The sequence below is a fragment of the Malus domestica genome, chromosome 01, assembly GCF_042453785.1.
Source record: "Malus domestica chromosome 01, GDT2T_hap1".
NCBI lineage: Eukaryota > Viridiplantae > Streptophyta > Magnoliopsida > Rosales > Rosaceae > Malus > Malus domestica.
In genome coordinates, this window is record NC_091661.1 from 17,857,517 (window position 1) to 17,929,605 (window position 72,089).

General features: G+C 39.9%; 4 protein-coding genes and 1 long non-coding RNA gene across 5 annotated transcripts in view; 3 read left to right on the plus strand and 2 right to left on the minus strand.

The window, feature by feature from the left end:
- Positions 1-556: 556 nt before the first annotated feature.
- On the minus strand, positions 557-3,118 carry LOC103417616 (pentatricopeptide repeat-containing protein At3g61520, mitochondrial). Its single transcript, XM_008355787.4, has one exon. The coding sequence runs from the start codon at positions 3,060-3,062 to the stop codon at positions 738-740; it is 2,325 nt and encodes a 774-aa protein (XP_008354009.2). The 5' UTR covers positions 3,063-3,118; the 3' UTR covers positions 557-737.
- Positions 3,119-12,476: 9,358 nt separating this feature from the next.
- LOC139197170 (uncharacterized) lies at positions 12,477-13,146 on the plus strand. Its single transcript, XR_011582306.1, has 2 exons — positions 12,477-12,566; positions 12,742-13,146. It is a non-coding gene; the product is annotated as an uncharacterized lncRNA (long non-coding RNA).
- A 20,583-nt stretch (positions 13,147-33,729) lies between these two features.
- LOC103417615 (uncharacterized) lies at positions 33,730-37,865 on the plus strand. The gene is made up of 10 exons (XM_008355786.4): positions 33,730-34,072; positions 35,124-35,260; positions 35,360-35,533; positions 35,807-36,043; positions 36,137-36,237; positions 36,325-36,397; positions 36,492-36,560; positions 36,677-36,784; positions 37,214-37,339; positions 37,532-37,865. The coding sequence occupies exons 1-10, from the start codon at positions 33,745-33,747 to the stop codon at positions 37,724-37,726; spliced, it is 1,548 nt and encodes a 515-aa protein (XP_008354008.2). The 5' UTR covers positions 33,730-33,744; the 3' UTR covers positions 37,727-37,865.
- A 3,193-nt stretch (positions 37,866-41,058) lies between these two features.
- Positions 41,059-44,126, plus strand: LOC103417614 (probable WRKY transcription factor 75). Its single transcript, XM_008355785.4, has 2 exons — positions 41,059-41,626; positions 43,693-44,126. The coding sequence occupies exons 1-2, from the start codon at positions 41,148-41,150 to the stop codon at positions 43,868-43,870; spliced, it is 657 nt and encodes a 218-aa protein (XP_008354007.2). The 5' UTR covers positions 41,059-41,147; the 3' UTR covers positions 43,871-44,126.
- A 27,725-nt stretch (positions 44,127-71,851) lies between these two features.
- LOC103409997 (hevamine-A-like) overlaps positions 71,852-72,089 on the minus strand; it is a 1,032-nt gene continuing 794 nt past the window's right edge. The window contains exon 1 of the mRNA XM_008348801.3: positions 71,852-72,089. This exon is cut by the window's right edge and continues 794 nt beyond it. Coding sequence (XP_008347023.1) covers positions 71,949-72,089 — 141 coding nt within the window. The 3' untranslated portion in view covers positions 71,852-71,948.

A 72,089-nucleotide genomic window follows, 5' to 3' on the forward strand; every position in this document is an offset into this window, starting at 1 on the left:
TCTCTTAAATTTTCTATTTTTACCTTTCACACGCCTTTGTTAATTCTTATCTTGATCTTTTCCAATTCATTCCACTTGACGGCCGAAAATTAAGAGGAGTGTGTAAAAGGTAAATATGAGTGTGTGAATAGCATCACCCAAAATTTAAAAGAAAATGAGAAGCTACCAGATTTGATTTGTATTGTAATCAGTGTTCAACCGTTCAACATGGACTTGGATTCACCAAAATCCACTCATATTTTATCAAAGTGTCAACGCTGCTTTTCAATAATTACCCACGTTACACAAAAAAGATGTAATTATATGCAGAAAAAGGAATCTCCCCCCTTTGCCATGTTTCTGCAGGTACACTGGTCATAGAAAAGCATAACATTTGTTCGGACATGATTGTCCGGTCCGGCTACAGTAAAAATACGTACTCATCATTATTCCCCGTGGAGTGGTACTTTCGCCCATTGAGCGTCATAGCGCCACTTTAGTTTCATACGCATTCGTGTTTAGAAAAATCGGATCATACGATATACAATCACAAGATATCAACACAGGATCAATAGGGTTTACAGAAAATCAATAAATTTATTAAGAATGCAAGAAATGGAAACAACCAAAAGTGTATTTCATACAAGGACATGAAAGATGCTGCAGCAACAGAGACTCAGTTAAGCAGTTATGCTTTCTCCTGAGAACGGCTGACAATCTAAAATCGATGCTCGCCTCCTTACGTCATTGCAGATACTCTATGCAGTGGAAGCAGCAATGTCATATCCTTGCACAAACCTTCTCAACTTTTCGGTTTCACCAACAGCAGAAAGCCATTCGGTGAGAATCTCCATGGTTATATAATCCGGATTACAAGCCTGTTCAACCATTTGATCCATTAACTGAAATGCTTTCTGCAACAAATTATTCTCCCTAAGACCTTTGAACATGGCATTGAATGTCAAGGTATTAGGCCTCACTCCCTTATCTTTCATACTATCCATCAACGAAAGAGCGAATTCCACTTGATTATTCTTGCACAAAGAATCTATTAAGATGTTGTATACTACTGTGTTGGGAGGAGCACTCGACTTAGAACCCATGTCTCTGAAGATCTTCATGGCTTTGTTTATATCGCCCTTCAAGCAATATGCATGTATCAATGATCCAAAAGTGATAACAGTGGGAACAAGACCCTCGTTTATCATCTTGCTCAGTACTTTATCAGCAATTGTAAGTTCCCCAGCTGAGCACAAATACGAAATCAACGTGTTGTATGTGATGCTATCAGGCTTTACTCCAACTGTCTCCATTTCCTCGATCATCTCATGCACCTTCTCGAGTTTTTTTGTCTTGCAGAACCCATTAATCAAAACATTGAAGGCAACGACATCCAGGGAGAACCCGGCGTCCTTCAACTTTGATACAACAAAGCTGGCATCATCCATCCTTCCAGCTTGGCTTAAACCAGAGATCATGCAGTAATAAACTTTTGCATCTGTGGAGCATCCAGAACTTAACATTTGCTCAAACAGTTCCATTGCCATGCCAATATTGTTTACATTACAAAAGGAACTGATTAACGTTGTGTAAGTCGTGACATTGCCTTTCAGACCATCCCTCTGCATTTCATTAAGGAACTCAATTGCACTGTTCATCCTTCCATGTCTACACAGACCATCAACCAAAGTATTGAGAGTAACTACACTTGGTGGTATACCTTCCTCCTTCATTTGATCATAGAGCTCACGACCCCTCTTGATGTCCCCAACCTTGTTGAAACCGTCAATCAAACTATTGTAGGTAACAGTATTAGGTGCACAGCCCTTTTGCAATCTCATTTTTTCCATCAGACGTAATCCTTCTTCTTGCCTTCCCACTTTACAAAGTCCATCAATCAGAGTGTTGTACATGATCTCATCGGGTTCAGCTGAAATCCCATCAGTTTTCTCTCCTCCTCCACTCATCCTTTCAAACAACTCCAAGGCCTCATCCACCCTCCTTGACTTGCACAAAAAGTTAATGACAATACCGATAGTTACAACATCGGGAAGAATGTCCATTTCTTTCATCTTTACCATAAGCACATTCATCCTCTTAAAATCATTAACTCTTCCCAAACCTGTCAAAAGCGCATTGCAACAAGCAGTTTCTACAGCACCACCAGAATTAATAACGTACTGTAAAACATCCCAAGCCCGATTAGTGTTCCTGTTCCGACATAACGAAGTGATCAATTTCGTAAGTTTCAAACTATCAGGGAACACACCATGCTCACCAAATTTCTGCACCAAACCCACAATGTCCTCATCGCTGACCCTCCTCCCACGCTGCTCTCTCTTCAGCAAAGAGGAAAGCACAATATCACCAGTAACACTGTCGACCCGGAACTCTGCATTTGGATCAAACATTTTGTCGAGCACCTTCAGTGCATCATCGACCCGTCCCCATTTCAACAGCACATCAATCACCACATTGCGAAGATGGGTGTTCTTCAAAGCAGGGTCCAGACCGTTAAACACATTGACCGCCTCATCAACCATACCAGCAAAGCCGAGGGATCGAACTAGCAGAACAGCGGCGCCCATATTAACCGGGATGTTCCGCTCTTTTGCCATCTTATACATGTCGAAAAGCCTGGTTCGCGAGTTGGGTTCTCGCTTAGTGAGCTCGAGAACGGCCTGGAATGACGACGAGAGCGAGGCCGTCGCCGCCGCCGAGTCTGGTGAGGTTGCCACATTCTCGGAAACGTAGTCGAAGAACTTGAGGGCTTTGGAGGAAGTTTCGAGGCGGCGAGTGATATGGAAGAGAGAGCGAGGAGAAGGAGCGGTGGTGGTGTCCGAGAAGAGGAGGTGGCGGAGCTGGTCCAAGTTCCAGTCTTTTTCATTGGATTGGAGGAGTTGGACAACTTGGGTTACTAGCGAGACATCTTCTTGGGGTTGTTTGCTCGGTTTGGGTTTGGGGTTGGGATCGGAATCGGTAGAGAAGTGGTGGTTGAGGAGGAGGAGGACGAAGTAGGATCGGGTATTGGAGGATTGGGGGTTAAGGAGGTGCTTTGAGGTAGAGAGTGTTGGTTGGTTCATTTTGTTTTGGGGGAGATTTGAAAGAGGTTTTGGGTTTAAGAAGACAATGGATTGGGAAATTTGAAAATAGAGTCAATTTAAAGAGAACTTAATGAAGTCATTAATCTGGTGATATTTCTATTTACTTGTAAGTGAGAAGTTTTAGGTTTGGATCTCGTGGATGATGAATTCGATGCCAAATTAGGTTGCCCATTATGTGGTTTAGTCGAACTCTCTATTTCTTAGCGTAAAATATATCGTTGTACACTAATAAAAAAAAGCACTTACTGAAATATAACCTAATTTTTCCAATTTTATAACACTAATCAAAATTAATGTTAAAAAAACTTTAGTTATCTTTAGAATAAAACTCTCTCTTCCTCCCAACATTGTGATTTTATTCACTTTGAACCTCATCGCCATTGTTAAACCATCAAGGTCTAGGCACCATCGCACTACTCTATTATCTCTACTCAAAAGCAATTAAACCAATAGATCGGTACATTGATCACTAGGGCCAAGCAAGTGTCACTTTTTTTTTCTTACTGCAAACCCCACAGTTAACGCCCTTTGCTACACGATGAATTTTACGATTGCTACCCGAGCTGTAATAGAGTAGTCATTGAGTGATGTGCGAGTCTGGGAGAGGTATTCGAGACCTCGAGTAGGAAAATTCAATTATTGAAATGGAGATAAGGAGTTTAGAGATGAGGAACAACGGAAGTTAGAAGAGAAGAGAAGGTTTTAGTCTCAGGGCAATTTAGTCTTTGGAACATCAATTTTGGTTAGTTTTATATTTACGAGTTTGAAAAAATAGGCCATATTTCAATACTTTGTCTCTAAGGTCATCTCTAATCGAATGAGGGCCAGATGGCTCTTTTTGGCCCTATAGCCCTAAAAGAAATTAATATTTTAATGAACAGTGTCAGATCATTTTTCTTAGGCCATCTCTAACTGAAAGGTCTGGAGGGACGGAGGACCGAAAATAACCTGAAAATCGTCTCTAACCGAGGGCCAGGCCAAAGAGCTCATGGGCCCCACTGGACAAAAAGGGCCAAAGGGCCAACTGGCTGGCCATTTTCAACCAGCCAGCCAGCTAGCCCACTAGCTAGCCCAATTTCAATATTTTTTTGTTCTTTTCCATTCCAACCCTTTTTTTTTGTTCTTTTCCATTTGCCTAGCCCACTTTAGAGTTTAGGGCTTAGGTTTTATTTTTGGGTCCCAGTCTGCTTTTTGTTTTTATGCCCCGCAACCTTTTTTTTTTTTGGACTTTTTTTTTTTAATTTCTAATTTTTTCCTATACCATTTCTCACATATTTTTCATCATTCCATACTATCTTACCTTATTTTATTTCAATTCTTCACAGTTCATACTTTACTCTTTGGCCCTCGGTTGGAGACGGTTTTTTGTGACAATGCTAAAACGAGCCCTATAGCCCTTTGGCTCTCGGTTGGAGATGGTAAAAAATATGGCCCTGCACTGTTCATTAAAATATTAATTTCTTGGAGGGCCAGAGAGCTAAAACGAGCCATTTGGCTAGCCTTCGGTCGGAGATGGCCTTACCATCTCCAACTGAGGGGCTAGAGGGCAATAGGCCAAACATAGCTATGCGACAGAAAATCATCTCCAACCAAGGGGGCCAAATGACCATAGGGCTAAACATAATTTATTATTTTAATTGAATTAATATGGTTTCTTAAATTAAACTACCTCAATAATTTTATGTTATGGATTGTAAATAATTTTTCGAGATGGAATCTCAATAATTTTACGTCTCGGATTTCGAGTGCCACGTGTCTATGTGTGAGTACCTTTGCAGATTTCTTGTCGATAAGGAATACTAATAATTTTACGTCTCAGATTTCGAGTGTCACGTGTCGATATGTGAGTAACTTTGCAGATTTCTTGTCGATAAGGAATCTAAATAATTTTAGGTCTCGGATTTCGAGTGCCATCTATCAATCTGTGAGTAACTCTCCAGATTTCTTGTTGATACGTAATCTCAATAATTTTTCGGATAGGATTTCGAGTGCCATATGTCGAGATGTAATTGGTTATGTGAAAATTTTATAGGATTTTTATCTGCGTGATACTTCTTATCTTCACCTTCCAATGTCCATAAATAGGGTGGATATTGGCTTATAATTCACACACCTTCAGCTTTGCCCTCTTTAATATCTCTTTCAATTTAATCTCCTTCAATTAAATCTCTTTTAATTCAAGTTTGCAATGAATTGCAACTTTGGATCCTCTTCGGGTTCCAACTGGGGGTCCTCTTCCAATTCCGAATTGGAAGATAAATGGGGGCAGATAAGGCGAGAAGATGAGGAGTTCGATGAAGAAAATGAAGCATGGCGCAATACATCATATATGGCAGCCATGGCTGTGGTCATGGCTTGTTAGGCAACTGAAGAACAACCTTAATGAGGTGGTTCTATTGCTGGTTGCGGTTACAAGCCATGAAATAGAGAGATGGTGCATCTGAATCTTATGAACAACTACTTCAACCCCAACTCAGTGTACAACAAAAAGGATTCAGACGTCGCTTCGGGATGAAGCATCATGTCTTCGAGCGTGTACTTCATGATGTCCAACATGTCAATCCATGCTTTTGATAGAAACTGGACAAAACAGGATGCTTTGGTTTCTCACCTCATTAGAAGGTTACTATTACACTTTGAATGCTGGCCTATGCCTCCCAAGCTGATGTGATGGATGATATATATGGTATGTCTGAGTCTATATGCCTTGATACTCTTGCTGAATTCTGTGAAACAGTTGTTCAACTTTACAAAGAGGAGTACCTCCGTCAACCAAATCAAGCAGATCTAGAGTGGCTCATTCACAAAACTGAAATTCATGGCTTTCCGGGCATGATAGGGTCATTAGATTGCATGCATTGGCAGTGGAAGAACTGTCCCACCGGATGACAATGAGGCTTTAGCGGAAGATCGAGAAAGCCAACAATTATGTTAGAGGCGGTTGCGTCATTTGGCACATGGATCTGGCATGCTTTCTTTGGAGTCCCAAAATCCCAAAATGATATTATAGTTCTTGGTTGTTCACCCCTATTCAATAACATGACGGAGGGTAAATCACCTTAACTTGACTACTACATCAACGGGCATCAATACAACATGGGGTATTTCTTGGCATATGCATCTACCTAAGTGGGTGACACTTGTCCAAGCAATTGCAAACCTTGTGAATGAAGCCGAAAAGTGGTTTACCTTACACCAAGAGGCATACCGGAAAGATGTTGAGAGAGCTTTTGGTATTCTATAAGCGTGGTGGAAGATCATTAAGGAACCGACAGGAGGGTGGAGTCGAGAAAATTTGGACTCCATAATTATGTCTTGCATCATGTTACACAACATGATTGTAGAGGATGAACGAGATGGGTATATTGATGGAGAGTCTGATGACGACCAAGAGGATCCAAATAGGTCAAGAAGGGCTTATGCAAAATTATATGATGGGCCTAATTTGCCTTTGAATCCAAGAACTGGTAATATCTCTTTAAATGAGTACATGAGGCGCCATAGGATGTTATGTTCCCTTGCCACAAACAAGTACCTAGAACAGGATCTTATTGCACATCTTTGGGCCAAAAGAAGCATCGAGTAGACGTTTAAGTTTTATGTTGTTAAATGTTTTTAAAAATGTTACTTAAGTTTCATGTTGTTAAATGTTTTTTCTGAAAATATGACTTTAGCCCCTGAAACTCAAGTTTCTTTACATAAAACCCGACATAGTCTTTTTATCTGAATAAAACCCAATGACTAGGCTCCACATAAGCAAATTCATTAATTTTGTTTGCCTTTACACATTTTACATTTTGCAGATGCCTAAAATACCCCTAATTACCGTTTTAATGTAAACATTTAAATCTATGCAAATTTGAAAGGAGAGATTAATGGAAAAAAAATGCATTAATGTTTAAAATAATAATATGTCATAACAAATTGTATGTTAAGGAAAAAAAGAACTAATAATGTTATACTTTCCTTCGTAATTGTTTTTCAAATTTGCATAAAATTAGACAATTTTAATTTAATCTTGTCATTTTTTTACCAAATGAAAATATGAAAGGGCACTATAAAATAATTTAGCTATATTTAAAAAATATAGGTAAATTATTTGGACATGTGTATTAGTAATAAATTTTCCCTGTATATGTAATGATACATGTAAAATAATTTACTTATAAAATAAAAAATGTTATTTGATTTCAAAATAAATTTATCTATATTTTATATAATAATATAGGTAAATTATTGCACACATATATATTAGTAGTAAAATGTGCCCAATATATATAATAATGCATGAAAATAATTCACCTACAAATAAAGGAAATTTGATTAAAAAAATAATATATCTACTACTTTTTGTTTATAAATTTCAATTTCTTTTTTTTATATTACAAACATAATGTACCTACAATATAATTTACCTATTGTTTAATCCTAAAAGAAAATAATGTATCTACTGTTTTATTTTAGTAGAGATAATTTGTCTTGGTTTAATTCTTACGAAATAATTTAGGCACTGTTTAACTTTACCAAAATAATGGAACTACTATTTTAATTTACCTACAAAATAAATGCTATTTGATTCAAAATTAATTTACTTATATTTTACATATAAATATAGATAAATTATTTTTAACAAGCATATATGATAACAAACAAAAAATGCCTAATGTATGTAATAATCTAGGTAAAATAATTTACCTACAACATAAAAGAATATTAATTGGTTCTTTATTGTTTTTTATCCAACAATATTATTTGATGCAAAATAACTGATTGTCCAAAGGATTTTTTTTTTCATATGAAAAATTTGCCCATAATTGTTTATGAACATGGCTAAATTAATATATATATATATATATATATATATATATATATTCCTAATATTTACCATACAAGAAAGGTGAACTTTTCCATATGGGGTTAATTACTAATCATAATTAGGGTGAGTAATAATATTTATTGACATAATTAGGGTTTTGTGGCATAAGTTGTAAATATGTGATAATAATTGGTTACATATTTGTCTACATGGTACTCTATTTGAAATTTGGGTTTTATTTGCATATTTAATATTAGGTGGGTTTTTGTTTGGAAAATAAGAGTTTCAAGGGTCTTTTTCTAAAGAACCCATGTTTTTTTTATGTTGTTTAATGTTACTTAATGTTATTTAATGTTGTTTAATATTGTTTAATGTTGTTTCATGTTACTTAATGATATTTAATGGCTTAGGTAGTTATAGGAACTGTTCTAAAAATCCCCACCTAGCGCCGCCTAGGCGCTAGGCGGTTGGCCACAGTTCCGATTAATGCCTTGGCATTTGAAAATTAAGAAATGATGCCTAGACCTACTGAGGCGCCCGCCTAGACCACCTAGGCACCTGCCTAGGTTGTGACTCACTCAGACAGAAAATAGATAACTTTCATCTTGCAAAGAAAAAGGCTAGAGCAATCAATTTAGGTAAGCAAAAATATACTTAAAAGAAAATTACGTTTTTATATTTTGGATGTGACAATATGATATGTATATACTTATTTAGTATTATGTTTTTCATTTGATTATTTATTGGTTTAAAATATATTTTCCTTAACGGGTAACGGCTCGGGTCATATTACCTGTTAATATTATCTGGTCGATTTTGGGTCGGGTCATTTTACTCGTTTATTTTAACCGGTGTTACATGACACGACCCGTTAAGATATCGGGTATGACACATGTTGATGCACAAAATCAGCGAGGACTTTGGTACAACAGAAAGTGTCAGGTTTTGTGACCTTCGCTTGGTTGCTTCGGTCACTAGTGAGGATAAGTACGTAAATGAATAGAGACAGAGAAGCAAACACAGGATGTACGTGGTTCACCCAGATTGGCTACGTCCACGGAGTAGAGGAGTTCTTATTAGTAGTGAAGGGCTTACACAAGTACAAAGGATCAAGCTCTCAATTTAGTGAGTTCTTGTGAATGATTTTAACACAAATGGCATTAGGCAATATTGTGGGGGGATGACCCCTATTTATAGAAAAACTTGTAGCTTTGTCACATTGACATGTGTCATGTTATGATTGGTTCTTGATGTTGACACGTGCTGCGCTCTGATTGGCTTCTAATCTTGACACGTGTCGAGTAGTGATTGGCCTCCTGGTCGGAGGGGAACTCTTCTGGGTCCTTGACAGTATAGCGTTGGCCGGTGCTCGGTAGTTTCGGGATTGGTCAAGTATGGTACAAACAGTGCTCCCCTAAGTTCCCGAGTGAGGGAAACTCCTCGGTTGGGGACTTGCAAGATCCAATCCCTTGAATAATCACGAAACTTCTAAGTACCGAAGTGTGGTCTGATCTTCATCTGCCCTTCTCTGGAAGTACCTTTCCTCCATCCGGGAATGGTGTATTTAGCTGATGTTGACGCACAAGGTAATGTATCAATTTCACTTGAAGCTTAGTTGTAGTTTCGGGCTTAGTCAAGTGTGATACAAACCCTATAGTAGGAGTCCCCCAAGTCGCCGAACTAGGAGATCTGCCGAAAGAGGTGACAGACAAGGTAAGCAGTCAAACTTCCAAGTAAGCAACCCAGGATCAGAGGTTTGACTTCGGCTTCCGGTTGATTGTTCTCATTCTCCTTGTCTCGCAGGTGTGGACAAGGACAAAGACAAAGACAGGGAGAAAGCATGATATGGAATACTCTTGCTTTCGACCCTGATGATATGAGATACTCTTGTTCTTGGTGTGGCTCATTTGCTGAGGTATTATCGGGGGGAAATAAAGCTGAGTATTTCGAGAGGTTATGTTGAGGGTGCCTTTTCGAATGCGAGAAAGGGTTGAGCATTTTTGCAGGTTTGCCTGTCCGTTGAGGAGGGAGGTCAATGTATATAGGGATTTCCCAATAACAAGTAGTAATGCTATTCCTTTACCCTTCTTGGTCACAGCAATGTAGTGGGAGCTGCCAGCTTCACGTGTTTTAATTTTGTCAGAGCACTTTGAAAAAGTGGTATGTGGTATCTGGAAAGCTGATATTACGTGTGAAGATTACAGACAAGCTTTATCTAAGGAAATCTGGCTCTCGAAGTTCTGAGAGTTGTGCCTCTTCGGTTTTCGAACAAGCAATCCCGTCGAGGATCTGACTCTCGAGATTCGGAAAGCGGTGCTACTCCGGTTTTTGAGAAAGTAATTATGTTGGGAGTCTTTTCTCGAATGTGAGTAAAGGTTGGACGTTCTTGCCAACCTGTCTTGCCGCAAAACACGGAGGTCGACACACATAGGGACTTTCCAGTTGTCAAGCAGTGGTGCTGTTCCTTTACCCTTATGGGTAATAGTAGGGTAGCTGGAACTTCGAAATTCTCGTGCCTAAACTTTGTCAGAGATCTTTGACAAAGTTATATGTGGTACCCGAGGAGTTGATGGTGCATATGGAGAGCGGTGATTGAACAGTAAGATTCACGTGCTTTCTACTTCACCAGAAATCTTCGACAGAGTGCCCGTAATTTCCGCAAAGCTGATTGTGCATGTGACAGGTGCTGACGAGGCTGAAAAAGCAGGTGCTTCTTCGATTTCTGAGATCGGCCCTCGTGGTCTCTGAGCAGCCCAGCTTTTGAGAAAGCAAACGCCTCTTCGATTTCTGAAGCTCCGTCGAGTGCAGATTTTTATAGAGGCTGGCATTAAGTTCCACAGCACACTTGAATCTCTACCAGTAGAAGCTCATTTCTTGCACTTCTAAGATCTTGATTTGTCTGACCTCTTCCTTCTTCAACACATTTGAAAATGTCTGGACCCTCCGACCGTCGTTTTGACTTGAACCTTGGAGAAGAGACAGCCACGCCTTCTCCAGACAACATATGGCGCCCATCCTTCATATCCCCTACTGGTCCTCTTACCGTTGGGGATTCTGTGATGAAGAATGATATGACCGCTGCAGTGGTGGCCAGGAACCTTCTCACTCCCAAAGATAACAGACTACTTTCCAAACGGTCTGATGAGTTGGCTGTTAAGGACTCTCTGGCTCTTAGTGTTCAGTGTGCAGGTTCTGTGTCTAATATGGCCCAACGCCTATTTGCTAGAACCCGCCAAGTTGAATCATTGGCTGCTGAAGTGATGAGTCTCAAACAGGAGATTAGAGGGCTCAAGCATGAGAATAAGCAGTTGCACCGGCTCGCCCATGACTATGCTACAAACATGAAGAGGAAGCTTGACCAGATGAAGGAATCTGATGGTAAGGTTTTACTTGATCATCAGCGGTTTGTGGGTTTGTTCCAAAGGCATTTATTGCCTTCGTCCTCTGGGGCTGTACCTGGTAATGAAGCTTCAAATGATGAACCTCCAATGCCTCCTCCTTCTGGGGTTTTGTCAAGTACTGAGGCTCCGGATAACCACCCTCCGGTGCTTTCTCTTTCTGGGGCTCTACCGACTGCTGAGACTTCCCCTAAGCAACCTTTGTGAAGGCTCCCTTTTATTTGTTTATTTTGACTCATGTATATGTACATATTTGTGGCTTATCGAAAATATTAATAAATAAGCTTTGCTTCATTTCAACATATTGTGTTAAATACACCAAAGCCTTCTTCATAAAGTTCTTTGAATTTTTGCTTTTGTTGAAACCTATATTGTTGAAGCTTTGTGAGTGAAGCATGTAGTTTGAGGTAGTGTTCCCTTAATTTCCCGAGTGAGGAAAACTTCTCGGTTGGAGACTTGAAAAATCCAAGTCACTGAGTGGTTGTGAGACTGCCGAGTATCAAGGTGCAGTAGCATATGGTGGGAGTCCCCCAAGTCTTCAGGCGAAGAGAGTTGCCGAATGAGGTGTCTCGCGTGTTACTAATTTGTCAAAGTAACGAATCCTTGTTTCGATGTCACACATTCGTATATGCTTTATCTAAAAATATTTCCAACTTTTGTGTGTTTGATGCTGCATGCTATTGACTAGACAAGATCAAGTGCAATTAGTAGCTTTTCTCTCTTTTTCATCTTTTCTTTGGTGGAATTGCTTTTCGTTTCCACTAATCAGCCTGAGTGGATGCAAGATAACACCTTTCTCTATAGCTCAGATTGCAAAGTCGTCTTCATGAAAGTTTTTCCTTATCTTGTGAACTACAACATATCCAAATTTGAGATCCATCGGAGTAGTACAACTTCAGAAATTCAAGTATGATGAGTAACTGTTCATCAATGTTCTGTTAATCCGTCAGACTTGTTGTGAGCTTCGAAACTCCATTTTCTCTTGTTCAGATCAACATACTTTCTTCATCGAAGTTGTTCCTCAGCTTGTGAACTACAACATATCCAAATTTGAGATCCCTCGGAGCAGTATAACTCCAGAAATCCAGGTATGATGAATGACTGGTTATTATTTTTCTGTCAACCCGTCAGATTTGTTGTGAGCTTCGAAACTCCATTTTCTCTTGTTCAGATCGGTATGCTTTCTTCATTGAAGTTTTTCCTCAGCTCGTGAACTACAACATATCCAAATTTGAGATCCCTCGGAGCAGTATAACTCCAGAAATCCAGGTATGATGAATGACTGGTTATTATTTTTCTGTCAACCCGTCAGATTTGTTGTGAGCTTCGAAACTCCATTTTCTATTGTTCAGATCGGCATGCTTTCTTCATTGAAGTTGTTCCTCATCGTCTCTTTCATAACATATCAAAAATTCAGAATGAACTAATGGTTAAATATTTCCAGATCTTCGAAACATCACAGCAGCTTCGAAATCTGCAAGAATCCGACTGTCATGTTTGGAGCTTCAACACTTTAATTTCCGTCGCTCAAACAGAAATGGTTCCTTCTTGAAAGTTGTTCATATGCTCAAGAACTATAGGGTGTCCAAAATTCAGCTCCATTGGAGAAGAGCAGAGGTTGCAGAAATTTGATAGATGAAAGGAGGCGGAAGAGGGAGAGAGAGAAAAAGTCTCTTGGGTTGGATTTCTATTTTGGGGCAGATTCCAATTTTTGTAGCACCTTCATTATTGATGAATTGCTTGTACTTTTGTCCATTATGAAACTTGGGACTTTGGCTTGTTGTTGGATCTATTATAATATGTTTGGGAACATATATAAGTGAATAAATAAGAAGGAAAATTTTGGGCCCTTGTGGGTGTAAAACAAAAAATGTTTATGTTTACCCAAGTGTTTTTGTACAAGTTCAAGGGCATCTTGGGTTTTGGGAACAAAATTTGTTTATTTGGAGCAAGGTTTTGTGTTGAAGCTTTGTAGGTGAAGCTTTGGTGTTGAAGCTTTGTAGATGAAGCTTTCGAGGTGAAGCTTTGATGGTGAAGCTTTGTAGATGAAGCTTTCTGGGTGAAGCTTTGATGGTGAAGCTTTGTGGGTGAAGCTTTTTAGGTGAAGCTTTGTGGGTGAAGCTTTGGAGGTGAAGCTTTTCGGGTGAAGCTTTTTGGGTGAAGCTTTTTAGGTGAAGCTTTGTGGGTGAAGCTTTGGAGGTGAAGCTTTTCGGGTGAAGCTTTTTGGATGAAGCTGTTTTTTTTTTTTTTTTTTTTTTTTTTTTTTTTTTTTTTTTGGCGCTTGACATGGTCTTCATTTGCTTGTTTTGTAGTGACTGTGGAAGACGGATTGCTTTCTGATTGAGAAGGGTTCCGGCATCGCTTGCTATGAATGTAAAAGAGTGAGGGCTGAGTTGGCTAAATTACCTCTTTATTGAATTCATTGCCAAATGGCCTTCATTACATAGGATGCCGAACGGCTATAGCTCAACACTTGTACATCGTGAGTCTATTTGTAGTAGTACTTCAAGTGATCAGCGTTCCATGGATGGCCAAGGGTCTTGCCATCGGAGCTTCTAAGTGTGTAAGAGCCAGGGCGACTGATGCCAATGACTTCATACGGTCCATCCCAGTTTGGACTAAGTGTGCCTTCACTCGGGACTCTGTCGCAGAGTAATCTTTTCTTTAAGACCCAGTCTCCTATTTTGAAAGAACGAGGCTTGACCCTAGAGTCATAATAGTTGGAGATGCGCTGCTTGTAGGCGACATTCCTCAAGTGAGCTTGGTTTCTGTGTTCCTCGACTAAATCCAAGTTGAGGGTGAGTTGTTTGTCATTTTCACTTTGAATGTAGTTCTGGACTCGGAATGTTGCTTGCTCGAGCTCAACAGGGACAACCGCCTCTGTGCCAAAGGCAAGTGAGAATGGAGTTTCTCCTGTTGAAGTCCGATATGAAGTGCGATATGACCAAAGAACTTGGGGTACAAATTCTGGCCAACAGCCTTTAGCTTTGTCCAAGCTGGTTTTCAAAGTGCGCTTGATTATTTTGTTGATGGCCTCAACTTGTCCATTAGACTGGGGATGAGCTGGAGAGGCAAAGCATAAGTTGATGTTGAACTTAGAGCAGAACAACCTGAACTTCTTGTTGTCAAACTGTCGCCCATTGTCAGTGACTATCGCATTGGGAATGCCGAATCTACAAAGGATGTTCTTCCACACGAAGTCTTCTATCTTTGCCTCAGTAATGGTTGCCAAGGGTTCTACTTCGGCCCACTTTGTGAAGTAGTCCACTGCAACGACTGCGTAACAGACTTTGCCCTTCCCTGCCGGCATTGGGCCGATCAAATCAAGTCCCCACTGGGCGAAGGGCCAAGGGCTGATCATAGGAGTAAGAGGCTCTGGAGGGGAATGAGGAATAGCCGCATATCGTTGACATTTGTCACATGAGCGGGATACTTTGATGGCATCCTGGTGGAGTGTTGGCCAGTAATATCCTTGGCGAAAAGTCTTGTGTGCTAGGGACCGAGATCCAGCATGATCTCCACAGACTCCCTCATGTATTTCCCGAAGGACGATTTCCGCCTCGGCAGGCGTAAGACACCTTAAGTATGGCAGGCTAAAACCTCGCTTATAGAGTTGATCATTGATGATCAGGTAGCGGGTAGACTTGTATCGAATTTGCTTAGCCTGGACTTTATCATTTGGGAGGGTGCCATGAGCAAGGAAATTATAGATCGGGGTGATCCAACTATCCCCCTGTTGTAAGTTGTACTTCTGCGGCCATGGTGCTTGGTGTTGCCAACAGTTCGACATGAATTTTTCTTCCAATCTTGTCTTCCACAGCCGAGGCGAGGCGAGCCAGGGCGTCTGCATGACTGTTTGCCGCTCGAGGAACTTGGGTGATCTGGTAGTGGAAGTGCTTGAGCAAAAGTTGTGTTTGCGCAAGATATGCTGCCATGGAGCTGTCCTTAGCATCAAAGTTGTTGGTAACCTGGTTGACCACCAATTGGGAGTCACTGAAAATATCAATTTGTTTAACCCCGAGGTGTTTGGCCAAACGTAATCCTGCTAGAAGGGCTTCATACTCGGCCTCATTGTTTGATGCCTTGAATTTGAAACGAAGAGCATACTCCATTGCTACTTTGTCGGGCGTAGTCAAGACTAGTCCCGCTCCACAGCCCTGTTGGTTGGATGAGCCATCAACATACAGACTCCATGCTGGGGTTGTTGGTTCTATCTTCTGAGCTTCCGATGATAATGAAGCTACTGCTTCAGGTGTAGAAGCAATGTCAACAGGATATGTGAAGTCGGCGATGAAATCTGCTACTGCTTGACCTTTTTCGGCTGGTTTTGGTTGGTAGGAGATGTCAAACTCACCCAATGCTATCGCCCATTTGATCATTCATCCAGACGTGTCAGGACTCTGGAGTATCTGTCGAAGAGGGTGATTGGTAAGCACGATGATGGCGTGTGCTTGGAAATAAAGGCGAAGTTTCCGAGCAGACATGACCAATGCTAGAGCTAATTTCTCAATGTTGGAGTATCGTGTCTCCGCATCTTGTAGGGCCTTGCTAGCGTAGTAGACTCTGTCCATTCGAATAAGAACAGAACTGACTGCTGAAGCCGAAACCGATAGATAGATAATGAGAGTGTCACCAACTTCTGGTTTGGAGAGCAGATGGGCTTTACTCATGTACTCTTTGAGGTTCCTGAATGCCTTGGCACATTCCTCCGTCCATGTAATGTACTTCTTATTTCCCTTGAGTGCTTTGAAGAAAGAAGCACATCTGTCTGTGGCCTTAGAGATGAATCTGGTTAAGGCTGCCACCTTGCCAGTAAGGCTTTGGATGTCTTTTGAAGTTATTGGCTCTTTCATGTCGAGGATTGCTTTGATATTTTCAGGGTTAGCTTCAATGCCTCGTTGGCTAATCATGAAGCCTAAGAATTTGCCAGAGCCCACGCCGAAGGCACATTTGTTGGGGTTCAACCTCATTCGATACTTCTTTAGAATGGTGAAAGTTTCAGATAGGTTGGTGATGTGTTGGTCAGCATGTTTGCTTTTGACTAGCATATCATCAACGTAAACTTCCATGTTCTTCCCAATTTGTTCGGCGAACATTGAATTGACCAGTCTCTGATAAGTTGCTCCTGCATTCTTTAGGCCGAAAGGCATGACTTTATAGCAATATAGTCCCCTGTCAGTAGTGAAGGCCGTGTGTTCTTGGTCTGAGGGGTTCATGAGGATTTGGTTGTATCCTGAATAAGCGTCCATAAAGCTCAAGAGCTCACACCCTGCCGTAGAGTCTATAAGTCTGTCAATAAGAAGAAGAGGGAAGCTATCTTTCGGACACCCTTTGTTTAGGTCGGTGTAGTCAACACACATTCTCCACAAGACCTTTTGAAGCAAAAGACTTTCTTTGGTCGGATTTTTCTTAACAAGGACCACATTTGCTACCCATGTCGGGTAATTGACTTCGCGGACAAAGCCTATGCCTTTGAGTTTTTCAACTTCTGCTTTCATTGCCTCGTATCGTTCAGCGTCATAAGATCTTCGCTTCTGTCTCACCGGCTTGATCTTGGGGTCAATACTCAAACGATGACAGATGACATCGGGAGAGATGCCTGGCATGTCCTCGTATGACCAGGCGAAGACTTCAGTGTTCTCTTTCAAAAAAGATATCAATGCTAACCGAAGGGGTGGTGACAATGTGGTGCCAATCTTCACCATGCGATCTGGATAATCTCTTGAGATAGGTACCTTCTCCAACTCTTCAGCAGGTTGGGCTTGCTGGGTGAAAGAGTCATCTCGAGGATCATCGGGTTGATTGTTGCTATCAGGAAGATCCAAGGTCGCTTCATCTAGGCTGGTCTTTGTGACTTGGTCATGTACAGACAGGGTTTCCTTGGGTCCGGGCAAGTGTTGTTGCTTAACTGAAGTGTTGTAACATGATCGTGCACTAAGCTGATCTCCTCTGATGTAGCCGTTGCCATGGGGGGTTGGAAATTTCATCAACAGCATATGCGTGGATACCATAGCCTTGAGATCATTGATGCCTGTGCGCCCAAAGATGACATTGTATGCCGTTGGGCAGTCAACCACTAGGAAGTTAGTGGTAATGGTAGCCGTGTAAGGGCCTGTACCAATAGTAAAGGGTAAATGTATGCTCCCTAAGGGTTGCACGATATCACCGGAGAAGCTTATCAGAGGAGAAATCGAGCGATCGAGCAAGTGTTCAGCTACACTGAGTGCCCTGAAAGCTTCGGCAAACATGATATTGACCGAAGCCCCTGTGTCTACGAGGATTCGTCGAACATCAAAGTTGGCTATGTGAGCCTCCACGATCAATGGGTCGTTATGAGGGTAGATGATGCCTCTTTCTTCCTCAGGGTAGAAACATATCGGATCCCAGTTAGGTTTTTGATACTTCCCTCCCCTGATGTCTTCCACGTGAAACACTTGGTGACCAGGCCTCAGACTTCGTTCACTGTTTTTCATGGCCCTATTGGAAGATTCAGATATGGGTGTGCCGCCGCTTATGGAATATATGACATTCACCTGGCGTTGGTTACGGTTATCCCTTTGAGGGTGAAGAAGGAATTGATCAATTTTTCCTTCTCGTGCCAAAGCTTCAATACGATCACGGAGGATGATACATTTCTCGCTATCATGGCCGTTATGCTCATGGTAGCAACAAAACATGCCCGCGTTATTCGGGGGCGTGTAATCTGGGTGCCTCGGCTTTGGCTTTGGTATCAGGTGAGCTATGCTGGGGTAAATGGCCGCGCATGTGGCATTCAAGGGCGTGTATGTCTCATACCTTGGGGTAGGGGGTATCTTGACGCGGGTTTGACCCACTGCATTGACTGCCTGGGGGCGAGCGTTATTGTGGCGATACCCTTGGTTATCGGGATAGTGTCCCTTACTCTTTTTACTGAAATGAGAGTGGTGAGGATGGAAATCCTTCCTCTTGCCTTGAAATTGATATGTCTGTTGATTCGGCGAAGCATTATGCAAGGCATGGGGAGGTGCCACTGCTGTTTGGAAAGTCGAGGTCTTCTCATTTAGGTGAGTCTGGCTTCCACCTCCCACTTGTTGATAAAGGATGGTTGTAGGGGGTTTCTCCTGATATGTCTTTGCCTCGGCGGAGGCATGGTTATAAGCCTACGCCATCACCTCAGAGTAAGTCTTCCAAGTATTGGCATTGATCATGTATTTAAAGAAACAATCACGTAGGCCTGCCGTGAAGGCTTTGAGGGCAGTCTTGTCGTCTGCCTCGGCACACCGGGAGTATTCATGGCTGAAGCGGCCAGCATACATACGTAATGACTCGTCTGGCTTCTGGCGGATAGTGTACAGGTCATCTGCAGAGTGCAAGCGATCGGTTTGGAAAATGTGTTGGGAAACAAATAGTTTCCTCAATTCCTCAAATGAGTCTACCGTCTCAGGTGTAAGACGACAATACCAATTTAGAGCTCCGCCAGAGAGGGTGGAGGGGAAGAGAAGACATCGCTCTTCGTCGGTGTGCATCCGGTATGCCATGGTGGACTCAAAGAGGTTAAGGTGCTCAATCGGGTCCTCTTTTCCAGTATAAAGTTGCAAGCCAAGCTTCTGCTTTGTCTTTGCTTGAAGGGGGTGTTGAGGATCCTCCTTGTAAGAGGGCCAGGCCTGGGTTGGTTCCAGTCAGGTATTTCAGCCTGACGTTCAGCCTTCAACTTGTTTACTTCCTCAAGAAGTTGTAGGACAAGGGGGTCCTGAGCGGAGTTATGTGTCATTGGAGCTTTCTTTCGTAAATCTCCATCTCCTATTGGAATTAGGAAGGTTTGATCAAGGGCATGTGATTTTTCCCTGGACTCGCTGTACTGGCTTCCAGGGTATGTCTGTCGGAACACCTCTGAGTCCCCTGTACCCTCATGTCTCTCTAGGACTTGTTGCCCCTTCCCCAAATTGGTGGCCGGCTTGGGCCGTGGCAGGGGACCGAGTCTCTCAGAAATCCTTGGGTCATTAATCTTTGAGCTTATATGGATGGAATTCTCTCGACGTTGCTTCAGGAAATCCCGACAATCGCGAAAGACGGCTTTCGATCATTCTGCCCTTTCAGCAAAGAGGTGTCTCCCTCCACTTCTCATGGTTCGGGTCGAAGCAACTGGGTTAAGAGAAGCCTCATGTTGATTATCAAGTCGAGGGGTAATCTGTTCCCTATCAGGGATATCTATGTCGAATGCATGTGACCCTCCATGTTGGAGGGCACCCAGTTGATGGTTGACTTCCACGGGGGCAACAAGCTCGCGTGTCTGAGCTTGCCTAGCTTCGTGGAGTGTCTCGAAGAGCTTCTCATATTGCTCCTGGAGGACCTCATTCCTCATTGCTATCTTGTTGTTCTGAGCTTCCAACTCATCGACTTTAGCTTGAAGAAGAACTCGTTTTCCTTCCTTCTTTCGTTGTTTCGCACTATGTGCAAGGGGGGTGTCATTCTGTGTGCTGTGGCTTCCTTCGCTTCCCATGTTGGAGAGGGATGCCTGATCAAAAGAAAGTGTACGAATGATAGAAACCAGCTTGACACAGCTGAAGAGAGTAGGAATAAGTGTCGTTTCCCACAGACGGCGCCAAATGTTGATGCACAAAATCAGCGAGGACTTTGGTACAACAGAAAGTGTCAGGTTTTGTGACCTTCGCTTGGTTGCTTCGGTCACTAGTGAGGATAAGTACGTAAATGAATAGAGACAGAGAAGCAAACACAGGATGTACGTGGTTCACCCAGATTGGCTACGTCCACGGAGTAGAGGAGTTCTTATTAGTAGTGAAGGGCTTACACAAGTACAAAGGATCAAGCTCTCAATTTAGTGAGTTCTTGTGAATGATTTTAACACAAATGGCATTAGACAATATTGTGGGGGGATGACCCCTATTTATAGAAAAACTTGTAGCTTTGTCACATTGACATGTGTCATGTTATGATTGGTTCTTGATGTTGACACGTGCTGCGCTCTGATTGGCTTCTAATCTTGACACGTGTCGAGTAGTGATTGGCCTCCTGGTCGGAGGGGAACTCTTCTGGGTCCTTGACAGTATAGCGTTGGCCGGTGCTCGGTAGTTTCGGGATTGGTCAAGTATGGTACAAACAACACAAAAACGACATGAACACGGAAAACATGACACGAATGCCAGGTCTACTCCACATTACTAGAGAAAAAGCCCAAATATAAAATGGAACAATAAGGTTAACCATATATTTGCTTGCCTTGTGCTTTTAGTACCATGTGCACTAACTAAATTTTCCCAAACTGATGAAACCCATAAAAGCAAAAGAAAACAACGGCATACAAGTAAAAAGCTAGCATGTATTCTTTTAAAATTTTCGCGGGCTTTTTGTAGTAAGACAGATTAGCATGAAAATTGTTCGTGCATCCCAGAATAGCAGCTTATCCCACCTCTCTCTCTCCCTCTCCCTCCCTCCCTCTGATCGTCTGAGTCACCAACCTCTCTCTCTCTCTCTCTCTCTCTCTCTCTCTTTCTCTCGCTCTCCCTCTCTCTCAGAGAGGAGGCGTTCAAGCGGAAGGACCCAATATATTTAAAACAGATCTCTCCCTATCTATCTGTTTGAGTGTTTTCCATGGCTTCATCACTACTCTTGGCGTTCATAACATTGGTGGTGGTCGTGATATCCACGGTCTATTGTGGGCCTGCCGTTGTTCTTCCTTTACGGCCGGCAGTCCCCATTCGTTATTCAGTCAGTGATCCAACTGGTTGCATTACGCTAGTACATATTAATTGGTTGTATGGCTGTTGGTGCACTTAGTTTGCTGCTCCTTAATTAACCATTTTTAATTAATTTTTCACTGTAGTAGTATTATCTTGTTCATCTTCAATTTTTTTTATGTATAGTAGCTAACGTTTGAATATGTAGGTTTTATGTGATGAAAGTAATGCTGGGCTCTCCGCCGAGAGAGTTTGAGTTGTTGTTTGAACCCGGTAGCTACGTGACGTGGACTCCTTGCAGGTCTTGTGTTGGTTGCCCTCGGTTTTTTGACGAGGTAAGTGTTTTTTTTATTCTTATTTTGCATGCTACAATTTTAACAACGTTGCACATTACTAATTCGTTTTGTTTATGTTTCATAGGTTGGTAGCTCATGAAGTTCCGATCACTGCTTATGACTCTGCATTGGTTTATGCTCTAGTCAGAGCAACTAGTTCACCTACAATATCACTTATGGAGACGGAGATGAGGTTGCCAGGTATTATGTTTATGATAAAGTACATTTTGACATGATTACCCGGCAACTTACCTCTTTTGAATCAATTATTTTTGGGTAAATATTTAACATTTATTTTTATTTTTTAACAACCATCATACATTTTCTAGTTTATTGACGTTTAATACTTCCCTTAGGTGTTGTCTTGGAAATAGGTGTACTACTTAGCTATGAGTCTGGCATTATCAGGTGGAGCGCCCATACAATGGCATACTTGGGTTTGGCCCAGGAGATGCATCAATTATTTCGCAGTTGTCATCTTGGGGGTTAGCCCCAAATATCTTCTCCCATTGTCTGAGGAGAGATGGCAATGGAGGGGGCGTACTTGCTCTTGGGGAGACAATAGACCCGAGGATGGTTTATACTCCACTCATCCCAGCAATGTAAGTCTTTATTTTGTATGAATTTATTATGTGTGATTAAGTTTTTTCCTCTAACTAAATTAACTAACTCCTATTTGGTTTTTTAGGAATTATAATGTAGATCTTCAGAGCATAGTTGTGAATGGAAAGATTTGCCTATCGATCCAACAATCTTTAGCACATCACGCGAATGAGGCACATTAGTTGATTAAGAAACATTGTTGACTTAGGTGGTCGAGGAAGCGTATGATGCTTTCATTCATGCTATAAGTTTATTAGGCTTTGGTTTGAATGAAAAATATATATGACATTCTAATATAGGAAGGAACACACACACACACACATGTTATTTATGTGTTATGCAAATCTCAGGGACCATTTTGACTAGAAAGCCAAAAAATAATAAAGCTACACGGTACTTCATAAAAATTCACATTCTGACTTGTGCTATAGACCCACTCAATCCCAAAGCATACCCTGCCCTGAGGGCTTATCTAGTGCACAAGAGATTTTTTAATGTGATTAGAATAATGAGTGATACATCATGTGCATGGAAGTATTAGCACATATGTTTCGGTATGATTGTATTGATACATAAGTTTCAGTACGATATATCGGTACAAAGTTTCGGCACGATATATCTGTACATAAGTTTCGTACGATTGCATAGGTACATAAGTTTCGGTACAAATGCATCGGTACATAAGTCTCTGTACAAATGCATCGGTACATAAATTTTGGTACGAATGCATTGGTACATAAATTTTGGTACGAATGCATTGGTACATAAGTTTCGGTACGAATGCATTGGTACATAAATTTTGGTAAGTTTCGGTACGAATGCATTGGTACATAAATTTTGGTACGAATGCATTGGTACATAAGTTTCAGTACGAATGTATCGGTACATAAGTTTCGGTACGAATGCATAGCTACATAGGTTTCAGTACGACTGCATTCGTACATAAGTTTGGGTATGATATATCGGTACATAAGTTTCAGTACGAATGCATCGGTACGTAAGTTTCGATCCAAATGCATCGGTACATAAGTTTCGATACGAATGCATCCGTACATAAATTTTGATACGAATGCATCGGTACATAAGTTTCGGTACGAATGCATCGGTACATAAGTTTCGGTACGAATGTATCGGTATATAAATTTTGATACGAATGCATCGGTACATAAGTTTCAGTTCGAATCTATCGGTACATAAGTTTCGGTATGAATGCATCGGTACATAGGTTTCAGTACGACTGCATCTGTACATAAGTTTGGGTATGATTTATCGGTACATAAGTTTCGGTACGAATGCATCGGTACATAACTAATAAATAAAACACTAGTCTAAATTTAAAATTAATATCTAATAGGATAAAATTGAAAAAACCAATAATAAAACTTTGAACCTAGCATAAAAAATTAAAAAATAAGAAAAACAAAAACATGAAAATACTGTAACCTCCATCTCCCTCCCTGCAATGCCTTAGATGAAATCTCCTCTTTCATTTTATAAAAAATGAACCTTAATAAATAACAAAAAAATAATGATTTAAAAAAAAGGCGATACCAGGGATAGGATTAATACTCAGCGGAAACGAAACTGCTGTAATAAAAAATAAAAAAAATGAAAGCGCAGACGAATGGAATCAAGTTGTTTGTTTGATTCGAAAAGCTAAAAAAAGCATAAAAATCATCAATGGCCTAAATCAACAAAACTAAAAGGATTTTGCAAAACGTAATTTAATCACCCTACATATATGAACAATAATATATGGCTTAGGGTTTTTTACATTTTGCTTACATAATGAATATTCAAGAGACTAATAGCTTGATTCGTTGTAGAAGGCATCAAAATTTCATATCAATCCTATGAAAGTTGAAGGCCTCATCGGCAAAGAGGGAGATGGAGGTTACAATAATTCGAATCAATAAAACTAGGGTCTCTTCCTTTTGAATTTTATTTTTAATTACCTTCCATATTTTATGCTTTTTGAATTTTATTTTTATGTTTAATATTAGTTAAAATCCACTTAAGCATCCATGTCATTTAATGAATGAATATGAACCTTTGGATGTTTTGTAATCTAAAGGTTTTAAAAAAGTGTAAAAATATTTGTCAAAATGTTTGTCCCTTGATCCTATCCCACACACACACACACAGATATATATGGCTTCTATTATTGTGGAAACTTAATATTAATTGTCAAATAATATTTTTATTGTTTATGAGGATCAATTTGTAATACATTAAAAATCTCAATAATTATTACAATCTAATTAATATTTGATCGTTACAATTAAATGTCAAGGACTAAAGTTAGTGTTTAATCTTATATACGGTTTTGTTCTAAAAGTAATATTCTTCAAGGATTGAAATATAATTTTTTAATTTTCTTTTTAAAAAATCGAAATCTTTTTCCAATCATGTTGATGTTAAATATAACTACTACTAATAATAGGGTTGATCTTCTTTCATCTCCTAAGTCAAGATTGATTTTTATGGGCATTGAACATCTACCTAATATTTTCAGTTTCTACGTGGGCATTCATTACCCACTATTATTTTCAACATTAATTTAATTTATATTATGTAGTTTCTTGATATGCTGTAATGCGTTATTCATGAATTAAAGACTACACCTGATATGGGTATTCATGAATTGCTCGTGATTTTTCACGGTACTGGAAAAGAAGAAGCAATAAATAAAGAATACAGTAGTCCAAACTGATATTTGCAGGTTGCAAATGTTCACTTCCCTTTCCTCTGTTTCACGAAGTTTTATTTAGAGGTCAAAGTTTTATTTAGAGGTTGCAAATGTGCTTAAGACAAAGACTAAATTTCTTTTTTTTTTTTGGTACAAGATGAGTACTTGAGGTGGATTTTGGTGTGGGGTATGTGGGGTGTATGGAATGTGTGGGGTGTGATGTGAGGGTAAATTTGGTTACTAAGTGGGGTGTATTGAGATAATTTTTAGTTTAAAAAGTAACTGGGAGGTGTATTAAGTATGGATGATGTATATTGGTGGTGGACCATGCTTAGGCCTATAAAGTTTCACACTTAACAGCCATACTTCCACCTATTTATGCATCACCTCTTTCAGCTTTTCAATAAATCTGTCAATGTATCTACTCATAAACCCTGGACTTGATAGGGGAGGAATTCGTTCTTGATCGTAATTTCGATCATAAGGCACCTATAAGTCTATAACGATCTATTAACTCAGAAATCTCTTTTGGAATAAACCAGTAGTGGAGCTAGGAATTTACAACGATGGGATTAAAAAATAGTTTTAGAAAATCGATCATACTTTCATTTAAAAATAGCTTTCAAATATATCAAAATGGAGATTACAAATAGACAATAGAGTGTTTAACTTTCAAACTCAAATTACACATACACTAATAGCTCTCACTCAAACAAAATCCATCTTCTTCCCGCTCAGTTGGCTCCACGCACAACCCTCCAAAATCATGACACAAATAAATCTCAAATTCGAAACCCTAGATTAGAGACCAGAGAGATGGCCGATGCAGATTCCAACAATTTCGCCAAAATAATCTGCTCAGTTTGCTACAAAGACCTCAAGCCCATTTATGAGGATCTCTAATCCATCTCCATCTGCGGCCATGTCTTCCACTAGTTTTGCTCTATCTCTCTCTCTCTTTCTCTCTTTCCTCTCTTTTCCTTCTCGCTATCCCTATATGTATATTTGTTTAATTTCAATGTATGCATTTGTTCGGAAGATCCCCAGGTGTCGACATGTAAATATGTATTCAACTAGTTGAAAACCATGAAACTTCATACTAATAAACTGAGATTGACCCTTGTTTTAATATTATATGACTGAACGAAGTTAAAGTTTCACTTTAAATCTTAACAATAAGGGCAGCGACCCAACTCTTTTTTTTAAGAGAAACAGTAGTGGTTTATTCAAAGGTATCAAGAAAGCATATAATCTTGTAAGAGGACATTCGACAATAAATCTGGAGGTTTCTCAAACCAACAAAAATTGAAATCAGAAGACAACTAACGCCTAGTTGTGTAAGCCAACAAGTGAGTTTTGCTTACTGTGAAGATTGCAGCAGTAGTTTTAATGAAGACAATTAAGAAAACTTAGACTTGTAGAGAGAGAGAAGAAGAAAGACTTTTTTGTATATTTCTTTGTAATCAATGTTTACATTTCTTACACCTTAGTCATATATCTATTGCTTACTGCATAAGCTAGTATCTTAACAAACTAACTACATATTCTAACCACCAACAGATTCTAACTGATTCTAACATCCTTATAACTTCCCTTGGATCTTTTGACACTTGTCATCATCTAGGCACTTGAATTCTCTTCACTTGGATTCTCATCTTTGCGTTTGTTTACACTCTTACATCCCCCCTCAATCTTATGCTCGAGGGAACTAAGCATGAGATTGCCACAATGCTGCTGGAACAGAGGTACAGATAAACCCTTCGTGAGTATATCAGCAAATTGGTCTGCAGATGAGACATGTTGAACTTGAAGATCACCCCTTGTAACCCTTTCATGAACAAAGTGATAGTCAATCTCAATATGTTTAGATTTTGCATGAAACACATGATTGGTGGATAAAGAGATAGCTGAGAGGTTGTCACAGTAAAGCATCGGTGCTTGAGGAATATAAATGTGTAGGTCACAAAATAATTGCCTTATCCAAGCTAGTTCAGCTGCTGTGATAACGAGGGCTCGATATTCTACTTCTATGGATGATCTTGACACAGTGTGTTGCTTCTCCCAAGAGATAGGATTGGACCCAAGAAAAATTATAAACCCTGAGGTAGATTTTCTATCATTTGGATCCCTGCCCCAGTCAGCATCACTATAGGACTGTAGATGTATTGGCCCTGGTTTAAAATGAATTCCATAGTTTGATGTTCCCTTAAGATACTGAAGAATTCTTTTGACTGCAATGACATGAGACTCCATAGGATTATGCATGAATTGACATGCTTGATTGACAGAGAAGGCTATATCTGGTCTTGTAAAGGTGAGATATTGAAGAGCTCCAACCACACTGCGATATTGCTCCGGGCTATGATAAGGCTTGCCATCATTTTTTAGAAGCCAGTGATATAACAAACAATGAGTAGCACAGGGTTTGCAATCCTACAAATCCACTTTGTCAATGAGCTCAGTGATATATTTAGATTGAGAAACAAATAATCCTTCATTTGTGTGACTAATCTGCAACCCCAGAAAATAATGTAGATTGCCTAAATCTTTCATCTCAAACTCTGTAGTGAGTTCTTCGATGACTTAAGAAATCAACTGAGATAAGCTTCCAATTAATATGACATCATCAACATAAAGCAGTAATATGACAATGCTATGGTGAGAATGAAGAACAAATAAGGATGAATCACCATGTGAGGGCTTAAAACCCAATGCAGGTAGAAAACTGGTGAATTTGTCATTCCAAGCTCTTGGAGCTTGTTTAAGTTTATAGAGCGATTTTTGAAGCTTGCAGACATAAGTTGAAAGATGTTGAAGGCTTTGAAAACCTGGAGGCTGCTCCATATACACTTCTTCTTGTAAAAACCCATGTAAGAAGGCATTTTTCACATCTAATTGCCGTAGTTGCCATTTGAACTGAGATGCTAAAGCAAAAACAAGTCGAATTGTTGTAGGCTTAACCACATGACTAAATGTTTCTCCATAGTCTATACCTTTTTCCTGACTATAGCCCTTTGCTACAAGCCTTGCCTTATACCTTGCCAAAGTACCATCTGCATTCTTTTTAATTCTGTACACCCATTTACACCCAACTAGGTTTTTACCACTTGGAAGGGGAACAAAGGACCATGTATTTTGAGAATGAAGAGCATCTACCTCTTCCTGCATTGGATTCTGCCATTGTGGTACTTTAGAAGCAGCTTTGAATGATTTGGGTTCTGAGATGATGGACTGAGAACTAACACTGGCAGATAAAGCTCTCATTTTGATGATACCATTCTTGGATCTTGTAACCATAGGGTGCATATTCATTGGTATTGGAAGAACCACACGAAGGTGTTCTTGTTGGAAATTAAGATCTACAGGGACTGATGCTGTGTAGGTGTAGGTGCTGGTATTTCAGAATGAAATAAGTGATTGGAACTAGGACTTGATGATGAATGATTGAAAAATGAGTTTGCAGATGCATGTGTTTCCAAAGAATCTGAAGCTCGAGATGCAGGCAAAGAATCTGAGGCACTAGATGCAGTCAAGGACTCTAAAGCACGAGATGCATTTGTAGATATTGAACTTGTGATATGTGATGAAGATGCATGAGAATGAGGTGGTGATGTGACTTGATTTGTTAAGGTAATGCATGGCAGAGATGGACAAAAGTGCAGTGAAGTAGATGTGATTGGAGGTTGAGAAGATTTAGGAGAACTTGAAAACTGTTTGTATGGAAAAACTGATTCATCAAATAATACATGTCTAGATATATACAGTTTATTTTGAGCAATATCTAGACATACGAAGCCTTTGTAATTTCCTGCATAACCCAGAAAAACACATGTTGTTGTTTTTGGTTATAACTTACTAGTGTTATATGGTTTTAAGAGTGGAAAACATGCACAACCAAAAAATTTGAGATGAGTAATACTGGGAATTTGTCCATACAACATTTGATAGGGAGACTGCATTTTTAAGGTAGCACATGGCATTCTATTGATGAGATATGTTGTAGTAGCACAAGCATGAAACCAAAAAAGATTTGGTAATCTTGCAGTTTGAAGTAGTGTAATTGCAGTTTCTACAATGTGCCTATGCTTTCTCTCAGCTAAACCATTTTGTTCAGGGGTATATGGACAAGATTTTTGATGAATAATACCATTTGTAGCTAGAAAAGATTGAAATTGTGAACTGGTATACTCTCCACCACTATCACTTTGGAGAACTTTTATTTTGACAGAAAATTGAGTGCACAGAAAAGCATGAAATTTGAAAAAGAGAGCAAACACTTCTGATTTATTTTTCAATGGAAAAATCCATATAAATCTTGTACATTTATCTATGAAAGTTACATAGTATCGAAATCTTTCATATGACAGGAGAGGGGCAGGTCCCCATACATCACTATGGATGACTTTTAGTGGATGTACAGACTTAGTTGTAGGAAAAACAAAAGGTATTTTGGTGAATTTTCCCTCGAGACATGATGTACAAACTGATTTACATGTGTCAAAAGAGATAGAGACTTTATTTTGATGAAACATTACAGAAGTGATTGCATTAGATGGGTGACCTAGCTTTTGATGCCATAAACTGGAACTAACAGGTTGTGCAAGAAAGCATTTTTGTGATTGAGATGATGCAGATGATGGCTTCTGAACAGTATGGAAAGGAATATGGTAATAGCCAGCCTTACACAGCCCCTTGAGAATGATTGTCCCTATGAGTTTGTCCTGAACCCAAAAACATAGATCATCACATATGAATCTGCATCTATTATCCTTACATAGCTGATAAACTGATAATAGATGCTGAGATATTTTTGGGAACATATAACACATTCTTCAATGCAAGACTATGATTAGGAGTGTGTAATTTTGAAGTTTCAATGTGAGAAATTTGCAAACCTACAACACTTGCTGTGGTTATTGTGTCACTGGCATGATATGGATTTGCCAGATCCAAGTTGGCTAGCTCAGAGGTCATATGTGAGGTTGCACTAGTATTTGCAACCCAGAATTAATCCATAGGTGCAGAGGGTTGATGATTGACATGCATGGCTGCGAGATTTGAGGATGGTGACTTGCCTTGATAGGCAAAATTGCCTCTGTGATAGCATTGAACTACAAAGTGACCAAATTTCCAGCAAATTTGGCATTGAATCGGAGATTGAGAACTTGTGACTTGTGAACTGTGTCTCTGAAAGCAATCAGTTGCAACATGCCCTTTTTTGTTACAAATTTGGCATGTTGGGATCTCAGAAGAATGATCAGGACAATGAGATTGAAATGGTCTTGGAGCACCAAGAATTCCAGGACTTGTGTTGGATGGAGGCTGATAAAATCTGGGGCCAGAATAATATGATCAGCCTCGTCCTCTGCCTTTGAAGTTAGTGCCTTTGTACCCTCCTTGATAATGACCACCATTGTTAAAAAATTGACTGCCTTTATTGTTATAAGGACCTCCAAAACTATGACCAGAAGAAGGTAATCCATTACCATTACTCTTGTAGTTTTGGTCATTGGTTTCAGAGCTTGAACCAAATTCACAGAATGGGAGGAATCTTGGTCAAGAACTAAAGCTTTCCCTTTGTTAATCGCAGTACCAGCAACCATTGTAGAACCACAATATGTTGATGTTTCAAAGTCCTGACCAATTGTAGTCTCTTCTGCCAACAATTGAGACCTGAAATCCTTTAGCGAAATAGTGTTCTCTCTTCCCTTTATGACACATCGAAAGGTATTAAATTCTGCAGGAAGACCTTTCAGAGCAAGTATGATTATATCATCATCATCAAAATGAACACTGGCAGCTGCAAGATGATCTCTGGCATCCTTGATCTTTTGCAGATATACAGAAACAGACTCAGAACCTTTCTTGATGTTTTGGAGTTCAGTTTTCATTTGAAAAATCATAGCTTTTGTAACTGTTGAAAATCTTTCAGCAAGATTAACCCACATTTCCTGAGAGGTTCCACTTTCAATGATGCAGGACATTGCCATTGGAGACAAGGTTACAATGATCAACTGCATAAGGGCACGGTCATGCATCTTCTAGACAAGATAACCATCGGTCTCAATCCCTTCACTTGTAGAGTCATCATCAAATCGCGGAGAATAGTTTCTTGAGCCGTCCACAAAACCCATAATGCCATGGCTTTCGAAGAAAAGAGTGATCTGAAAACTCCATGTGAGATAGTTAGAATCATCAAGCTTGACTGTAACGGATGTCGAAATGGTGGAAATAAAACCAGTGATCGGAGATTGAACGATCTTTAACTGATCAGCAGTCACCATGGTTGATGTTGTATAAAATTCTTTCACTAAGACAATTTATCGAACAGTTGGTATGCAGGAACGAAGAACAATTTCTTAAAGTTTTATGGAGATCGGAAGAAGCCAATTGTTTTGTTTATCACACAACAGATTGCAAACTAGAAGGTAAAGAAGAGAAAGAAATGCTTTGATTGAGGTGCGGAAGCGCCAGGTCGATGCGAGGCGATAATACCATGTGAAGATTGTAACAGAGTTTTAATGAAGACAATTAAGAAAACTTAGACTTGTAGAGAGAGAGAAGAAGAAAGACCTTCTTTTATATTTCTTTGTAATTAATGTTTACATTTCTTACACCTTAGTTGTATATCTATTGCTTACTGCCAAGGTATTAAATATCAATGATATCGGAAATATCGGTAGTCCAAAAACACGGAAATATCGATGGAAATATCGGGATATTATCGATATCGATAAAAATAATATGGAAACCACGGAAATTGTAAGAAAAACTTGGAAATTTTTATTGAAACTTTGCAGGATGTTTATTTAGTCAATTATTTATTAGTTTATCACAAAAAATTGGAAGGAAATGCATTGCATGATGGATTTAACTTATTTAAGTTGATTATATAGTGAGCTGGCAAACATGATGGATTTAAAGGATGTTTATTTAACTGATTTGAGATGACCTAACCACACACACATAGACACGCCACCACACACGCACACATGTTAGATTACACACGCACATAACACACGCACGCAGATAGAGACTCCTTAGTCTCTCTCTCTCGATCCTTCTTCTCTCTTCTCTCCCTTCTCCCTAGATTACACACGCACATAACACACGCACGTAGACAGAGACTCCTCAGTCTCTATCTTTCGATCTTTCTTCTCCCTTAGCCTCGTCGGCGCCGTCTCTCGAAACTCCCCATTCTTTCTGCACCGAGTCTGAGACCTACATACACACACGCACACCATCGCACCTGCTTCAGGAAGACACCCATCGTCATCAGCAACCTCGTCTTTCTCCCTTTCCTTCTCGTCTCTGCAACTCAGCGAACGCAGGAACTCCGGCGAGTTTCTTGAATTTATCTGGTTAGGTAAGCTTCGGTTTACCTCTTTCTGTTCCACATTGAAGCTTATATGTGAAATTTAAGTTCAAAATCATGTTTTTGCAAGGTTTTTGGGACGAAATTGGCTCGGGTTCGCACAGATCCATCTTCGGCGTTCTTCTCTGATTGGCACAGATCCAAGATATCGCGATAATTTCAGAAATATCGTTATATTATCGATATTATCGATAATATCACGATATTTTGACGAAATCTCATTGGATAAGCATTAAAATATCGTTAACTCGAAAACCCGATATTATCGGCGAAATATCGCCGATAATATCGGCATTTGAGACCATGCTTACTGCATAAGCTAGTATCTTAACAAACTAACTACAGATTCTAACCACTAACATATTCTAACAGATTCTAACATCCTTATAACTTCTCTTGGATCTTTTGACACTTGTCATCATCTAGGCCCTTGAATTATCTTCACTTGGATTCTCATCTTTGTGTTTGTTTACACTCTTACAGAGACCAACTTGGTCATACAGTGTGTGGCAACATTTGCGGATTGACAAACATGACATACTTTGGATTCTTCAAAGCCTATCAGATTTTCTCTGATGTCCTCGACCAAAAGATCAGTAGGAGAGGAACCCCCATTCAAGCTGTCAATGTCTTGAACCACCTGCAGGTTGTCACTCTCCAAAATAATATGTTGTTAATGCCGCTGCACAGCCCATAAGATACCATCCTGAGAAGCAATGAGTTCGACCAATTTGAGGTTAGTCACGTGTGGTATTTTGAGAATGAAACCTCCGGCACAGCTACTGGTTTCGTCACGAAAAACCACACCAACACCCCCTAAATTCGAGAGGAACAGAAGGAACCACCAACATTAATTTTTACCCATCCGGAAGGAGGAGGACACCAGCGGGATGGCGAGTTCAAAGGTTTGGGGTGACCCAACTCTTGATAAGCCTTTATAAGGTTTCAAATATTCAATGGGGGTAGAGATTCATATATAGTATCTCTTTCAACAGTAATGAAAATAAAACACCGATAGAGCTTTACTTATGACGTGAAGTGATCAAACCAAATTGGCTATTTTTTCTTATACATAGATATTTTTATACTAATAGGGTCAAAGAAATAATTTACAAGTCTCAATTAAAAATTAAAATTTTATCTTGTGTGTATTTTCTCCTAAAGTTTACTTGTTTTGGAACAAACGATATTATCTACACTAAAAGATTTGACATATCAAATAGAGTAGAAAACCTCACGAGATGTTAAATTGCCACATATGCCTTAAAATTAGTCAAATGCAACCAAATTGTTTATTAAATAAATTACTTTGATTCGATTATACATTTATACTGCTAGTGTAAGGAAAAAACAACGAAAGTAACCGGTGTAGTGAAAGGCCGTAAACTGAAAAAAAAGAGAGGATGTAATTGGGGTAGATCGTTACCTTCTTCAATTAGAAAGACCGTCTTATTTGATTGTACAAGAACTGAATGTAATCGGAGTCCTTCTGTTTAAAGAACTGTTGGATATAATGTTACATTATTAGAAGCAAAACATAACTTTACTTTAAACTATTATCTCCCATCGGTCCTTATCGAATCTCTTCCACTGGTTTGGCTTACGTAAATAATCGAATCTGCGTCTGCAACGACATCGCTAAGTCCAAATCAGACAGTTAAAAAAAAGTCTACACATCCAACCACTCAGATCATCCAACCCAAATCACAAACAGATCGCGCCACGTGTTAAAAACCAGAATCCACGGGTTTCACTCACACTCTCTCCCAAAATGCTGGCAACTCACGCGCCACCCTCATTGATAACCTCACTCCTCTGCCTTCCTTCTCCCCCTCTCTCCTCTCTTCGCACGCTTCCACTATTTCACATCGCCAATTTTCGCTGCTTCCGTTATAGCTGGAGCTCACTCCGTATGGTAACAGCCATGTCTGTACAGACCGCCGCGTCCGCCGTATCATCGCCCGACCACGCTGCCGGGAAATGGTTTTCGGTGCCGGAGCTCCGACTCCGAGACCACCGATTCACTGTGCCTCTCGACTACTCCGTCGATCGTACCGCTTCGCCTAAGATCTCAGTCTTCGCTCGCGAAGTTGTTTCAGGTAATTAAGCTTTATTCACATCATTAATTTAGTTTAATTCGCGTTGTTAGCTGCTAATTACTGTTTGAATGGTGTTGGTTGTGAATTATGCAATCTAGTGTGTGTGATTTGAAGTGATTAATTTGTTCGTGAAGCTCAGAGTTCAGATTTTTGCTGAAGTCGTTGACCATATTTGTGTTTTGCTCTGTTTGGTTGCCAAGAAAATGGAGGAAAGGGAGAGAATTGAAACATTGTTTACTATTTATACAGCTAAGAAAAAGGCATTGCTTAATGTTTTGAATTGGAAGAGTGATTCGAATCCAATAACTAACAATGGTGATAGTTTTTAGTTGTTTGGTTGCCGAAATTTCTGTTTATGAGCTAATGTCTAGTTTCCACATACCCCCACTTATGTGAAAATTGGGTTCGTTGCGTTTTTCCTTTTTCCTTAGCATTGTAGACACTGAAACTGTTTTGTTGATGTGATGTATTCTGTTATTGATGCAAAAGGTGCTCATACGGTTGTTCTTAACACTTTGATTTTTTATGAATGTTGGTCTAATAACACAACAGGTCATGGACTGTTGAAATATGATGTGTAGTAGTTTTCAGTAGACTAGTGGCAGGTTCCAGAGTAATACTCTTCTTTTGTTTGGTATTTAATTTAATTCAAGTAAACTATATATGGATTCTTAAGACACTGGCATATGTGCATGCAAAAGGCTTAAACTTCATTTAAGGATGGTTCATAACGAGATAAGTAACGGCAGAAGTTGCATACATATGTGGCTATGGCACTCGAGATAAAAGACATATTAAAATTGAGCGTGAAAGCATATGCATACCTGTAAACTGGGACTTCAAAAACTGTCTGCTTTTAGTTACGAAATCTCTTTATTTATTTATTTTTCTCTCTCTCTAGTGAAGAGTAGATAGTAATGTAATTGGCAAGCAAGATTTGTTTCCATTTTGCCAATGTGCAGAATGTTAATATTCTTTGCACACGCAGACAAGACATTTGGCTTTACATGTGGGTCATTACTCCCTCAATAAAATAAATTTTATGTTGCAGTTGGTAAAGAAGAACAACAATTGCCATACCTATTATATCTACAAGGTGGACCTGGATTTGAGGCCCCCCGACCAACTGAATCCAGTGGATGGATACGTAAAGCATGTGAAGAATTTCGTGTTATATTGCTTGATCAGGCATGGGCCGCATGTCTATAGAGACATATCTTATTACAAGCTTTTGTCAATATGCAATACTTTGTTTATTATAGTTGTGCTGATGTATTTTACTTGCAGCGAGGAACAGGTTTATCAACTCCTTTGACGGCTTCATCTTTGTTGCAATTGAAGTCTGAAGAGAAATTGGCTGATTATGTAAAACATTTTCGAGCTGATAATATAGTAAATGATGCAGAGTTTATTCGAGTACGTCTTGTTCCTGATGCTGCGCCATGGACAATCTTGGGTCAGGTATTAATTACAACTTCCTTTGGTATTTATGCTTGCATGTGATCTTTAGAGTTTAGACTATAATGTGATAGTTCTGACGCTTTGTAGTTGCCTTATTTGCTGAAAGACCTACTTTGTTATCAAGGACTTTCTTATGATCCAAGAGTTCAGTCATAATGTCGATATCATTCTTCTTATATGTGAAGCTTTTTCTTTCGTGTCATTTCTTATGGATTGTTCTTTATCCTGTACAACTGAACCAGAATTACAGCTTTTTTCCTTTCCCTTGTGCAGAGCTTTGGTGGTTTTTGTGCAGTAACTTATTTGAGTTTTGCACCACAAGGACTAAAGCAAGTCCTTTTAACTGGAGGAATCCCTCCAATAGGAAATGGATTCACTGGAGACGTTGTATATAGAGCATGCTCTGAACAGATTATAATTCAGAATGAGAAGTACTACAAAAGGTATCCTGAAGATATTGAGGTTGTTCGTGAAGTTGTTAACTATCTATCAGAATCAGAGGGCGGTGGGGTGAGGGTCTAGAACAGATGATCTTGGTTCTGTTCCTACTGTTGAGATTTAAGATCTTTGAAATTAACCCCATTCACCCTTGTTTTTGTACAGGTCCCACTTCCATCCGGGGGCTTCCTAACCCCAAAGGGATTGCAAACTCTTGGTCTTAGTGGCTTAGGATCCAGTGCTGGTTTTGAGCGCTTACATTACATGTAAGGTTTCATGAATATGAATCTAGATTTTAATATGTTACAATTTAGTCATTCTTTAAGTGATTTTAATTTCACTTCAACCCATAGGTTTGAGAGGGCTTGGGATCCTATAATAGTTCCAGGAGCACGAAAGGAAATTAGTTATTACTTCTTGGATGCTGTAAGAAAATAACTGCTTTTTCTTGATATCGAATCTAAGGTTTTGAATATTCCTGGTATAAAGTTAAAAACCTTAAACCATTCCATGTTTGCAGTTTGACAAGTGGTCTTCTTTTGATACAAATCCACTTTTTGCTCTTCTTCATGAGTCCATATACTGTCAGGTAATTGCTTTAATCTAGTTAATTTACAGAAGTTTATACTATATATTCTTAAATATTTATATAGTTTTCATTAGCTTATTAGTTCATCTAGTTATGTAGTTATTTATTTGTTGAAGGGTGCTTCATCACGGTGGTCTGCTCATAGAATAAGGGCTGAAGATGAGGGCAAATTTGATGCAGTCCGGGCTGCAAAAGAAGGTCGTCCCGTACTTTTCACAGGAGAGGTAGGCATTTGTTCCAACCTTCTCTTTCAAAATGACAAAAAGACATAATGTTGACATTTAGTTCTATGAGTGACGGGTAGTTGATGATGTATTTAGATATTAATTCATTTTATACATCTCATGGATAGAAATAATTGACAGCGTATGAGATGTAGAATACCTTGGGGAGTTATAAACATTAATCGATGATATCTAGCTGTGCATAAATTTATGATTTAATTGCATGATGGTATAAAAGCTGTCTAGCTGTAGACCCTTGGACCAGTCTATGGGTTGACTGATGTCCATCGGGAAGCAGTAGATTCACAACTGTGTAGCATACAGGGCAAGTGTCTTGATGAAAATTGTAGGAGCTTTCCGCCAGCATGTTGTTACTTGCAGCTTTGAAAAGTACTTTACACACAAATGTTGGGCTTTTTGCTCCTGCAGATGATCTTCCCATGGATGTTCGATGAGATTCATGCCTTAAGGAAATTCAAAGGTGCTTCTCATGTATTGGCTGAGAAGAAGGATTGGCCTCCCCTATATAACATCGATGCACTAAAAAATAACAAGGTGTGCTACCTTTATATGAAGTTAATCTACTTGAATAGCATCTCACCATAAGAATTTTACATGGGGAAGGAGACCTAAACTTTCTCGCAGCCTGTGATGTTTTCCATTTGTACCAAACCCTTGACGTGAATTATCAGCAGTTTCGCCCATAAGTGTGTAAATAATTAAATTTATTTCTGTCAATGTTGACAGGTACCTGTTGCTGCTGCTGTTTACTACGAAGATATGTATGTCAACTTCAAGCTGGCCATGGAAACTGCTTCGCAGATAGCAGGGATTCGGTTGTGGATAACCAACGAATTCATGCATTCTGGTCTACGCGATGCAGGGAGCCAGGTTTTTGATCATTTGATGGGAATGCTAGATGGAAAGAAGCCTTTGTTCTGATTTCCATGGCAGTTCCTGCACTAAATCTCTGTAGTTTGTACTTTTTTGGGTCAAATGTGTGGTCTGGAGTTGATTCAACTTATTTACTTGATACTTTGGCCTCGTTTGGTATGGATGTTTGGGTTAGACATTACAGAAACTTCTTTCTTCTAATCCTACTATTTTGGGGAGGACTATTTTGGGGAGGATTAGAATTGATAAACTTTTCATTTCTTTCCTTCTCCCTTTAATCCTCCATCTCCTACCGCACAATTTTTTTTATTGCTTCCTTCAACGTACCTTAAAAATAATGTCTTACTCATTTTGATCCGATCCTCTACCAAACAAAACATTTATAATGGTGCCTTAGTTGAGGCAAGGAGCTTCTCTATATGTTGAAGTTCAATTTGAGGCTTGTATTATTGGTTTAGAGACTTTCTTTACAATGTTCTTTTCTAAGCAAAATTTGATTTTCTATAAAATTAAGCGAATGTGTACTGTTAATTACTCAATGCACACGCAAATGTGAGTTAAGTTAGTTGACTACTATAATAATACAAGTTCTAATTCTCCTCTTTCTTAGAGCTGTTTAGAATAGTCTTGAATATATAATTAGGGATGTGTTATTTGCACACTTTTGTTAACTTCTCACACACTCTCTTAATTTGCAGTCGTCGGATCAAATGAATTAAAGAATATCAAATGACAGAAATTAAGAGGAGATATGTGAGAAGTAAAAAGAAATGTGTGAATAGCATATCCTTAAAATTAACACTTTTAAGGCCCGTTGTTTTTTAACTATATCATATCATTGTGATATAGGAACTATATAACACAATATTGGAAGTGCTTTTATAATTAAATCACCAAAATGCCTCTGACCGTGTTTCTCAGGAAAAGTTAAAAAGTGCTTTGGTGCTGAAAAATGCAAAAGATGCACATGTTCAAGTGTTTAAGGAAATACTAAGTGTTTTTCAAGAAAGCACTTACATTTTTGTTAAATTTTTTGAAGTAATAAAGCGTTGATATTAAAAGCGGTTTCAAAGAGAAATTCTTTCTAAATAAGCATTTTCAGACGGACTAATAAAGCTATAAAAGTATTGTATGAAAAGTTAATAATCGAAGCTATGCATAATTTATTAAGCATCATTTACACTTTTTACCCACTCTTATTGGTAGTCTATAAAAAATATTGAGAAAACAACTCTATGTAAAGTTATAAATTGTATACTCAGGGTGCGTTTGTTTGGCCTCGTTAAATGGGATTGGACTGGACTGGACTACGGTCCCATGTTTGATAGGTGCTGGGACTAAGTTAAGTGGGACCAAAGGGGACTCGTGTGGACTAGAGGCCTCCTTAAAGGTTCTTAGCGAGGCCCTTCCCAAACCATGGGACTTGCTAAGACCGGCTTCTTCCTCCTCCCTGCGAGCCCCTCTGTGAGTTCTGGGCTTCTTAATTTTGGATTTCGATGGGATTTAATTAAGATTTGTAGACTATCCCTATCAAGCTGCTTCGCTTCGCCAGGGTCATCATCCTCTAAAATCTCGAATCTCATATTTCCCACCACCAACATCAACCATAAAAAATCCCCCATCTCATATTTCCCACCACCAACCATCACCCGCAAAAAATCCCCAATCTCATATTTCTTGCCGCCACCACCGCCATGGACGAGCCATCTGAGCAACTCCAGAACCTCAAGTCGCTGAATTCTCTACTACTCAAGGAAACCAAGGACCGCCAGCAACAGGTGGAGTCGCTGGTGCAGGGCAAGGCATATTTGGAGTCTGAGTTGTTGGTTCCGCCGTGGATATTGAATCGCTTATGAGCGAGTTGAGTGAGTAGAGCAAGAAAAATGTTGGGTTAGAGTTGGAGAAGAGTGTTTGTGGTGTTTTTGTTTTGACCCAGATGGAGCAAATGATGTGAGATAAAGTTTGAGATTGAGAGGGCAATGAGTAGAGAGATGGTGAAATTGTGAAGTTAATGAAGGAAGTGGAGCAGCTTGCTGGTGGACTCGAGATCGAGAAGGGAAGCTGAGAGAGAGATTATGTGAAGAAATTAATAATAAATTAATTTCGACAATAAACTACAATATTATTTTCATTATCCTACTTGTTAATCCTACACTGCACCAAACGCTTCACTAAGTTAGTCCAGCTTAGTCTAGTCTAAGCCAGTCTAGCTTAGTCCCTGAAGCTAATCCAGTCCAAGACAGTCCGGAGTAACAAACGCCTCCTTAGTTGATTCGTATGTCAATCTATTAGGGGACATTTGATTGACCGGACTAGTACTGAATGGGGTTATTCAACACTAAGATCATCTTTAACCAATGTATAAGATTAATTGATAGCTGGACAAGCTAAGATTAACCAATGTATAGGATTAATTGATATAACTAGACAAGCTGAGATTATTACATTCTTTATGTGGACTTATTCTAGACAATTTAAAAGACACGCCGAAATAGAAACATTCAAACCTAATCAAACCAATCTAAGTCAATCCTATGTATCAAACGTGCCCCATCATCAAATCAAACCCTGAACCCTTCTTCTGAACCTATTTTGTAGGTGGATTTTGCGAACTCCTTGCAAAGAAGATCATTTGATATTTGGAGTTTCAGGGAAGGTAGGTGGGTCTTGGAGAGTTGCAGTGGGTTGTCCTAACCTATTCTATCCAAAATATAAGTTCTATCCTATCCAAACCACCAAATGAGGCATATTAGGGTGGCGAGGTAACCTTAACTTTGGTAGGAAGTGGTTGTCAATCTCTTCTTTCATACACACATCTTCAATGTACACATAACTTATTTGCTTTAAGAAAGTATCAATAGAGAGATAAAAGACAAGCGGGAGCCCTGTCACAATGCTTGTGGGTCACACAGAAGAGGATGGCGTCGGCAACAGACAGACGATACTTGGTCCAAATCTTTTTGCTTGCCTTGGTTGGTAAACAGTATCTAGTCAAACTTTGATTATTTGAACATGTGTCCTACAGTTCTCAATATATTAAAATATTACAGAAACACCTATACCATGAATCTTGTAGGTGAAGATAGAAGAGAGAGAGAGAGAGAGAGCCATGCATGCAAATCCATGCATTGATGATAACGATATGTATATTGGGGCACGTCACCTTATGCACTCGAAATTTGCAGTTGAACAGAAGTAGTTGAGATGTAGTTGGCCTTTACCCTAGCTAGGGTAAACAAGATAGTGTTAAACCAAAAACGGCAAAAACCCCTTTCCGCTCATTTAATTCAACCCTAAGCAAACATCTCTCTCTCTCTCTCTCTCTGTTCGTGTGCGTCAGTCCAACTTCTTCTCACCTTCCACCACCTTGCTAGAGAAGACTTAATGCATCAAACATTCTCTCTTCCTTTCTCATCATTAGTTTGATTATTGACCACTAATTATAATCAAAACACTTCTATTAATTATAATGGAAGATCATCATCAACAGCATAATCCACCTCCATTAACCTCCCAATCGCTGCCCTTGTCATTACCATTCTTGTTACCGCCTCCACCCCAAAACCCTCGTCCCCCTTCTCCCTATCTCTTCACATCCTCTTCATCCTCCTCATTGATGACTAACCCTCCCGATCTTCTAGACATTGATTGGGTTAGCCTTCTCTCTGGTGGTACTCAAGCGGCAGGCGGGTTTAATCATGATCAGATTAATAGTTTTAAGCCTATGGCTATGATGGACAATAATATTAGTGGCTCTGCTTGGAATACTGGAGCTGATCAGGAAGAAAAGGTTGGTGTTAAAAGGAAGGGTGGGGGTAAAATGAGAAAAGCAGCGGCGAGCCGGCCTAGGTTTGCGTTTCAGACTCGGAGTGAGGATGATATTCTTGATGATGGCTACCGCTGGAGAAAATACGGTCAGAAAGCAGTCAAGAACAGTTCATATCCCAGGTTTATTCATTATTTAATTACTTTGCAAATATTTATGAATATGAACACTTTGTTTATACCGTACATGTATTAATCTAGAGGGCTTTTGATATAAGTCCAATTAGACTAAAAATTAGACCTATTTCAAAAGTAAAAAATCACTAAAAATTGGACCTATTTCAAAAGATAGGTTATAAAATTGGACCTCTTTCAAATTTTCCCTTTATTTAATATTCTAGGGAACAGAATTTTGAAAATGATGGAGAGATTTTTCAGTGTGACGGGCACATGAGGTGGTACACCATGTGTTACTATACAAATGGTGGGATATGTGTGTTAAAAAGTTAATAACTTAAAAAATAAAATTTTCCTCAACTTACATAAAAACACATGGTGTACCATCCATGTTCTTGTCATAATAAAAAATTTCTCAAAATGATGAATATTGGTTACTTAGCTGGCTTGTGAATCAAGAGAATCTGAGACGTAAAGGAATTATCATATGCATATATTCTTTTTAGTTGCTTAATTTGTCAGAACTTGTGAATTATTTCATATGAACATAGAGAATCAATTTATTTAGACAAAATGTTTAGAGAATTTATCAAATATAACAAAAAAATTAACCTTAATTTCAAAAATATCAGTTTTTATAAAAGACTAATTTATCAAATACCCTCACTAAATATGAATAACTAATTGTTAACTAAAAGACTTCTTGTGCTATAATCAAGTGTTGCTCTCACTAATATTTTCTTCTTTTTTTTCGTTTCTTTTCCAAACGAAGAACAAAGGTTTCTCTCAATTTTATATTTTAATAAAATAATCAAAGAAGCCTTGTGATCCTTAAATCTTTCTTCATATATGTAATATAGCACGAAAAAATAAATACGAAAAGGACTTTTTCATAATTCCAAGCTGCCCTTCGAGTACGATATTACATATGGTACTAGCTTTTTACAGTATTGAGAAAACCAGAAATGTTGAGTAAGACCAAAATTAAGGAAATTAACCAACAAAATTCTCATGCTAATTAATTAGGTTTTACCACAAAGAGAGGATTAAGAACATCGTAAAGAGCAAACAGATTAAGCACAAAGTAAAATATTGCTGCAAGAATGGCAGCAAGAGCTCTCACTAAAGTGTTTTGTGGGAACTATATATGCGAGAAAGAAAGGTTTTTTTTTATTATTATTTATTACAAAATAAAAATGAGAGAAACATTTGTTCTCCGTTTAGAAAAGAAATGAAAAAAAGAAAAAGAAAAAAAAATATTAGTGAGAGCAACTCTTGATTATTGCGCAAGAAGTATTTTAATTAGTGTAGATGATATCGTCTGTTCAAAAAAAAAAAAAAAACTAGTTATACATATAAACTAAGGTATTTATGTCTATATAAGTGGAATTTGGATGTATTTTAAAGGTTTTTACTATATTTGATAAATACCTTCATCATCCTCATTAAATTGTAAAAAATAAAAATAAAAACCCAATTGTTTACATGACTCGGGTTTGTCTATAGCAAAACTTTTTCTAAGCCTGACCCAAGGAGGAAATTTAGTACGTGAATATTTTACATTTGGACTCAGAAATTATGATCATATAATTCTGACAAAAAGTATATTTTTAGCAGAAAATACAATTATAACAAAGCATTTTTCCCACATAAAAAAAAAAGAGCTCCCAAATCATTTAAAATGCTAATATTAATACAAATTTGTTTAGGGAAATTAAACTAATTTACCATATAGAAGAAACCATATTGAACCTAGTCATATATATAGACCTTACGTATTCTAGCTAGCAACCTTTGAGGTGTTTAGCTAGCAATTTGAATCCAAAAACTCTTGTAGTTATTTGGTTATCTGTATTATATGGGATATAACCCTCCAAATATATAAATGTGTGACAATATATACGTACCGAATGATTCAGAATTTTATATGTTACTGTAATTAATTTTTTCTCCATCTAAGCACAATGATACTATCAGGGTATTAGTTAGTGTTCTTCATTCCATTGTGTCGAGTTTAAAATATCTCCTCTATGCTTCATTTTAAACATATGGCCATTACTTATGAATTGTAGGAGCTACTACCGCTGCACACATCACACATGCAATGTGAAAAAACAGGTCCAGAGGCTGTCTAAAGACACGAGCATTGTCGTGACAACGTATGAAGGAATCCACAATCATCCTTGCGAGAAACTCATGGAAACCCTAACTCCTCTACTGAAGCAAATGCAATTCCTCTCTAGGTTCTAATTAACAAGGTCACTATATATCATCTTTCATTGGCATTTGTACTTATATATTAACCTTTGTGCACAAGGTAGGGAGAGATTTGTAGTTCAAAAGTGGGTTAAGAAAGTCTACCTTACGCCCGAGTCATGTGTTCGAGACCCCTTCTCTTAATATCTTCTTGTAAAAAAAAAAAAAAAATTGTACACGTTAACTATGACTATGTGATAAGAAAAAGAAATTAAATATAAAAATTAATGTACCAAAATCTTTGTTAGTATATGTTATGCATTAAGCTTTAATAGTTTATATATTTTGTTACTATATATATATGTTTAGACTCCTTATTGATTTTTAAATGATATGCGTGTGAATGGTGTTCCACTCGTAACTGGGAGGTCTCAAGTTAAAGTTTCATGAATGACGAGTTTAAAACCTAATTATAACTTGCGTATTGGCAGGTTGTAAAAAAAAAAATACAATACAAAAGAAATGTTAGGATTTTGGTTGTCAATGGGACATAAAGCCAAGGCTAAATGATCCCAACTATATCAGCAATCAAAAGAGATTGACAAGATGGAGGAGCTTGCTAAAAAAAGAATGGACCTAAACCCAAACGAGTCAATTCATCAACAACAAAATTTATTTTTTGATAAATAATATGCCGAATTTTAAAGGACCAACTATGGTGTATAAAATCATGACAATTTAAAACCAAACTTCCAAAGGTTGATTATCAACTTTATCATTTAGAATCAAGTCTACATCAAGGGCAGAATTAGATTCAACCAAAATATTCTTAAATCCCTTACTCTGCGCAAGTTGCAAAACAACCCCAAATAATGTTAGGCACGGGCCAGGCCGGGCCCAATTTTGAAGAGACTGGACCGGACCCGGGCTTAAAAGAAACGGGTCGGGTACAACAAATTCTAATATAGGAACCGAATCTAACCCAGCCTATTTCACACGAGTCGATTTGGGCCGGGTCTATGGGTTTTTTTTTTCCTTCCTTTTCTTCTTTAGCTCTCTTGAATCTCGATCGTTCCAGGAGATGCCGGACCACCACCTTCTCCTACAACGAGACCAAGACCAATTTTGGCGACCTCGTCGTTTACCCAAAGCTTGATTTCCCGCGATTCTTGTCGTTTATGAGCCACAAGATCGGAATCTTGCCGGTGTGGTTCACTGTTTTCCTATCCTCGTCGGAGACTTGCCAATGAATCCCCATCACTGGCAAGGTCAACTTCAGCGCGATTTCTCACATTGGATGGCCGCCGTTACTCCGTTGCACCTCAACACTGCTGCTGCCTGACTTGTGTGTGTCCAGTTTCGACTGAGACCTTGACCAACCACCATTTCGCGCCTATCTTGAACCTTTGTTGCTGCTTGCTGCAGCGTCCTGATGAATTTTCCACCCAGATTGTCATCCCATAGTGCCTATTTGAAGCCTGTATTCAATACTCGTTACTCCCTTCTGTCACATCTTTTCCGTTCAGCCCAGAACCTGCATCGACAAACACCGCACCAGGTGGATTATGGGATTTAATCAATGGTGGACATTAAATCTCTACATATTGGACGATAGATACGGTCTAAAGCTAGGGCCCTATTTTCTTAGCAATTTGGACTCGCCCCGCCCCGCAAGTAACATAGAACCGCCCCATCCTGCCTTGTTTTAGATTTATCCAAATTAGACCCGCCCCATCATTACTACAAAAGTGGCTTATTTGTGTCGGTGGCTAGTGTCGGTTTTATATAAAATACTGGCTGATAAGACATTTTCGACACCCTTCTTACATGGTGTCAAAATTACTATTGGGTATAAGTGACATAAATTGTCTATGTCGCTTGTAAATGACATAGACTGTTAATGTTGCTTATAACCGATATTTGTACCATACTTGACCAATCTCGAAACTACTGAGCACCAATCAACGTTATACCGTCAAGGACCTAGAAGAGTTTCCCTCCAACCAGGAGGCTAATCACAGCGTGACACATGTCGACATCAGAAGTCAATCATAACGCGACACGTGTCAACATCAGAAGCCAATCACAACACGACACTTGTTAATGTCAGAATGAAACTAGAAACTCTCTTCTATAAATAAAGATCATTCTCTCACAATATTTCCTAATGTCATTTGTACTAAATCATTCACTAGTACTCACTAAAGGAGAGCTTGAACCTATGTACTTGTGTAAACCCTTCACAATTAATGAGAACTCCTCTACTTCGTGGACGTAGCCAATTTGGATGAACCACGTACATCTTGTGTTTGCTTCCCTGTCCCTATCCATTTACTTACTTATCCACACTAGTGACCGGAGCAATCTAGCGAAGGTCACAAACTTAACAATTTCTGTTGTACCAGAGTCCTTACTGATTTTGTGCATCAACATTTGGCACCGTCTGTGGAAACGACACTTATTCCCACTTTCTTCAGCTTTCTTAAGGTGGTTTCCACCATTCGTACACTCTCTTTTGACTAGGCATCCCTCTCCAACATAGGGAGCGAAGGAAGCCACAACACGCAGAATGACACCCCTCTTGCACTTGGTGCGAGGCAACGAAAAAAGGAAAGAAAGAGGGTTGCTCTTCAAGCTAAAGTCGATGAGTTAGAAGCTCAGAACAACAAGATAGCAATGAAGAATGAAGTCCTCTAGGAGCAGTATGAGAAGCTCTTTGAGACGCTCAATGAAACTAGGCGTACTTAAACACGCGAACTCGTTACCCCTGTGGACATCAACCATCATCTGGGTGCTACCCAACACGGAGGGTCACCTTCATTCGACATGGGTATCCTTGATGAGGAGCGAGCTAATCATCAAAACATTGATTAACATGAGACTTCTCTCAACCCAGCTGCTTCGACCCGAAGCAGAAGAAGTGGAGGAAGACACCTACTCAAACACGCGAGCTTGTTACCTCTGTGGACATCAACCATCATCTGGGTGCCGCCCAACATGGAGGGTCACCTTCATTCGACATGGGTATCCTTGATGAGGAGCGAGCTAATCATCAGAACATTGATTAACATGAGACTTCTCTCAACCCAGCTGCTTCCACCCGAAGTAGGAGAAGTGGGGGAAGACACATTCTTACAGAAGGAGTGGAAGGATCGAAAGCCATCTTTCGCGACTGTCGAGATTTCCTAAAGCAACGTCGAGACAATCCCATCTATGTAAACTAAAAAATTAATGACTCAATGGTCTCTGAAAGACTCAGTCCCCTCTCATGTCCCAGACCAGCTACCAATTTGGGGAAGGGGCAACAAGTCCTAGAGAAACACGAAGGTATAGGGGACTCAGAGATGTTCCGACAAACATACCTTGGAAGTTAGTACGACAAGTCCAGGGAAAAATCACATGCTCTTGATCAAACCTTCATACTTCTAAAAGGAGATGGAAATTTACGAAAGAAAGCTCCAGTGGTACATGACTCCACTCAAGACCCTCTTGTCCTACAGCTTCTTAAGGAAGTAAACAAGTTGAAGGTCGAACGACAAGCTGAGATACCTGATTAGAACCAATTTAGGCTTGGCCCTTTTACAAGGAGGATCCTCGACACCCCTTCTAAGCAAAGACAAAGCAGAAGCTTGGCTTGCAACTCTATACTGGAAAGGAGGACCCGATCGAACACCTTAACCTTTTTGAGTTCACCATGGCATACCGGATGCACACTAACGAAGAGTGATGTCTTCTCTTCCCCTCTACCCTCTCTGGTGAAGCTCTAAACTGTTATTGCCGTCTTCCACCTGAGACGGTAGACTTATTTGAGGAATTGAGGAAACTGTTTGTTTCTCAACATATTTTCCAGACCGATCGCTTGCACTCTGCGGATGACTTGTACATTATTCGCCAGAAGCCAGACGAGTCATTACGTATGTATGCTGGCCGCTTCAGCCATGAGTATTCCCGTTGTGCCGAGGCAGACGACAATACTGCCCTCAAAGCCTTCACGGCAGGCCTACGTGACTATTTCTTTAAGTATATGATCAATGCCAACACTTGGAAGACTTACTCTGAGGTGATGGCACATGCTTACAACCATGCCTCCGTCGAGGCAATGACATATCAAGGGAAACCGCCCACAACCACCCCTTATCAGCAAGTAGGGAGTGGAAGCCAGATCCAACCAAATGAGAAGACCTCGATCTTCCAAACGGCAGCGGTTCATCCCCCTGCCTTACTTAATACTTCACCAAGTCAACAGACATATCAACCTCAGGGCAAAAGGAAAGATTTCCATCCTCACCAGTCTCATTTTAGTAAAAGAAGTAAAGGACATTATTGCGATAACCAAGGGTATCACCACAATAATCACCGTCCCCAGGCAGTCAACACAGTGGGCCAAGCACGTGTTAGGACATGCCCTACCCTGAGGTATGAGACATACACACCTTTGAACGCCACATGCGTGGCCATTTACCTTAGCATAACACACCTGATACTTAATCCAATGCCGAGGCAATTGAGTTACAAGCCTACGAAGAACGCAGTCACGTTTTGCTGCTACCACGAGCATAACGGCCATGATGGCTAGAAGTGTATCACCCTTCATGATTATATTGAAGCTTTGGCGCGTGAAGGAAAAATTGATCAATTCCTCATTCACCCTTCAATGGATAACCGTAACCAACGCCAAGTGAATGTGATATATTCCATAAGCGGCGGCACACCCATATCTGAATCTTCCAACAGAGCCATGAAAAACAGCGAACGACCTTTAAGGCCTGGTCACCAAGTGTTTCACGTGGAAGATATCAGGGGAGGCAAGTATCAAAAGCCTAATTGGGATCTAATATGTTTCTACCCTAAGGAAGAAAGGGGTATCATATACCCTCACAATAACCCACTGATCGTGGTAGCTCATATAGCCAACTTTGAAGTACGACGAATCCTGGTAGACACGGGGGCTTCGGTCAATATCATGTTTGCTGAAGTTTTCAGGGCACTTAATGTAGCTGAACACTTGCTCGATCGCTCGATTTCTCTTTTGATAAGCTTTTTTGGTGATATAGTGCAACCTTTGGGGAGTATACACTTACCTTTCACCATTGGTATAGGCCCTTATATAGCTACCATTACCACTAACTTCCTGGTAGTTGATTGCCCAACCGCATACAATGTCATCTTGGGACGCACAGGCATCAATGATCTCAAGGCCATGGTATCCACACATATGTTGTTGATGAAATTTCCAACCCCCTATGGCAATGGTTACATCAGAGGAGATCAACTTAGTGCACGATCATGTTACAACACTTTGGTCAAGCAAAATCATCTGCCTGTGCCCAAGGAAACCTTTTCTATACATGACCAAGTCATAAAGACCAGCTCAGACGAAGCCAATTTGGATCTTCACGGTGGCAACAGTCAACTCGACGATCCTCGAGATGACTCTTTCACCCAGCAAGCACAACCCGCTGAAAAGTTGGAGAACGTCTCTATCTCAACAGATTATCCAGATCGTATGGTGAAGATTGGCACCACCTTGTCACCACCTATTCGGTTGACATTCATCTTTTTTTTGCAAGAGAACATTGAGGTCTTCGCCTGGTCATACGAGGCCATGCCAGACATTTTTTTTGATATCATTTGTCATCGCTTAAGTATTGACCCCAAGACTAAGCCAGTGAGACAGAAGCGAAGATCTTATGACGTTGAACGATAAGAGGCAATGAAGGCAGAAGTTGAAAAACTCAAAGGCATAGGCTTCATCCGTGAAGTCAATTATCCAACGTGGGTAGTAAATGTTGTCCTTGTTAAGAAGAATCTGACCAAGGAAAGTCTTTTGCTCCAAAAGGTCTTTTGGAGAATGTGTGTTGATTACACCGACCTAAACAAAGGATGCCCGAAGGATAGCTTTCCTCTTTCTCTCATAGACAGACTTATAGACTCTACGGCAGGGTGTGAACTCCTAGGCTTCATGGATGCTTACTCAAGATACAACCAAATCCTCATGAACCCTCTGGACCAAGAACACACATCCTTCACTACTGACATAGGACTATATTGCTATAAAGTCATGCCATTTGGTCTAAAGAATGCAGGAGCGACTTATCAGAGACTGGTCAATTCAATGTTCGCCGAACAGATTGGGAAGAGCATGGAAGTTTACATTGATGATATGCTAGTCAAGAGCAAACATGTTGACCAACACATCACCAACCTATTTGAAACTTTCACCATTCTGAAGAGGTATCGAATGAGGTTGAACCCCAACAAATGTGCCTTCGGCGTAGGCTCTGGCAAATTCTTAGGCTTTATGATAAGCCAACGAGGCATTGAGGCTAATCCCGAGAAGATCAAAGCAATCATTGACATGAAGGAACCAGTAACTTCAAAAGACATCCAAAGCCTTACTGGCAAGGTGGCAGCCTTAACTAGGTTTATCTCTAAGGCCACAGACAGATGTGTTATTTTCTTCAAAGCACTTAAGGAAAGTAAGAAGTATATTACATGGACCGATGAATGTGCTGAGGCATTCAAGAACCTCAAATACTATATGAGTAAAGCCCATCTGCTCTCTAAACCTGAGGTTGGTGACACTCTCATTATCTATCTGTCGATATCGGCTTCAGCAGTAAGTTCAGTTCTCATTCAAAAGGATGGTAATGTCGAACGACCTATCTACTACGCTGGCAAGGCCTTACAAGATATGGAGACACGATACTCCAACATTGAGAAATTGGCTCTAGCATTTGTCATGTATGCTAAAAAACTTCGCCCTTACTTCCAAGCACACTCCATCATCGTGCTTACCAATCATCATTTTCGACAGATACTCCAAAGTCTTGACACTTCCGGGTGAATGATCAAATGGGCGAAATCATTGGGTGAGATAGATCCTACCAACCAAAGCCAGCTGAGAAGGGCCAAGCAGTGGCAGACTTCATTGCCGACTTCACATATCCTGTTGACATTGTTTTTACGCCTAAAGAAGTGGTTTCATTACTTTCGGAGGCTCAGAAAATAGAACCAACAGCCTTATCATGAAGTCTATATGTTGATGGCTCATCTAACCAACAGGGTTGTGGAGCAGGATTAGTCCTTACGACCCCTGATAAAGTGGAGATGGAGTATGCTCTTCGTTTCAAATTCAAGGCGTCGAATAATGAGGCCGAATATGAAGCCCTCATAGCAGGCTTACGTTTGGCCAAACACCTTGGGGTTAAATGAATTGATATCTTCAGTGACTCCCAATTGGTGGTTAACCAGGTCACCAACAACTTTGACGCTAAGGATAGCTCTATGGTAACATATCTGGCACAAACACAATTATTGCTCAAGCACTTCCACTACCAGATCACCCAAATTCCTCGAGCGGCAAACAGTCATGCAGATGCTTTGGCTCGCCTTTCCTCAGCGGTGGAAGACAAGATTAGGAGAAAAATTCAAGTCGAATTGTTGGCAGCACCAAACATCATGGCTGTGGAAGTGTGCAACTTGAACAGGGGGATAGTTGGATTACCTCGATTTACAGATTCCTTGCTCATGGCACCATTCAAAATGACAAAGTCCAAGCTAAGCAGATTCGATACAAGGCTACCCGTTACTTGATTATTAATGACCAACTCTACAAGCAGGGTTTTAACCTACCATACCTAATATTCCTTACGCCCGTAGAGGCGAAAACTGTCCTTTGGGAAATACATGAAGGAGTCTGCGGAGATCATGCTGGATCTCGATCCTTAGCACATAAGGCTTTTCGCGAAGGATATTATTGGCCAACACTCCACCAAGATGCCATAAGAATATCCCGCTCATGTGATAAGTGTCAACGCTACGTAACTATTCCTCACTCCCCTCTCAAGCCGCTCACTCCTATGATCAGCCCTTGGCCCTTCGCCCAATGAGGACTTGATTTGATCAGCCCAATGCCTGCAGGGAAGGGCAAGGTTCGCTATGCAATCGTTGCAGTTGACTACTTCACAAAGTGGGCCGAAGTAGAACCCTTGGCAACCATTACTGAGCCAAAAATAGAAGACTTTGTATGGAAGAACATCCTTTGCAGATTCGGCATTCCCAATGTGATAATCATTGACAACGGGCGACAGTTCGACAACAATAAGTTTAGGATGTTTTACTCTATGTTTAACATCAACTTATGTTTTGCCTCCCCAGCTCATCCTCAGTCTAATGGACAAGTTGAAGCCATGAACAAAATAATCAAGTGAACTTTGAAAACCAGCTTGGACAAGGGTAAAGGTTGTTGGCCAGAATTTGTACCCCATGTTCTTTGGTCATACCGCACTTCGTATCGGACATCAACAGGAGAAACCCCATTCTCACTTGTCTTTGGTACAGAGGCAGTTGTCCCAGTTGAGCTTGAGCAAGCAACATTCCGAGTCCAGAACTATGTGCAAAGCGAAAATGACAAACAACTTACCCTCAACTTAGATCTAGTCGAGGAACACAGAAACCAGGCTCATTTGAGGAATGTCGCCTACAAGCAGCGCATCTCCAACTACTATGACTCAAAGGTCAAACCTCGTTCTTTCAAAGTGGAGGACTGGGTATTGAAGAAAAGATTACTCTGCGACAGAGTCCCGAGTGAAGGAACACTTAGTCCAAACTGGGATGGACCGTTTGAAGTTGTTGGCATCAGTCGCCCTGGCTCCTACAAGCTTAGAAGTTCTGATGGCAAGACCCTTGGCCACCCATGGAACGCTGATCACTTGAAGTACTATACAAGTTAACTTACATTGTACAAGTGTTAAGCTTCAGCAGTTCGGCATCCTATGTAACGAAGACTATTTGGCATGAATTCAATAAAGAGGTGATTTAGACAACTTGGTCCAAATCTTCTTACATTCTTAGCAATGAAACACTCGGGCTCAAAGCTTCAACATGAATGCTTCCAACACGAAACAAAGTCTAAGTATATGTCAACAAGACTATACAAATAAATGAACATCTTCATATTATATTCGTTCAATCATACATTCCAACACATTCATACATAAGACAACTGTGCTTTGAAAGGGTTCAACATACTTTGTGTCATTCGACACTTGCTACAATGTGCCTAGACACCTTGCCCTTATTCTTACCAACCAGGTGATGAAATGTGAAGAAGGAACTCATTTTCATGCCACCAACCAGGTGATGAAATGTACAACCCGTGCTCTCCTTCATGTCACCAACCAGGTGATGAAATGTACAACCCGTACTCTTTTTCATGCCACCAACAAGGTGATGAAATGTACAACCCGTACTCTAATATCATTTGGCAACTTGCCACTCATGCCACTAACCAGGTGAAGAAGGAACTCATCTTCATGCCACCAACCATGTGATGAAACGTATAACCCGTACTCTAATATCATTTGGCAACTTGCCACTCATGCCACCAACCAGGTGATGAAATGTACAATTCGTACTCTCCTTCATGCCACCAACCAGGTGATGAAATATACAACCAGTACTCTAATATCATTTGACAACTTGCCATTCATGCTACCAACCAGGTGAAGAAGGAACTTATCTTCATGCCACCAACCAGATGATGAAATGTACAACCCGTACTCTCCTTCATGCCACCAACCAGGTGATGAAATGTACAACCCGTACTCTAATATCATTTAGCAACTTGCCATTCATGCCACCAACCAGGTGAAGAAGGAACTCATCCTCGTGCCACCAACCAGGTGATGAAATGTGATGAAAGGTGATGAAGGAACTCACCTTTGTACCACCAACCAAGTGATGAAAGCAACTTACCATTCATTCCACCTACCAGAAGATAAATGGTACAACTTGTACATGTGAACTCCTAGCATTCACAAATAGTAAAAAATTCTCAAGCTTGACAACTCAACTAGGGGAACACTTATGCCCAACAAGAGTTATAGTCACCAACAAAGTCTTATTACAAGCCAACAACAACTTCAGTGCATGAAATACGAAGATCAAACTATTTAGCCTTCTTGCATCTGCTTCAGACATTTCCCCTCTGTAACAATGCAAACACTACAACTCGTAGAAAGCTTAACACACTCTTGATCAAGATAATGTGAAGCAAAACCAATTTATGGTGCCAATAAGAGCTTCATTAAAGGAGTTCAACTACAATTCTCAAAAGCTTCACACACTCTTGATCAAGACAGTGTGAAGCAAAACCAATTTATGGTGCCAATAAGAGCTTCATCAATGGAGGGCAATCACAATTCTCAAAAGCTTCACGTACTCTTGATCAAGACAGTGTGAAGTAAAAACAATTTATGGTGCTAACAAGAGCTTCATCAATGTAGGTAACCATAATTCTCAAAAACTTCACACACTCTTGATCAAGACAGTGTGAAGCAAAACCAATTTATGGTGCTAACAAGAGCTTCATCAATGGAGGGTAACCACAATTCTCAAAAGCTTCACACATTCTTAATCAAGACAGTGTGAAGCAAAACCAATTTATGGTGCCAACAAGAGCTTCATCAAAGGAGGGCAACCACAATTCTCAAAAGCTTCACACACTCTTGATCAAGACAGTGTGAAGCAAAATCAATTTATGGTGCCAACAAGAGCTTCATCAATAGAGGGCAACCACAACTCTCAAAAGCTTCACACACTCTTGATCAAGACACTGTGAAGCAAAATCAATTTATGGTACCAACAAAAGCCTCATCAAACGAGTTCAACCACAATCAAAAGCTTCACACACTCTTGATCAAGGCAGTGTAAAGCAAAACCAATTTATGGTGCCAACAAAAGCTTCATCAATAAAGGGCAATTTCAACTCGTAAAAAGCTTCACACACTCTTGATTAATACTGTTCGAAGCAAATTCAATTTATATGGTTTATCCAAACCTTCGACTACTACAAGGTGTGGCTTGCATCACAATCTCTTGCTCAACAATGTGGAAGTAAAATTTGTATATGTTGTCTCTCCCACATTTTCAAATTTCTAATTTTTCCAAAAAAAAAAAAGGAAATTGGGAAATTCAACAAAGTTTCACCACAAAAGCTTCATCAATAGAGGACAACTACAAATTCTCAAAAACTTCACACTATCTTAATCAAGATAGTGTGAAGCAAAATCAATTCATGGTACCCAACAAAGCTTCACCAACAAAAGCTTCATTAATGGAGGACAACTACAAATTCTCGAAAGCTTCACACTATCGTGATCAACATAGTGTGAAGCAAAATCAATTCATGGTACCCAACAAAAGCTTCAACTCCAAAGCTTCACCTACAAAGCTTCAACACAAAAGCTTCAACTCCAAAGCTTCACCTACAAAGCTTCACCCACAAAAGCTTCACCCATAATAGCTACGCCTACAAAAGCTTCACCCATAAAAGTTTCACCAACAATAGCTTCACCCACAATAGCTTCACCTATAAAAGCTTCACTCATAAAAGCTTCACCAACAAAAGCTTCACCCACAAAAGCTTCACCCATCACAAAAGTTTCACCCACAAAAACTTCACCCACCATAAAAGTTTCACCCACAAAAGCTCCTATAAAAGCTTCACCCACCACAAAAGCTTCACCTACAAAAGCTTCACCCATAAAAGCTTCACCAACAAAAGCTTCACCCACAAAAGCTTCACCCCCCATAAAAGCTTCACCCATAAAAGCTTCACCCACAAAAGCTTCACCCCCCACAAAAGCTTCACCCATAAAAGCTTCACCAACAAAAACTTCACCCACCACAAAAGCTTCACCCACAAAAGCTTCACCTACAAAACTTCAACACAAAAGCTTCACCTACAAAGCTTCAACACAAAAGCTTCACCTACAAAATCTTCACACTATCTTGATCAAGATAGTGTGAGCAAAATCAATTCATTGTACCCAACAAAGCTTCAACCTCAAAGCTTCACCTACAAAGCTTCAACACCAAAGCTTCACCTACAAAGCTTTAATATATATATATATATATATATATATATATATATATATATATATATTATTTTTTCTAGGAAATTGGAAAATTCGAAAAAAAAATTTCAAAAAAAAAAAAAAATCCCTAGGCCTCCTCTTCTTTGGGCCTAACAACTTTCATAACAAATATATATGAATGAGGAGTTTTAGGCTACCACTTAGAAAGGAAATGAATCATTCGTCAACTCCCTCGACCGGAGACTTGGGGGACTCCAACCATATGCTACTGCACCTTAATACTTGGAAGTCTCATGACCACTCAGTAACTTGGATTTTTCAAGTCTCCAACCGAGAAGTTTTCCTCACTCGGGAAATTAAGGGAGTACTACCTCAACATACATGCTTCACTCACAAAGCTTCAACATACAAGCTTCAACAAAAGAAAAAACTCAAAGAACTTAGTGAAGAAGGCCTTGGTGTATTTAACACAATACGTTGAAATGAAGCAAAGCTTGTTTATTGATATCTCCGATAAGTTACAAATATGTACATATACATGAATCAAAATAAACAAACAAGAGGAAGCCTTCACAAAGGTTGCTCAGGAGAAGTCTCAGCAGTCGGCAAAGCCCCAGAAAGAGTAGGCACCAGAGGGTGATCATTCGGAGCCTCAGTACTGGGCAGAACCCCAGAAGAAGGAGGCACCGAAGGTTAATATTTGGAGCTTCATTACGCGATACAGCCCCAGAAGACGAAGGCAATAAATGCCTTTGGAACAAACCCACAAACCTTTGATGATCAAGTAAAATCTGACCATCAGATTCTGGCAGCTGGTCAAGCTTCATTTTCATGTTTGTAACATAGTCATGTGCGAGCCTGTGCAACTGTTTATTCTCATGCTTGAGCCATCTGATCTCCTGTTTGAGACTTATCACTTCAGCCGCCAATGATTCAACTTGGCGAGTTCGAGCAAATAGGTGTTAGGCCATATTAGAAACATAACCTGAACACTGAACATTGAGAGCCAGAGAATCCTTAACAGCCTACTCATCAGACCATTTGGAAAGTAGTCTGTTATCTTTAGGAATGAGAAGGTTCATTGCCACCATCGCAGCGGTCATATCATTCTTCATCACAGAGTTCCCAACGGTAAGAGGACCAGTAGGGGATAAAAAGGATGGGCCCCATATGTTGTCTTGAGAAGGCATGGCTGCCTTTTCACCAAAGTTCAAGTCAAAACGACGATCGGATGGGCCAGACATTCTCAGAAATGATGAAGAAGAAATGAGGTGCAATAAATCTCTTAAGTACAAAAATAAGGGGAAAATTCCTAAAAGCATTAACTCTCTGAATGTACTTCTTGCACACAATTGGTGCCCTTATAAAAGAAAGGGCAACAGGGCCATTGGTTCAAAAATCGAAGAGGCACCACTCTTCGGATTTCGAAGAGGCACCACTCTTCACACGCAACATCAGCTCCTCAGGTACCACAGATAACTTTGCCAAAGATCTCTGACAAAGTTTAGACACATAAATTTTGAAGGTCCAGCTACCCTACTATTTCCCACAAGGGTAAAGGAATAGCACAATTACTTGATAACTGAAAAGTCCCTATGTGTGTCAACCTCTGTGCTCCATGGCAAGGCAGACTAGAAAAAATGCCCAAAATTTACTCACATTCGAGAAAACACTCTCAACAAGATTGCTTGCTCAAAAATCGAAGAGGCACCGCTCTCCGAATCTCGAGAGCCAGACTCCCAACAGGATTACTTGCTAAAAAATCGAAGAGGCACCGTCTTCTGAATCTCGAGAGCCAGACTCCCAACAGGATTACTTTCTCAAAAATCGAAGAGGCACCGCTCTCCGAATCACAAGAGTTAGACTCCCAACATGATTACTTTATCAAAAATCGAAGAGGCACCGCTATCCGAATCTTAAGAGCCAGACTCCCAACAAGATTGCTTTCTAAAAATCGAAGAGGCACCGTTCTCCGAATCTTAAGAGATAGATCCTCGACAGGATTGCTTGTTTGAAAACCGAAGAGGCATCGCTTTCCAAACTTCAAGAGCCAGATTTCCTTGGATAAAGCTTGTCTACAATCTTCACACACAACATCAGCTTTCCAAATACCATAGATCACTTTTTCAAAGTGCTCTGACAAAGTTAAAACACGTGAAGCTTGCAGCTCCTACTATATTGTTATGACCAAGAAGAGTAAATGAATATCATTACTATTTGTTGTATGTCGACCTCCATCCTCCACGGACATGCAGACCTGCAAAAATGCTCAACCCTTCCTCATATCTGAGAGGGCACTCCCAACAAAGCCTCTCAAAATACTCAGCTTTCTTCTCCCCCAATAATACCTATGCAAACCAGCCACACCAGAGCAAGAGTATCTCATATCATCAGGGTTAAAAGAAAGAGTATCCTATATCAAGCTTTTTCCCTGTCTTTTCCTTTGCCATTGTTCTTACCTGCAAGACAAGGAGAAAGAGAACAATCAGTCAGCACTTGGAATCAAGCTTCAAGTCAGGAACTGACTTCTTAGAACCCCTTGCCTGATTACTTATCTGGCATTGCTCTCGAGTACTCATCTTCAACATCTTATGCTTCTAGGGAATATACCACATCTGCTTAAAGAACATATATAGCAAGTGAGAAGGATACAAGGAAGCATGTGGAGACAAGTGTAATAGAACACATGTCGATACATCCACTACTTTGTCAACAACAAAAGTATCTCATATCATCAGGGTCGAACGTACTCTAGATTTGATGGACTTGTTTTGACCCTTAAATTCTTGAGTCGGCCTTATACTCTAGAAGAAACCAGAAAACCCTTTAGCCTAGTTCAAGAATAAGCATGTGGAAAGTTACTTTTTCAAAAGCAAAAGTATCTCATATCATCTCTTCTCATTTTTCTGCTCTTTATCCTTCATGCTGCCTGCAACATAGGGAGAATGAGAACAATAAGTTGGAACTCGAAATCAAACTTTTGATCTAGGACTGATTGCTTGGAGCTTTGATTGCTTACCTTGTTTGTCACCTATTTCGGCAGATCTCCTAGCTCGGCGACTTGGGGAACTCCTACTACATGGTTTGTATCATGCTTGACCAAGTCTGAAACTACAAGTAAGCTTAAAGTGAAATTGATATATTACCTTGTGCATCTCCACCGGTTAAAGATACCACCCCTGGATGGAGGAAGAGTACTTCCAGAGAAGATGCCACATCTACGTATGAGACAAATAAAGCAAGTGAAGATGATACCACACTTTGGTACTTAGAAGTTTCGTGATTACTCAACGGCTTGGATCTTGCAAGTCCCTAACTGAGGAGCTTCCCTCACTCGGGAACTTAGGGGAGCACTATTTGTACCATACTTGACCAATCCTGAAACTACTGAGCACCGGTCAATGTTATACCATCAAGGACCCAGAAGAGTTTCCCTCCAACTTGGAGGCCAATCACAATGCGACACATGTCGACATCAGAAGCCAATCACAACACGACACGTGTCAATGTTAGAATGAAACTATAAACTCTATTATCTAAATAGAGATCATTCTCTCACAATATTTTATAATGTCATTTGTACTAAATCATTCACTAGTACTCACTAAAGGAGAGCTTGAACCTATGTACTTGTGTAAACCCTTCACAATTAATGAGAACTACTCTACACCGTGGATGTAGCTAATCTGGGTGAACCACGTACATCTTGTGTTTGCTTCCCTGTCCCTGTCCATTTACTTACTTATCCACACTAGTGACCAGAGCAATCTAGCGAAGGTCACAAACTTAACACTTTCGGTTGTACCAAAGTCCTCGCTGATTTTATGCATCAACAATCGACATAGCTTTTAATATTTTTAAATGGTGGTGTTGTATAAAAAGAAAACCGTGTCACTTTCAACTGACATAAAGTTACTGTCGTATGAAATACTTTATTTGGCATTTTCATCTGACACCATTTGTTTTAAATATTTTCAAACTTCTTGTCAGTGGGCAGGTTAAGGTCAATCTCATCTGACTGATAGTGTATCCAATATTTGGGCAGGATTTTCTCGCTAGTTTTGCACGCAAAACTGGGTAATGTTAGTGGAGGGTGGTGTTGGTTTTAACCAACATCGTTGAATTTTGAAACTTTGAACCTCTACTTAAAACCCATATCTCTCTTCCCTTCACACCATTCTTTTTCACGTCGCTGGTCCCTTCCCCTTCTCCTTGTCCTTCTCTCAACACTCTCTCTCAAGGGGATATCTTCAGCACTCCCCATTCCATATGCTTTTAGCCTTTTTCCATAAGATTTTGGCAATGTGATTGATGAAGACACATGGTTGAAAATGAACAAAGGTTTCATAGTTGACCTTGATTACCTTCAAATGACTCCCCACCAAGTGATGAAGCTTCTGTCAGTCTAATTTTCATATATTTTTCTTCTGTTTCCCTAACCATTGTTTTCTATTTATTACTTAAGTTCTATGTGTTGTTTTCACTTATCAAAATTTTCCAGGTCTCAACTGAGAACTACAAGCAGGATGTCCAGAATTTGAAAAGACAACTAAACGATCAATTAAGTCGATCGACAGAGAACTGAACTACAAAAAGAAGCAAAGCTAATTAGGGAAATCCCTCATAGGCTTTCTGAATGTGCAGCAACTTGCAAATTTTATATGGATGTGTTATCAAAGACTCAGGTATAGCTATTTTTCAAATCAGGCTCTTTGAAGTTTATTTGGTGTTATCAATTTAGTCACAACATAGTTATCTGGATAGAGCTTTATATCTGATGAAAAATCTTCAACGGAAATCAAGCATAAGTGAAATTGGCACAAGTTTGCAGACAGCTTGCCTTGCGTCTGCAACCCTACCATCGAGCACATCATATCCAATTGATGAAAAAGGGGCAATTCAATTGATATAGTTGAAGAAAAAATTGACAAAAGGACAAAAGAATGGAAAGAAAAAGTGATTGAAAGGTGATGAGAATCAAGGAGAGAGAGGGATAGAAAGGCTAATGTAGGAACTAGGAACCTTTAAGATATGGATTTTTAATCACTGAAGGTTAGGACCGACAATAGGTTTGATATTTTAATTGTTTAATTGTTACTTGATGTTAGTTAGGACCACCATCATGTCATAATTTAATGTTGCTTCTAACCGACGTAATGTTCGATGTCACTTTTAACCGACACTATTGTTCTTTTTTATTTTATATTACTTTGTTTCTTGGTGGTGGATTAAGGGACTAACCAACGTCAATACCTTTTTCGTGACGCTAGCAGTGGTGTCGGTTCCTCTATCTGACATTGCACGATTTGATGTTGGATTTTTATCAAAAATTCGACTATAATTAGGGTTTCTTGTCGGTTTTTACACTGCCAATGATAGCCTCTTTTGTAGTAGTGTGTACCCACCTCGACCCGCTTGTACCGGCCCTTACTTGTGGGTCCAAGACCCGTTTGCCCACCTCTAACCCCAAATTTCAGCAATTAGAATCTCACAACAACAAAGGTTGGCACAAAAACCAGCAATCTCTTGCTCTGGAGAATTTCTGAATACACTACTTGTGTCAATAAAACTAGCCATTTACAACATTTGTTCAAGCGAAGATTTCTCCGGATATGGCTCATCGGCTCTCAGCACAGCTCCCCAAGAGATTGCCACTTTAGATGTATAGTCAAGCTCTTGCTTGTTGATATGCTTGTTGATATGCTTGTCGGAAGATGACAGAGTTAATTCTGAAAGGTTCCTTTGTGGGGCCTTAGGTGTAGGCCTTAAGGCTCGTAATCAAAACTAACTAAGTATTAGGCATGCCACTGCTATCTCAGTATAGCAGATGTAGAACAAGATTGTGTTTAGTTGATTACTTACGCCCCACGTTACTCAGACTTCTTGTTATCAAAGGATTGTAGTGGATGGGTAGTCCACATTAAGTTCTTTTTCTTGCCTTGTGACAAGGACTTTCAGATCATAGTCTTGTATATTCGAATGAGGGGAGTCCAGATCCCTTAAGTCATTTGTTTGGTTCTTGATTTGTTTTAAATGAAAGCATATCCGTTAAGCTGACCAGATCCAGATACAAATAAGACTTTTAAAGTAGGAAAATATGCAGAAATGACTTGAATACATGCTGGAGAATACATTAAGCAGTAGATCTATTATCTTAGAAAACACATAAAGAACTTTACGCAAGATTTCACATTGTCGGGCAAGGTTGAACTTCTTGCAATCACTTTTCTTTGAGTTTACAGAGGTTTCTATACTAAAAACAGATGGATGGTAAACTAGTTTACACAAGGGAATCGATACCACACCACTAGGGGTGATAGCATAACTTATAAACAAGACAAAAGATAGCTTTTGTAAGGAGATATCCTGACTAAGATCTGGGCTGATTACAACTTTTAAATGCAAATCTGGCTTTAGAGCAGAGTTTGTATGTTTGTTTGTTTGATTGTTTGATTGGTTAAGTGTCTTTGTCTATGGGGCATCTTCCTCATTTTATAGGCAAATTAGCCCGACTGCAGTGACTTTACTCTTGCCCGAAAGCACTTGGAGGGTAGTGACTTGTATTACCACTGAAAACTACTTTTTGGCTAATTGTGAGTTAGTCCCCATCACTTAACATTTTAAATTATAGGCACCTGGCCTATTCATTAATGGGAAGGTGCCAATTTGTCTCTAGGCTTGATGCTTGGGCTTTGGGCAAGTCTCCATTTAGTTGTTAGTTCTGGGTTTCCACACACTTACAGCCCAATGTTCAAATATTAACCCAAACAGTGCCCTTTTAATCATTGTTGAGGCTACAATCCCAAGCGCTAAGAATGATTAAATAGTCATCGCATATTAACAACCGTCACAAGCCTTCACTTGGGACTCGCACTATTTAAAGCAACCGTTGGTTAACAAGACCTTTGCACTAACCCACGAATTCCATCATTAATTAACTGCTCACTATATAATCTTCTCTTAATCTCTTCAGCAAAGCACCATAGCCATCTCGAGCCTTCGAATTCTCAAAAATTCCAGTACGCTCTTGCCTTCTCAATTCTTCAATTCTTGCCCCTTTAATTCCAACTTTTCCTCATGTCTTCCTCTCAAAGTCCTCAATGGCACCCAAAGTTGCTCGAATCCAATCTCCCTGCGAAACTGGTGAAGGGATTTCCACCATACGCCACTTACTCAATGGCCTTCATCGCCCTTGGGCAGGCATACACATTGAACTTTTCTTCGAGGAGAGAGGAATGCACTCTTTAGGACCTGTATGGACTTCTCAGGTCCCTGTTGCCATTGAAAATAACATGCCCACCCCAAACCCATTTTAGGCCAAATCGAGCATTTTATCTTCCAAATGGTCGAACCATCGCTGCGAGTTTCATTTGATGAAGGATGAGGCATGGATACAATGGATCAATGAGCTGGATCCCATCTTTAACTAGAAGTGGATGAATAACGAAATTTATGAGCTAATAATGCTCTCTAAGGCCACAATTATTGCTAAGCCTGAATTTCTCACAACGACTATTCTCTTCTAGAGCTCGGGCATTAATACCTTTGACTTTAGGATGGGCCCTATGTCCCTGACCATCCTGGATATGGCGCAAATCTTCAGGTTGAGGCCTTCAAGCATGATCATATATGTTACCCACGATTGGGCTCCTCCCTCTCATCAAACTGCTAAAAGCTCAGGCAGTTCTGCCCCATTTCTCAAAATGGAATATAATTCCTCAACCTTCAAGAGCTATGGGACCTCATTTATAGGTTTTATCCCATTTGCAAAGAATGAATTTGGCCCATCTTCTTCCAAAGCCAACAGAGATAAGGAGCACATGTATTTCCTCATCTACTATTTTATCAAACATGTATTCCCCAATAAGTCCAAGGGAGTGAAGGTCGAATGGATTCCTCTGGTGGAAGCTCTTCACAACTTTGACGATGTGGCCACGGGTCCATTCCTCCTCTGTCACCTTTATCATACTTTTTTCGAGATGACTCGAGGAGATCCATTTGAGACCAACCTAAATGGACCTGTTTGGATGATCCAATTATGGCTTCAATGGTACTTCTCTATGCTTCGGGCTCCTAATCTTGAATACCTCGAAAGAGTGGCCCCTGCCCAAATTCTAGCTGAAGCCTCTCTTACAAATTCTTCCACATTCTGCTGTCTGTACTTTTTCAGAGTCTGCAAGACTTGGGCAGATCTGGAGTGGGGTGTTTCAGTCTTAAGGAGATACTCATGGTTCAGTGACTAAGCTTTCTAGAATGCTTTTAGAGAAGATGCTAGTCCATTTTCTAAAAAGAGATTTATCAACTGCATCCAGTCAAGGGATCTGGCTTAGGGTGTGAGGAGTGACCGCTACGAGCGTAGGATAGAAATCTATCACCCAAACTTCTGTACCAGGAAGTTAGGCTCTAGACAAGCTATCCCAGTGCCCTTCTTTGACTCTGTTCAATGTGGCACCTCCTACCATCTTCACTATTCACCTGAAGTTACTTAGTCACCCGATGCAATCTTGAGGTCATGAGCAAGGTTGCCCGATGCAGTCTTGAGGTCATGAGTAATGTTGCCCGAAAGCTCATGGCTCTTAATTTCAAATGTACTTCAAGCTTTGCTTCTTGGTGGGAGACAAAGTAAACCAAAAAGTATGGAGGAGATTTGCACGAAGCCCATGATCGCATTTTCAAACATCTATCTATCAAGTCTTATCCTAGCTCAAATGAGCTTGAGAACTGGAAGGAAATGGTTCATTAGAAAAACCAACTCCTTTTGATAAGTATTTGTTACTTTTTAACTTGAAATTCTTCTGAATCTGCCCACTCTAATCTTTTTCCTGATTTCTTTGTACTTGCAGCTCAAGGCAACCCCACAAAGATGGTCATTGGGCAAGATGAAGATACTGCAGACGCCTTCATCCACCAAAAAGTCATAGCTGAAGTAAAAAGGCATGGTACTGGAAAAGGCAGAGATGTCTTCGAGTTGCTTGGAGACTCTGAGGGTAAAGAAGAACCTGTAGTTGAGCCTCGGGTTACACGTTAGACTCGAGCAATGGTAGTAGAGACTTCAGAGTCTGAACCCGAAGAGCGGCTGGTTCTAACAAAGAAAACGACGAGGGCACGGACATTCAAAGCCTCTAGGTCTTCTACTTTAGTAGCTGAGGCAGGCGTGGGTAGGAAGAAACAAAAATCCTCAAGTGTGTAAACCTTGTTTAATTCCTTTCATCAATCGGCAACATCTGCATTTGGGGAGCCCGTAGTCCTTGAGATCCTTGTGGTTTTAGAGGTCACTAACCTGTAGGTTTTTCAAGATGCAGATCGAGCTAGCTCACCTACTCATTCTCAGGGTTTTACTAAGGTATATAGGCCATCTTCTATTTTCCATTTCTGCACCATTTAGTTTATTGACACTTATCTTTTCAATTTCGTAAACCTCTGGTGAAGGCTCGAGCACCATCACTTCTCCTTCAGCAAGCAAGGATGATCATTCTCAGCAACTAAAAGAAACAAGTCATCATCCATCTCCTTCCAAGGCAATGAGCTCAACTCAGGTATATTGACCTCTCTTGTCTCACCTTCCTCTACTCTGAATTATAAACTATTTTCTTAACTTATCTCATTTGGTTGCAACAAGGTTTTGGGGAAGGTTTAGGCAAGTCTCCTCCACACTTGGTGCGTAAAACAGAACTTCCCTGGCCTCATCTAGCTTTTGAGGTCACAGGGACTCCCATCCCTAGGCCTAAGAAGAAGATTAAGACCTCAACTGTTCATACTTCTTATAAACCTTCTTTTGTCGAGACTTCCTCTATTGTTGTGCCCTCTGAAGCAGCTGGAACACTACATTTCCCTCCCGTACCTACCTCTATAACAACATCTTTGCCCGATCTTTTTAAAGAGTTCAGGCAACTCAAGACAAAGCTGAAATCCTCAAGGCATTCCTCTGAATCTTCTAGTTTTCAAGAACAACTCTGAGTCTTTCAAGAGTGGGTGAAGAGGGATATTTCAGCTTCCTTTAGTCTCAAGGCCTTTCATGACATAGAAAAGGCCATTACATATATGTGCAAGGCCCATCAATTATCAAGAGTCCAGCATGAGTCATTCCTCTTGCATTTTAAGAATTTAAGGGCTCTTAGGGATCAACATCTGAGGGCTGAGAGGCAAGCCAATCGAGTGAGGTGTTTCAAGGAGAAATAATACAATACTTCTACTCGTATTTACCAACTGATAAATGAAGGTTCAGCAACTGAGGAGATGATCAAAGTGGTGACCTCTGATATCCAGAAGTTAGAGGAGCAGCTTGTTATGCTAAAGGATGAGCATGTGACTCTCCTTAGCAAACTCTAGCAGCAAATTGAAGGAGTGAAGAAGGAAAATAGGGAGTTTGAGGGTGCTGAGTCTCAACTTGTCAATGGTAGTACTGTATTGGCCGAGCCTACCAGAATTTTCACACTTATGCATACTTACTATTCCAGAATAATTTCTTTGAGTGAAGATGTACATCTGTTAGGCTAGAGTCATTGTAACTTTCATTTTATGAAATAAAATTTTTCTTTGCCTTTACTTCTTGCATTATATTGAAGCTCTCACTGCACCATCTAACTTCACTTCTTTTTGAAATTACCAACTCTCTTGAATACAACAATTCCTAACATCCTTGAGAATTGGATGATATCTCTTTAAAACTTGATATTAGCTAGATGTGTTTGCAAGTTTTCCCCCAAATTTGTCAAGTAATATTATCCCTTATCCAGTGCTTGGTGAATGATAAAAGGTCATCCTCAAGTACAACTCATTTTCCCAAAGCCTCTTACTTGAGCTCCCAAAGGCATAATTATTTTCCATACTAACTTTCCTTTCTTAAAGGCTTTTAACTTTTACCTTTTTGTTGTATGCTCGGGCAACAGTTCTCATTTTCTTGCTTCTTCTCTCTTCCATATACCAACACTCTTTTAATTAAGGACCTTACTGCAATTACTTGGTCCTTCCTTTTTTGTTCTGACATTACTGGTGTTGGGGAGTAGGGACAATATGGGGTCTATCCCATTATTCCTTAGTGAAGAACAATCCTTACTCCAAAAGCTTTTGGGTTATCACCTTAGTCGAGCCTTGGGGAGGAATCCCAATACTAGGATTGTAAAAGTTGGCTTCTAGAACATTAGCTGTGGGGAGGAATGGCTATGACTCGGCCTCCACTATCTCACAAAATTCTGGTTTCATGGCTCATTTTTCATGGTAAACTGCTACTTGTTGATGCAGGGTGCAAGGCACCGAGAGACTCTGATAAATCCAATCTCGGCCCAGTAAAGCTCCATATGTGGAAGTATTATCCACAACGAAGAAGGCTAGCATGATTTGCTTGGAACCCAAGTCAACCTCTAGGGGTAATATCCCATGAGTTCTAGTAATGGCTTCGGAGAAACTGGAAACTGTTAGATCTGTAGGGATGAGATATTCCTCACTTCTACACAACTTTCTTACAAGCTCGGGTAAGCCTATTCTGCCCAACTTTCTTTTCCTGCTTCTTCAACACTAACATGTGCCATCATAGGTTCTGTTGCCAAGTAATCACCCTCTATTATGGTAGGTTGATCATGCTTGGGACAAAACATGGTAGATAGAACATATGTCATGTTTACGTGGAAGTTGCTAGGTATAGGTAAGTCCTCATTCTTGCCCTTAATGTGGCTCATGAATTCATTTAACCAGGCTTCTGCTTCTTGGGTAACATCAACTCAGGCAACCTTTCTTCCTAAGTTATACCAAAGTTCTATGTCTGTGCTGAGTTCTCACATAAAGTATCAACCAACAATGGTGCGGGCAACCCCCTCTTAGGTGAGATGTTTCCAAAGTATATTGGTTCTGAACTCTATCTTGGGGTTGGCATCATCACCATATCCTCTTAAGCTCTCTTCAAGATTATGTACTTCCCAGGATGGGAGCTCTGCAGCAAATGATCTTCTTCCCCTTCGGTCTTTCTATTAGCTTTCTCTACCTCTTTTTTTGCTTTTCCACTGAATTTGATTTCTTCCCCCATGAGGTACTTTCTCAAACTTCACATTCTCGGAGGTTTCTGAGATAGTGGGGACTTTTAATGAGTTCATGTGGCTCCTAATCATAGAGGCTGTCATTTTCTTAACCGGCTTCCTATCATTTCCAACCACATACCATTTCCACCCGAGTTGGGCAGGATTCTTCTTCGCTACGATTCACTATCTTTTCCCTTCTTCTGACATCTCTACAGGTATAGCTTGGTTGGGGTGGCCTCACATCCACCAATCTTAGTGTTTTGGCTTCTCTATCTTCCACTTCTTTAGAGGTTTCATAATTTTTGAATACTTCTGACAAGCCCTTTGGTTTAGAATCTCCTCCCACCCTTTGGAAAACATTTCTTGAGGCCTATCTCTCAATTGTTCGCAAGACATTTATGTGGGCTTCTTGTTCTTCTTTTTCTCTTTTTTGATCAACTCCTGATTAATGATAGCTCCTACTGCTGGTACTTCCAACTCACATTCACACTAACACTTGCTACATAATATCACTTCTCTAACTATGGTTGCTTTAGGCATCTCAGCCAACTTGATGGCTCTTTCTGTTGGTCTGCAACTACTTGCCTCATTTCTGCTTTTACTTCTCAGATGGACTTCCATTTCCCTTTCTCAGCCCACGTTAGGTTGATCATGTTTATTGGAGCCTTTGGGAAGGGATATATGTCAATCATCATGTTAGCCTGTGGTTTCTCCAGCATCAACTTTTCTTTCACTATAAGGTCTTGTATCCAATCCCTGAATTGGACACAGTTGGTTATGTAGTGATTGAAGATATAGTGCAGCTTGCAGTACTTCTTCCCTCTCAACTCTTCTGGCTTAGGCATCTTTTTGGTGTTGTCAGGCATAATCACTCTTACCCGTACCAACTCCTTATAGATCTTCGCAGCCTTGGTTAAATCAAAAGAGTAACTTTGGTATTTAGGGGGCTTCATAGGGACAAAACCACCATCATTCATTACCACTTTCTGGTCATTAACTAGCTGGACTAACCCATTTACTATTTAAGGCTTAAAGGGGGTAGTCATATCTGCTGCACACATGTCCATTCCCTCTTTCCCATCATTTTCTTCTAGCTCTCCTTCAAACTCCACTTGGTGGATGGCAGCTTTGCTTTTGTAAAAATGAGGCACCCCAAGTGCTTCACTTGCTTCTCTTCAAGCAACAGCTTCTTATACTTTGTGGCAGCAATCACCAACTCTTGCAACTCATTGAACTACACATCATAAAACGTTTTCCTCAAAGGCAGCCTTAAAGCCTTCTGAGTAATGGATATAAGTTGGGCATGATTGATAGGGAACTAGCACTTCATTCTTGTCATTCTAAACCTCATCATGAAGTCCTCTGTAACCCATGTTCATATTATTTCACCTCCGCAAGGTCATTAATGTACATCTCGGGCTCTATCCTATAGAACTGCTCATGGAAGGCCATTTTCATTTGCCCCCAATTAGCAATAGAATTGGGCGGCAACAAAGAGTTCCACTGAGATGCTAAGCCAATCAACGAGTTCCCAAACAACCTCAATTTATAGTTAGGATTATTTTCAAATGCCACACAATGGTTGGAAAACTTGAAGATGTGGTTTCTAGAGGATACACTGCCATTCTTTTCACTGAGAGTTGGAAATGCGGGAATCATAAAGTTAAGAGGAAAATGATTCTGCTCATCAATATACCCTAGGTATGGCTTTTGGTAGGTAATCCTGAACAACGAGCGAGCTTAGGGTTGAGCATTCTGGGCTATCATCATTCTTAACTCTGCCAATTCATCCCTGAGCTACTGGTGAGCTGTATTATTAGGCGGGGTATGAGAAAGTTCCCACTTCAGGCTATGATCATTGCTCGAGAGAGTCTCCTTTCTTGTTTCGGGCTTTTTCCACTTGGTCTCTCCTCATTTAGTAGCCAATGGTGGTGACCTATAAAGGGGAGGCTTGTCTGCCTTGGTAGGCTCCCTTTTCCCACTAGTCTTTCCAATTGACTGGGGCATCCCATATTCGTTCTTTCGTGCGTGATGTGCCCCTTACTATCTAGTGAAAATAATATGGGGTCTGGCAACTCCGCTTCTAAGGTCTCTTCCAACACTGGCTGATCAATTCCAAATCCCTCTTTGTTCTTCCCTTTATCCCTTTTTTCCTTAAGCAAAGGAAATAGAGGAATAACTGGCCCCTTCACAGGGCTGGCTTCTCTCATCATTTCTCTAGCATAACCATTCTTTGGAGTAGAGTACTCCAGATCTAGTATTCTTTTCAAATTCCCCGTTAAAGAATAGAGTCTTCTTACTTTCCTCTGGTTTCCAGAGTGATCTTCTCCATACTTCTCAGTACTTTTACCATGGTGCCTTGCAAGTCCTCATTGGTCACCTTCCCTCCTAACTTCTTGGATAAAGTCGGGCTTTCTAGAATAACTGGTCCTTGCAGGGAAAGAAAATTCTCTGGATGATTTGTCATGCTTGCTTTTGGTAAATAATAGGGTGGCCAGTATTCTGTATTCCACCTGAAGGTTTTCTCATTCCTTCTTCTTTTTGGCATACAAGACTAAATGTGTCACACTGGGCGTGCCAAATCTATGTTCGAGCGAGGATTTCTCCGAAGAGGGCTCCTCAGCTCTCAGCACAGCTCCTCAAGAGATTGGCACTTTGGATGTATAGTTGGGCTCATAGTTGCTAATGTGCTTGTCGGAAGATGACATAGTTATTTCTGAAATGTGCCTATGTGGGGCCTTAGGTGTGTGCCATGAGGCTCGCAATCAAAACTAAGTGCTAGGCGTGCCACTGCTATCTCAGTATAGTAAATGTAGAATAAGATTGTGTTTAGTCGATTACTTGCGCCCCAAGTTACTCGGACTTCTTATTATCAAAGGATTGTTGTGGATGGGTTAAGTCCACATTAAGTTATTTTCCTTGCCTTGTGACCAAGGACTTTCAGTTCATAGTCTTGTATATTCGAATGAGAGGAGTCCAGATCCCTTAAGTCATTTGTTTGGTTCTTGATTGGTTTTAAATGAAAGCATATCCGTTAAGCCGACCAGATCCATATACAAATAAGACTTTTAAAGTAAGAAAATAGGTGTAAATGACTTAAATACATGTTGGAGAATACATTAAGTAGTAGATCTATTATCTTACAAAACACACAAAGAACTTTAAGCAAGATTTCACTTTGTCGGGCAAGGTTAAACTTCTTGCAATCACGTCTCTTTTAGTTTACAGAGGTTTGTATGCTAAAAAGGGATGGATGGTAAACCAGTTTACACAAGGGAATCGATACTACGCCACTAAGGGTGATAGCAGAGCTTCTAAACAAGACGAAAGATAGCTTTTGTAAGAGAGATATCCTGAAAATGACCAAGATCTGGGCTGATTGCAGCTTTTAGATGCAAATTTGGCTTGAGAGCAGAGTTTGTATGTTTGTTTGTTTGATTGGTTGAGTGTCCTTGTCTCTGGGGCCTCTTACTCCTTTTATAGGCAAATTAGCCCGATTGCACTGACTTTGCTCTTGCCTGAAAGCACTTGGAAGATAGTGAGTCATTAGCTTTTTACTTGCATTGCCACTGAAAAGTACTTTTTGGCTGGTTGTGAGTTAGTACCCATCACTTGACATTTAAATTATAGGCACCTGGCCTATGCATTAATGGGAATGCGCCAATTTGTCTCTGGGCTTGATGCTTGGGCTTCGGGCAAGTCTTCCTTTAGTTGGTATCTCACTTGCAGCCCAATGTTCAAATATTAACCCAAACAACACCTACCGACATTAAGTTTTACCTAGCCCTATGGAGGAGGTTCTTAACAATAAAAGGCACGAGTTCGAGGAGGCTTGAGCAAGGAAACTCCATTAGCCTCAAACCTTTCTTTCAAGAAGGCAGTAATTAACAACATACATAGGATCGAGTGGGACAAAATCCTGTTCAAAAAGACTCTTGTTCCTCAAGTGCCAAAGGAACCACACCACATATATTAACCTCAAGCAACTGAGCCCAATATTTTGTGGTTTTCAATGCATTAACTTCCGATAAATTTTTGTGGCTCTCTCACTATTTAGAGAGCTTAGCACCCAACATTATATATTTATGCATAATACAGATGTTTAATCTTAACGAAAAGGAAGGAACACAAGTATCAGGAAAACCAAATTCTATATATTTATGCATAATATACCGATACATGTATAAGTACAGTACAAACTTCACAGACAACTACAGTTGTCTGTGATTCAAATTAATCTTAGACATGGCTCTTGATCGAAGCGCTATATTTGTCTTGATCATCATAATACTTAGACCACAGCATAACCCCTCCATACTTAGAAGAACCCTTAATTGCTGGAAGCACATAAGAAATGAGATCATTCACAGGAATGAATCC

Bases quoted from the DNA above. Each gene is read 5' to 3' on its own strand.
- LOC103417616 (XM_008355787.4), bottom strand. From the start codon at position 3,062: ATGAACCAACCAACACTCTCTACCTCAAAGCACCTCCTTAACCCCCAA.
- LOC103417615 (XM_008355786.4), top strand. From the start codon at position 33,745: ATGCTGGCAACTCACGCGCCACCCTCATTGATAACCTCACTCCTCTGC. The intron at 36,561-36,676 runs GTAATTGCTTTA...TATTTGTTGAAG, and splicing joins ATGAGTCCATATACTGTCAG to GGTGCTTCATCACGGTGGTC. The intron at 37,340-37,531 runs GTGTGCTACCTT...CAATGTTGACAG, and splicing joins ATGCACTAAAAAATAACAAG to GTACCTGTTGCTGCTGCTGT.
- LOC103417614 (XM_008355785.4), top strand. From the start codon at position 41,148: ATGGAAGATCATCATCAACAGCATAATCCACCTCCATTAACCTCCCAA. The intron at 41,627-43,692 runs GTTTATTCATTA...TATGAATTGTAG, and splicing joins AAGAACAGTTCATATCCCAG to GAGCTACTACCGCTGCACAC.